The following is a 72089-nucleotide window of genomic DNA, read 5'->3' as shown; positions in this document are numbered from 1 at the left end:
TGATCCGTCTCTTCAATGCGTCTCAACCACAGACCTGATTCCAGATATTCTCCTAAACCCTCTGGAGAAGTTGCTTTGCTTTTTGGAGAAGGAACCGGAAGTGGTAAGATGCTAACTTACGTCCGGGTTTTAGGACGCGGCACTGCGGCACTCTCTATAGTCTCGTCTTCACTCGTGTTCTCTGTCAGCTCGTCCTCGTTGATCCGTTCCTGGTCTTTCGTCTGGATTCTGGATTTCCCTCGTGTGTCCTCCAAGTCTTTCCCGGTTTGTTTCTAGTCTAGTGTCTTCTCCTTTCGTCGATCGTGCCTGCGTGTGCAGTTTTCTAGTGTTTCTTTGGAACAACTTGTTATTTAATAAAGCTTTATACTTTTATACCCCGTCTCTTTATCCTGCGCTCGGGTCCTGGTTACCTCCTGCCCGAGACAATCAGGTCAAATCTGACACACTAGGTTAGTAGACGGTCGCCGCCCCTGTATACGTTTTGTTTCCTTGTTAGTAGACCAGACAGTGAGGGCTTTTTGCTTCAAAGAGAACATGTAGGGATACGCCTTGTTGTGTTAGATGTATTTCTTTTATTCGGCCCATCCTCCTTTGTCTCGCCGTCACTTAAAGAATATGTGTTGGTATTTCTTTGCAAGAATAGATACACTTGGTTGTTGTGTGTTCTGGTCTCCTTTCCCCCTAGACCTCATTGGGAACATAACAATGCATTACTATATGGATCCAACCCTCACAATAAATACCATGTGAATTTAAAATAAAACAAATCATCATAGCGCAATTTCCATTTGAGTCAGAGATACCAATTTTACAAACAAATACGTGCAGCTATATAATTGTGATTTAAATATTGTACGCCTTCAAGTGAAGATGTATGGCGTCAATAGTAGAGACTACGCTGAACACGTGTAGCTTGTAACTGTCGAACATGTGTAACTGTGGGTCCTATCAATGTACCAAATGTCTTTTCTACGTGTCTTCAATACAAATGTGCAGCTCTGATAACAATGCATGTCGTCCTGCACCGCGGAGCCCTGCTTGCCTCTTGTTTGAAACGTTGTCGGTGACGGCTGTGACGGAGGCCAGAGAGATGGTGTCGGGGTCGAGGCCTCCTCCCAGAAACATGCCCTGGCGATCCAGGTCCTCCGTCTCCAGGATAGCGGGCTCATCTGGAGATCAGAAAGAAAGGACATGTACTTCATTACTTTCCACCAGTCAGCATGAGAGGTTAAGAAACTGATGCATTTGTGTTTCCGTCAGAGGTGGGAAGTAGTGAAGTACAAATACTTTGTTACTGTACTTAAGTACATGTTTCTGGTATCAGTACTTTACTCGGCTACTTGTTTTTCTGACGACTTTTTACTTTGACTTCTTACATGTTGAACACAAATACCTGTACTTTCTACTTCTCACATGTTGAACACAAATACCTGTACTTTCTACTTCTCACATTTAGAACTCAAATACCTGTACTTTCTACTTCTTACATGTTGAACACAAATACCTGTACTTTCTACTTCTCACATGTTGAACTCAAATACCTGTACTTTCTACTTCTCACATGTTGAACACAAATACCTGTACTTTTTACTTCTTACATGTTGAACACAAATACCTGTACTTTCTACTTCTTACATGTTGAACACAAATACCTGTACTTTTTACTTCTTACATGTTGAACACAAATACCTGTACTTTCTACTTCTTACATGTTGAACACAAATACCTGTACTTTCTACTTCTGACATGTTGAACACAAATACCTGTACTTTCTACTTCTTACATGTTGAACTCAAATACCTGTACTTTCTACTTCTTCCATGTTGAACACAAATACCTGTACTTTCTACTTCTTACATGTTGAACACAAATACCTGTACTTTCTACTTCTTACATGTTGAACACAAATACCTGTACTTTCTACTTCTTACATGTTGAACCCAAATACCTGTACTTTCTACTTCTTACATGTTGAACTCAAATACCTGTACTTTCTACTTCTTACATGTTGAACTCAAATACCTGTACTTTCTACTTCTCACATGTTGAACACAAATACCTGTACTTTCTACTTCTTACATGTTGAACTCAAATACCTGTACTTTCTACTTCTTACATGTTGAACACAAATACCTGTACTTTCTACTTCTGACATGTTGAACACAAATACCTGTACTTTCTACTTCTTACATGTTGAACACAAATACCTGTACTTTCTACTTCTTACATGTTGAACTCAAATACCTGAACTTTCTACTTCTTACATGTTGAACTCAATACCTGTACTTTCTACTTCTTCCATGTTGAACACAAATACCTGTACTTTCTACTTCTTACATGTTGAACTCAAATACCTGTACTTTCTACTTCTTACATGTTGAACACAAATACCTGTACTTTCTACTTCTTACATGTTGAACTCAAATACCTGAACTTTCTACTTCTTACATGTTGAACTCAAATACCTGTACTTTCTACTTCTTACATGTTGAACTCAAATACCTGTACTTTCTACTTCTCACATGTTGAACTCAAATACATGTACTTTCTACTTCTTACATGTTGAACTCAAATACCTGTACTTTCTACTTCTTACATGTTGAACTCAAATACCTGAACTTTCTACTTCTTACATGTTGAACTCAAATACCTGTACTTTCTACTTCTTCCATGTTGAACACAAATACCTGTACTTTCTACTTCTTACATGTTGAACTCAAATACCTGAACTTTCTACTTCTTACATGTTGAACTCAAATACCTGTACTTTCTACTTCTCACATGTTGAACACAAATACCTGAACTTTCTACTTCTTACATGTTGAACTCAAATACCTGTACTTTCTACTTCTTACATGTTGAACACAAATACCTGTACTTTCTACTTCTTACATGTTGAACTCAAATACCTGTACTTTCTACTTCTCACATGTTGAACTCAAATACATGTACTTTCTACTTCTTACATGTTGAACTCAAATACCTGTACTTTCTACTTCTGACATGTTGAACACAAATACCTGTACTTTCTACTTCTTACATGTTGAACTCAAATACCTGTACTTTCTACTTCTTCCATGTTGAACACAAATACCTGTACTTTCTACTTCTTACATGTTGAACCCAAATACCTGAACTTTCTACTTCTCACATGTTGAACTCAAATACCTGTACTTTCTACTTCTCACACGTTGAACTCAAATACCTGAACTTTCTACTTCTCACATGTTGAACTCAAATACCTGTACTTTCTACTTCTTACATGTTGAACACAAATACCTGTACTTTCTACTTCTCACATGTTGAACTCAAATACATGTACTTTCTACTTCTTACATGTTGAACACAAATACCTGTACTTTCTACTTCTTACATGTTGAACTCAAATACCTGTACTTTCTACTTCTCACATGTTGAACTCAAATACATGTACTTTCTACTTCTTACATGTTGAACACAAATACCTGTACTTTCTACTTCTTACATGTTGAACTCAAATACCTGAACTTTCTACTTCTCACATGTTGAACTCAAATACCTGTACTTTCTACTTCTTACATGTTGAACTCAAATACCTGTACTTTCTACTTCTTACATGTTGAACTCAAATACCTGAACTTTCTACTTCTCACATGTTGAACTCAAATACCTGTACTTTCTACTTCTCACATGTTGAACACAAATACCTGTACTTTCTACTTCTTACATGTTGAACTCAAATACCTGAACTTTCTACTTCTCACATGTTGAACTCAAATACCTGTACTTTCTACTTCTTACATGTTGAACTCAAATACCTGTACTTTCTACTTCTTCCATGTTGAACACAAATACCTGTACTTTCTACTTCTTACATGTTGAACCCAAATACCTGAACTTTCTACTTCTCACATGTTGAACTCAAATACCTGTACTTTCTACTTCTCACATGTTGAACTCAAATACCTGAACTTTCTACTTCTCACATGTTGAACTCAAATACCTGTACTTTCTACTTCTTACATGTTGAACACAAATACCTGTACTTTCTACTTCTTACATGTTGAACTCAAATACCTGTACTTTCTACTTCTCACATGTTGAACTCAAATACATGTACTTTCTACTTCTTACATGTTGAACTCAAATACCTGTACTTTCTACTTCTGACATGTTGAACACAAATACCTGTACTTTCTACTTCTTACATGTTGAACTCAAATACCTGAACTTTCTACTTCTCACATGTTGAACTCAAATACCTGTACTTTCTACTTCTTACATGTTGAACTCAAATACCTGAACTTTCTACTTCTCACATGTTGAACTCAAATACCTGTACTTTCTACTTCTTACATGTTGAACTCAAATACCTGTACTTTCTACTTCTTCCATGTTGAACACAAATACCTGTACTTTCTACTTCTTACATGTTGAACCCAAATACCTGTACTTTCTACTTCTTACATGTTGAACACAAATACCTGTACTTTCTACTTCTTACATGTTGAACTCAAATACCTGTACTTTCTACTTCTTACATGTTGAACTCAAATACCTGTACTTTCTACTTCTTACATGTTGAACTCAAATACCTGTACTTTCTACTTCTCTCATGTTGAACTCAAATACCTGTACTTTCTACTTCTCTCATGTTGAACTCAAATACCTGTACTTTCTACTTCTCTCATTTCCCAAACAGCTGGTTCCTTTAGTCTGAATGTGTGTCTGGTGCGTGATCATTATTCTTTAGAGTCATTGCCTATTGGTTGGAACACGATCCGTGTATCCATCACTTCCTGGTCTTCTCTAAAGAAGAGGGACCAATGGAAACGTTGTCATGTTGCCGTTGGTCGGCATGGAAACATTCATTAGCTAACAATGACATTAATGTTCTATTAATATAAAGGGAGGTCAGGTACTCTTTAAAGCAGCTGCTAGTTATGGGTACTTTCTACTGAAGTACACTTCAAAGCCTCTTTACTTTCACTTGAGTAAAGACGTTTAGTCAATACTTCTACTTTTACCATTTTTAAACACGAGTATCTGTACTTCTACTTCAGTTAAGGATGTGTGTACTTGTGCCTTCTCTGGTGTTTCACGAAAAGATACATGTATTTTGGTTTTATAAAAGGTTGTTTGAAACATCAGCCGAGTTTTCCAGGTTATTTTATTCGACCTAATTCTCTGTCATCCATCTTTGAAACTGATACCTCCGTTTCTGTCCTCCTTGTGTCCGCGGTGCTTACTGCGCTTCATGGCTCAAAGCAGACCTGTACGTGCTCTGTGGAAGACATTGAAAGAGACGATTACTTATTACATTCACATTACATTTGTGCTTTCATATAGAAAAACATTGGTATAGGTTGTTGGTTAAAAATCTTTGAAGTAACTTTTTTTTTTTTTTGTGTCTTCTGTCTGACAGCCACAGCAGACTGAAACTCGACACCGGCGTCTTGCAGACAAAAGGAGGCCGACAACTAATTGCCATCAAAAAACAATGTCCAAGAGCAACTGGAAACGGCCTTAATTATTAAGAGCATTTCAAATATTTAGTCCGCGTTCATTCAAAACCCAAACATATGACTGATGAGATATTTCGCAGTGCAACGATAGAAGGGCAGTATGCCATCATTTTTAGATGGGTGTCGGTTTGATACCACACCCTGGATTAGCCTTCAAAGGGGGCTTTCAATTATTCAAATCATTAATACATGCATTAAAGAGGATACATTTCACTCGCATCGTGAGAAATAATCCACTTAAAATGATTAATCTGCAACAAGCCCTTTCCACAGGTGTTTCCATTTTAAAAGTTTGTATTAGTTGATATCTGAAAGCTCTCAACATGTCATTAAATAATATTTATTCATAACATGTTCTAGTCTCATTGCAGACTTCTAGGGCTTTGACGTTACTTAAAAAAAGATAGGAATGACTTATTTTTCTTTATTACAGATATGAAAAGGTGTATATATAACTTACAAAGCCTCTTAAAGGACTGACAGATATGTCCTACACGTTTTCTTACAATGTTCAGTGTTTTGTGTTCCGGTAAAAAAAACTGAACACTATGGAAATAATGCACCTTGTATTTTTTTTAAACATGTCCCAATGTTTTAAACCTTGTTCAAACTAAGAAGTCCGCAAAAACAATAAAATAAACGTATCTTGCAGGTGTAAGAACAACTAAAAAGGCATGTAAGGAAATACAAGTGCTAGAAGTTTTGAACGTTTCTGCGTTTTTAAAATCAAATACTAGTCTTTAGAAAGTCCCTCCTCTTTCAGGTATCATGCAAAAACACTAAGGCTTAAATACCAAAGCTGTACCAGACACATTAGATGTTTTTTTAAACATGATGTTGCGGATAAAGAAATGAAATGTTATAGATACATACCATACAAGAAAAGGCTGCTCGTCTCCTCCGACTATCTCCAGGTAAACAGCAACGTCTGAGTTTTTCCTCTGAGACAGAAGCACCAACACTACATAAACATTTTGGACTTTTACGCAGCAGCAAGGAATGAGTGTTCAAAGTAAAGTTGCCCAGAAAAGAATTGGGTTGGTCCAGGTCTGAAGTTGGGCAGGAGTGATGTGATACGGCGATGCATAGTGCATGAGAGGTGAACCTGAGACGGGTAACTATAACTAGAGGCCGCTGAGAGACGTCACCGTGACAACAGGCTGCCAAGAGAAGAGAATATATTACATTTTACTTCTTAAAATCCTAAATCCTCTGTTCATATGGTTGTTTTTTGTTATTATTAGACATATAAACTGTAATTGTATAATGATTTTGCACAGAGTACAAAAGCCTCATCCTCGTGATGATCGATCGCAAAGTACACGATGTTGACTTAAAAAAGGCACTTCACTGTCATCAATCAGGGTTTAAGGTGCGGAAACTATTTAGGCCTTTCTGTTTTGTTCTGCGACATTTCATTGTTCGTTTGTAATCAGTTTCCAATTTCAGTTTTTTGGTTGTTTTCAAATTGAAGGTCCCATTTTTGTATCCTCACATGTTAAAATAGGAATGTTCTGGTCATTGTAAGTTACTGGAAAGTATCCCAACATGTTAGTGTTTTCATACATTACATTACACGCTTTTTATCCAAAGCTGTGACCCCTGATCCCGACGCACAACCCACTGCGCCACACACCTCCAACTTGAATAAAATATGTTCTATTGTTTCTATATCTGAATCACAAAAAGGTACATATATCTGAATGTAACCTGTGGTGTAAGAGGAGATCGCAGGGTCAATCTCATTCATGACTTTAAAATAGAAAGGACTAGAAAGGAGAGGTGACTTGTTCTGATCTTTATTACATCATTATTTGTATATTTGTGGAAGATAAGTTTGTCTTTAGGTGCTTTTTAGAAGTATTAAAGTATCAGGCATGCTACAAAATGAAGGGAAACACATTGTTGTGTTTAAAAGAATTTCAAAACATGCATCTATTCGCTCTTGAAATGTAAATTGCAATAGATAGCGTAATGTATATTAAAACAATGCGTGTGCAAGTCTTCAAAATGTCATATCGGCACGCTTGAAATGATAGAAGTAAACACGATGTCAGGCCAGCCGAGTTGCAACAATGCTCTGCTTTAATCTTTAATAAGGTGCCGCTCGAACTGGGTCGACACTCTGTCTTCGGTCATGGAATCACTTCACGGTGTCGAGTCTTACTTTGCGATGCCTTTTGTTTAAAAACGCATTCAGCTTCAGAAGGCTTGGAAAGGGACCCTCATTCTGAAAGCTGTTGGTGCATTTTTGTACAAGGATCAATTAAGGAATCATGGAGTCACCCCATACAAAAGCAGCGACTCGGGGAGTTGAATATATATATATCTTATTGAATGCTGAAGTAAAACTCACATCGCATCAATTACACATACGGCCAGTCAGCCATACGTCAAAGTCTAACGTTGCCGGTGTCCGATGAAACGAGGCTCTGAATTATTCAAGCGCTCCAGTCAGGCTTGCATGTGGCATCCTCGTTAAGTGGACGCATCACAACAAAAAAAAGAAATATAATTAAAAGGAAAACTTGTTAGAATTTTAATTAAATTGGCGAAAAGTCTTTATTGTGTACGCATTTTGCATTCCACGTTCAAGGATGCTTAGGAAAACGTCAATGTTTATCAGACACAATATCATGCCAAGCTTTATGTAGTCCTTGAACTGTAAAGGATGCATCTATATCCTGCACATGTACTGCAGCAGGAAGTGTTGATACTCTAAGTGACACATGACCACCCTGTTGAGGGACTCCGCTCTTAATTACGCGATGCATTTCCAGCCGCCAGAAGTTGAAGAGTTTCTCCAAAATGGCCGCTGAACATGTCAGCAGTCGTGCAGAGTTACTGCTCGCCCCTAGTCTAATGTACTGACCTCCTCTCTGATGGGTGCTGTCGTCAAATGCAACTTTAAGCACTTTGAGGAGACGTCCGCCACCAAACCAAAGCTCTGCGGTGTCGGCTGCACGATTTGGAGAAGACAACTTATTGTTTATATTATTAATAACGCGTGCCTGCCTTTTTATTTATTATATAAGTTTACTCTTTGTACTTGAATCTGCACTGTACCTTTACCTCTGATTAAAATGGCTATTGTGGTATGATAATCGATATTAGAGTAAATCATTTTTTACTCATTATTCACATTATCAGAGATACATTTCATCAAATAATTACGGTGTGATTTTTCTAAGAGGATCTGTACCAAACAAATATGTTTTGTTAAACCTGTAGAATAGAATTTAAAATGCTTCTTCTCGCCTACAAAGCCCTTAATGGGCAGGCGCCATTTTACCTTAAAGAACTCATTATACCCTACTGGCCTACTCGGGCATTGCGTTCCAAGAATGCAGGGTTGTTGGTTGTTCCTAGAGTCTCTAAAAGTACAATGGGAGCCAGAGCCTTTTCTCATCAAGCTCCACATTTGTGGAATCAGCTTCCAGTTTGTGTTCGGGCGGCAGACACCCTATCCGTTTTTAAGAGTGCGCTTAAGACCTTCCTTTTTGATAAAGCTTATAGTTAGGGCTGATTAGATTCAGCCCCTAGTTTTGCTGATAGAGGCTTAGTTTGTCGGGGGACAACTTACTTCTTCCTTCTCTCTGTCTGTACCCGTGTACACTCATGTTCCCATTAACCCAGCTTCCCAAATGTCCTTCTTTTTGGTGTCTATATACGCTGGGATCCGGAGTCATGGATGATCCTGCGGTCCTGTGTCCTGGATCTTGAGTCGTGGCTGTGGTCCTGGATCATCGGTCCTGGATGGATATCCTCGTGGATTCATCTTCCTATTATACACACATGCATTTCCAAACATCTGGACTACCTATGTTGTAAATGTATTATCTTTTCAATTTACACACGGCATCTATTGCACGTCTGTCCGTCCTGGGAGAGGGATCCCTCCTCTGCTGCTCTCCCCGAGGTTTCTCCCATGTTCCCTTTAAACTGGGGGTTTTCTTCGGAAGTGTTTCCTTGTACGATGTGAGGGTCTAAGGACAGAGGGTCTGAGGACAGAGGGTCTGAGGACAGAGGGTGTCGTATTGTCATACTGATATTCTGTACACACTGTGAAGACCACTGAGACAAATGTAACATTTGTGATATTGGGCTATATAAATAAACATTGATTGATTGATTTACACATATTTAGCCTTGAAGGTCTCCTATCATGCAAAATGCACTTTCTGATGTCTTGTATACATCAACATGTGTCCCCGGTGTGTCGGGGAACTCACGCAGCATCAGAAAATAAAACCCTCTCTCTTTTCCTCCGTACCCAAATCTCTAAAAACGGGGAACAACGGAGCTGATCCAGATTTGCGTCCGATATGACGTAATATCTGAAATGTGGACCCACGGGCCAATCAGAAAGCTGCTATCAGAAACAATGCCCGACTGTTTTGGACGTAATATGGTCGGTGTTTACATTAGCATCGCTAACACTCAGAGCTAACCTGTGCTGGAGAGCATGTGTGTGAAGAAGCAGGAAGTAGAAAGGAACTCACCTTGTGGAATAACCGGCAAGAGAGAAAGCCTTTGAGCTCCAGACTGTTTCAGATCCTTGATGATCCATGATATGGAGTTTCATCACGGCAGCATTTAGTTTAGACGGTAGCTGCCGGGTCCCGCATGAGCTCAGACCCCTCCTCTTTAAAGCTTTATCCCCGAATCAGCACTTTAGAAACAGGAAGTGAAATAGAGGGATATGAGGCATGGCTAGAATTATCTGTTTGGTATTTTGAGCAAAACACTTCATAGACATGTTTTTTATATATTTCTATATATCTGAGACCTGTGCTGTTGCCTAAAAATAAATATTGTGCATCCTGCAATTCAAATGTTGCACCATGCCATATTGCAATTTCGATAAAATCTTGAATAATTGTGCAGCAATACACCATGGTTGACTTTTCTGGTCTGGTAAAAAAAACGAATATTTCAGCTTAAACACAACTTTTAATATCTATGCCATAAAACTGAGTCAGCATATTATTTATACTTTGGATGAATATGTAGCTACCACTAATGAGTATGCATTAGCAAGCACCCAAGCCCTTACACTGACACCTTTGACTATGTCGTCCAGGGTGAGCCACAGAACGACTTGATACCAACCCTGCAATCTTATCCCGTGTAGGTCCAGTGTCCAATGCCCTTTTTTGGCTGCAGCTAGTCGACCGGTGATCCCCATCTTCTTTGTGCTCCACGGACTCTGCGGGCACACCACCTGACAGCGGTGTAGTGTTTCCTTATGACACATTTGGCTTTGATGAGGCAGTGTGGCGAGCTTCATCAGTGAAACACAGACAAAGAGCATTGTTATTTCTGGTGTCAGGTGTGTCAAGTGACCCCATGACTTTCTTAAAATGTATTATTAAAAGTCAAAATGACTGGTTTGTTTATTCAATAGCTTTTAAATGACTTCTATATAAAGAAACTCTAATATTTTATGTTCTTTGAGGCACTTGTGTAATCAACTATGTGCAGACACAAGAAAGACACAACACAAGCCTCCCTAAGACAGTGCTTACTTTGTTTCCAAAGTTATTTATTGAATGCATGATTAAAATAGCTAGTCAGCCTCTAGCAGTTATGTTAGTAGATTGACTCAAGTACTGTACTTAAGTAAAATGTTGAGGGACTTGTACTTTACTTAAATATTTAAATGTTATGCAACTTTGTACTTCTACCCCACTACAATTCAGAGGTAGATGGTGTACTTTGACTTCACCACATTTATTTAATACCTTTAGTTACTTTACAGATGTGGATGAATGATGTGAAATATAATCAAGTGTTAAATCAGACTTTAGTTCCACCTGGAGTAAATCCACCAGCTACCCTGCAGTCTACAAAGTCATTCAAACTAGCTGCACCTTTACCACTTTGAGAACACTTTCATGATCAATCATTATAAAACATATCATATATATTATTCTGAAATGGACCAATCTGCACAACGACTACTTTTACTGTCGCTACTTTCACTATATTTTGATGATAATACTGTTCTACTTTCACTTGAGGAACATTTTGAATGCAGAACTTTTACTTTAACAGAGTATTCCTACACTCTGGTACTTCTACTTTTACTCAAGTACAAGACCTGAGTACTTCTACTTTTACTCAAGTACAAGATCAGAGCACTTCTACCACCTCTGGCATCTAGCAAAACATACAGTCTGTCTAAATATGACCTACCTAGATAATACTTACTGTGTATGAGTAGCTGTTGTGGCCACAGTCATGAAAGGAAGCCCCACCTGGTGGTCAAAGAGCTTATGTTGATTTAAATGGCAGCTGAAAGACAGCATGTCACCTGTTGTTCAACTCACAATGGACTCGTCTTTGTGTGTGCAAAGGTAGGCTGTGTTTAAATTCGGAGCTAAGCTAACTAGCACTAATCGGCTACATTGCTAGCTGTTACTGTCACTAATGCTAATGTCACTTTTTCGGTTAACGCTACATGTTTAACATTATAATGCCTAAACTTGTCTGGAAGTTTACTTTTGCCAAAAGTCTTTACAAAAACGACCTATAGACTTTCAAAATTGCTGAGTTATTTCTTACCAAGATAATCTTTACATGTATAGCTTAGCATTTAGCATAATTAGCTAGTCGTTATTAATTTCATCTGACGTATGGTGGGCTGTTTGCGTCAACGGTTACGTAGCAACACCGAAAACCTCAATTTGTTTTGCTTTTTTTCGTTGATTTGTTAACTAGACTAGCTCACTTATTTCCCTTATAGATAAGTTAAGTATTATAACTGTTGGCTTTTAAAAGTGTTTTCTTATTTCCAAACAAACCTTTTAAAAATCCTTATTTATCTGAACAAACAAAAAATATAAAATGGTTAAAAAGACAAAAGTGTTTGATAATGCAACCATTATTATTATTATTATTATTATTATTATTATTATTATTATTATTATTATTATTATTATTATTATTATTATTATTATTATATATCACAAGTACCAGAGTGTAGCCTACAGTAGGAATAAAAATTCCTGCATTCAAAATGTTACTCAAGTGAAAGTAGAAAAGTATTCTCATCAAAATATAGTGAAAGACAGTAAAAGTAGTCGTTGTGCAGATTGGTCCATTTCAGAATAATATATATGATATGTTTTATAAGGATTGATCATGAAAGTGTTCTCAAAGCTGGTGAAGGTGCAGCTAGTCTGAAGGACTTTGTAGACTGCAGGGTAGCTGGTGGATTTAACACTTGATTATATTTCACATCATTCATCTACATCTGTAAAGTAACTAAAGGTATTAAATACATGTAGTGGAGGAGAAGTACACCATTTACCTCTGAACTGTAGTGGAGTAGAAGTACACAGCATACAATCTACCTCAAAATTGTACTTAAGTCCAGTACTTGAGTACATGTACTTGGTTACTTCACACCACTGATATTCATGTTACAAATGTTACAACAAATCATGTGGTGGTTTCAATATGTGACTTTGTGTGTATAGTATTCTTTGCAATAAGGAGAATTGTTTGATTTGAGTTATCAGTCATTTCTTTATTGTTTTTACAGTCTGCATCACATTAAGTAGATAATGACCCGTTTAGAGCTGATGGGTCAAATGTACTTTATGTAATTAGTGTTTTAATAACGACAGGAAGTTACCACATCAATTAATTTTTATAATGTGCACCAGTTTTTTAAATCTCTAATGAATGATATAAAAATAATGAATTATTTAAATACAACAGTATTTGAGAGTTCAAGAAATGTTCCATAGCTAATAATATTCATCCTGTGGCTTAATCAATTGTCACACACTGTTCCCCTGTCATGGGCTTGCACTTGTACTGTGATACAATCTGAATTAATTTAGAATTAATTGCTTTAATTTACTAATTTGGCAGGTTCCTGTTATTTTTGATTCAAGTTAAGACAGGGTATTTTTATTAGAATTGACACGAGCAGCCGCTTCTAACAACCCAGCCGCTAACATTTTGTTTGGATAATTGCTTTTTTGAGTGATGCTTAGCTGAAAACAGCCCGTTTTTAAACATCACCTTGTTTTAGTCCTGTTGACTCTCTCCTGAATTGGTACCATTTGTCTTATTTCTTTTTTTATTGTGGACTTGCAGATTCCAAGCAGCTCCAGGAAGTCTGTCAGCCTCTGGCACATCCACCTCTTCAACCCCATGCCACCCAGAACAGATATTTTGGGATGGAATGACCAATCGGATGGCAATACCAGCTTTATTCAGTGGGAAGCAGCAGACGCCCCCTCAGGAGATGGTGGCAGCGACACAGACCGGCATTATGAACCCTTCAGGTGGGAAAGGAAACTCTTCAACTCAAATTCGTCTTGTTCCACCTTTGTGAAGCCCACGAGACCATGGATTCACCCGCAGGTACGGAAACGTCCTCTCTCAGCACACGTACTCACATCATACCCATATCAGGTTCGATTTCACAGCCATCAAACATAAGCTTATTAGAGTCTGAGATCAGAGGTCAGCGAAGAACCTAGTGTACATTGACAACATGTAGACACACAGAAAGCAACGGGCAGAAAAGAGAAAAAGCGTCCGAAAAGGGGCTACGGTGACATCACTGAAAATTGTGAACAATATACTAAATTATCAAATATCAAAGATTGATTTGTACTTTTGAATCCTGACCTAACTGTCTTGTGTCCCGTTGTATAACCGACCTCAGGTTTGTCCCTTGTGCTAAATATTTCCCTGCCCTCAGGCATTCATTAAAGAGCATTGCATAAATTATCTTAGGTTGTATTATATTTATTTTGATGAAGGCTTTCACGGTAGTTCTCTTAATATGTGTGCTCAGTATAAGAGAAATTCAAATGTTATGGACATTTAATGGACAATAAAGTATCCTGAATCGTAATGTATCACCTTGAAAGATGTTTCAGTTGTAAAGTTACGGAAGAGGATTAAGGCCACATGTGACATTTTGTGTGAGTTCTGAAATAAATTGACTTTAATCTCAGAACTCAAAACGAAAATCACTTTTTGTCAAGTTTAAATTGACCTAACTTTGTTCCGCATAAAGAAAATAATACTTGGCTTTTGGTCACCAACAGTGTTAATTTCGTCAACGACCTTTTCTTCATGACTAAGACGAGACGATGATGAGCTAAAAATAGATTCTTGATAATAAAAACTATGACGAAATGTATTTAGTTTTTGTTGACGAGACGAGACGGAACTAAGGTGTTAATGGTGGACTATTGGACATTCAAAACGCAGGATATTTTCCCCATGATTTCCCCCCGATTTCCCCCCAATTGTTCGACTTGTCTGTCAAAATGCATCTTACGTTTCTAACTTGCAATATCATTATTTCCGCTCTCTTCACTCCAGAAGAGCGATCTCCCTCTCTCTCTCTCGGTGTGCGGGGGGCGGGGCCTAACAGACACGCTGCTCTCCCTCTCTCTCTCTCTGTGTGCGAGGGGCGGGGCCTAACAGACACGCTGCTCTCCCTCTCTCTCTCTCTGTGTGCGGGGGGCGGGGCCTAACAGACACGCTGCAGCGGCGTGCACACAGATTTTTAAGAGTAGTAGGCTCGTAGCCTACAGTTAAAAGTAAAGTGTTAAGAGAGTGAAATGTTGCTTTTACGAATTTCAACAATTGATACTGTCACCTTGATTCCAATTTCAGAAACCTGTATTTGCTTAACAGAATTGGTTTAAAGAGAGAAAACATTTTGACTAAAAGTTGACTAAAATGTAATGATTTTTCATCGACTAAAACTCGACTAAAACGTTTTGAGTTTTCGTCGACTAAAACTAGACTAAAACTATCAAGGCAAGGCAAGGCAAGTTTATTTATATAGCACCTTTCAACACAAGGCAATTCAAAGTGCTTTACAAAAAAACGAAAGACATTAAGAAAATGGCATTTAAAATCAGTCATTAAAAAGAAAAGATAATAAAAGAAACATTAAAAGATAAAAGTTACAGTGCAGTTTAAGATATGAATAGTTCAATTAAAAGCAGCGGCAAAAAGAAAAGTCTTCAGCCTGGATTTAAAAGTAGTCAGAGTTGCAGCGGACCTGCAGGTTTCTGGGAGTCTGTTCCAGATGTTTGGAGCATAATAACTGAACGCTGCTTCTCCATGTTTAGTTCTGACTCTGGGGACAGAAAGCTGACCAGTCCCTGAAGACCTGAGAGATCTGGATGGTTCATAGTTTAGCAGGAGGTCAGAAATGTATTGTGGGCCTAAACCATTCAGTGCTTTATAAACCAGCAGCAGTATTTGGAAATCTATTCTTTGACACACAGGAAGCCAGTGTAAAGACTTCAGAACAGGAGCGATGTGATCCACTTTCTTAGTGTCAGTGAGGACTCCTTATGAAGGATAAAAAGGACTCAAATGTGACTAAAACTAATAACCATTTTCGTCTAAAGACTAAATAAAAAATAGCTGCTAAAATTATGTCATTGCTCCCAAAATAAAAAGACGATACAATTGAAGGAAAAAGAAGTGTGTGAGTGTAGCTGGAGCCATTTGAAGAAATTCAATCAGACAGCAACACCTCCATCTAGTGGTCCCTTCTCCTTTAATCTAACAGCGAGGAATCATGGGTTAAAAAAAAAAAAGCCTTCACATTTCTGCCTCGCCTCGTGAGAACACTGCCTCCATCAGAGCGTAGTTAATGCCCAAGCTATGTATGTCACTGGAATCTCATCCCACCGTTCTCATTGTAATTATTCATGAATACAAGCTCTCAGATTTGCTTGCATTCTTTATTTTTTGTATCCCCAGGAAATGCTGCATCGATCCAGAAAGCAGGCGGTGTGGCCGGGGGAATTAAAGTGACACGGCTGTAATATGCAAAAGTAAAGCAGAGCAGATCTTTAAAGGGGGAGTAGCCTTTTTTATTGACAATATTTCAGACTTGCTTTAGCCTTAAAGAGACAGGATGAATGTATAATTAGACATGGTTATAATTTGGTTTATTTGGGTTATTAGGCACAGCAGCTGATTCAGAGGGCAGCGCTCTACACAGAGAACTGGAGGAGCGAAGACCCGAAGGCATCTTGAAATAGAAAGAGGAGGAGGAGGAGGAGAGAGGTGAGGAAGGAGGGGGTATTTAGAGGGAGAGCAGTGGTATGCCAGGCTCAAAAGCTAGCATGGCTGTGCAGAAGAAACACATCCCTCCATCACAAGGACCGCTTTCTACACGGACCATCGAGAGCCAGAGGAAGAGGAATGCATCTGAAAAAGCAGGAGGTGAGTCCTTTTTATTAATGCTTTCACTCAAGGAGGATTTGCATGCTCGGAACAAGCCTTCCCAGCATGAAGCATAACATCATCTGACCGTATGGATGACGCATGCACAGAAGATATACAGCAGATTTTGTTTCTTCATCTGATAAATTATTCAGTATTCTGCGTTTTAGCATCAATATGAAAACATCTGTTGACATTATACACGTTGCATAATCAGCATCAACCCGAAAGGGGTGCACGTGGTTTTTCCTTTCGCCTTGTGCATGTATGAAAATGAGTCTTGTGTCTTGACCCTTTTTTAGTTTCTCTGCTTGTTTGAGTCATCTCCACGAGGACCGGTCAGGTGCTTTTCGCTTTTTAACACGCAGGCGGTTCATAATGGCTCTTTCATTAGCAGCTGACCCTAAGGCCACCTAGGTTCAGGCTTCATACGTCACGACCTCTTCAAATCATCTGCTGTGCTGAAAGATGCTTTAACAGATAGCAGGATATGTGAAATATCAAAGGCCTATTGAGTAGAACACAGGCCTAACGAGAAAACAGACATTACTGTAAGCAAAAGGACAATGCTCTATTTTGAATATTATTGGTGCAAAAGTCCTTTTTATTTTATAATTTTGATAATTTGAGTCCAGTAGTGACCTCATTGTGTCTTAGAAACGGTTATATCCCACGGTTTGTCAGAGAGGAGGCAGCTTTTCCCATGCATATAAGGTTCAAGAGTCCTCTCCTGCTGATGTTCAGGTGTATATCAGTATGTAGTGTCTCTACTTTAAAGAGTCCTCTCCTGCTGATGTTCAGGTGTATATCAGTATGTAGTGTCTCTACTTTAAAGAGTCCTCTCCTGCTGATGTTCAGGTGTATATCAGTATGTAGTGTCTCTACTTTAAAGAGTCCTCTCCTGCTGATGTCAGGTGTATATCAGTATGTAGTGTATCTACTTTAAAGAGTCCTCTCCTGCTGATGTTCAGGTGTATATCCAGTATGTAGTGTCTCTACTTTAAAGAGTCTCTCCTGCTGATGTTCAGGTGTATATCAGTATGTAGTGTCTCTACTTTAAAGAGTCCTCTCCTGCTGATGTTCAGGTGTATATCAGTATGTAGTGTCTCTACTTTAAAGAGTCCTCTCCTGCTGATGTTCAGGTGTATATCAGTATGTAGTGTCTCTACTTTAAAGAGTCCTCTCCTGCTGATGTTCAGGTGTATATCAGTATGTAGTGTCTCTACTTTAAAGAGTCCTCTCCTGCTGATGTTCAGGTGTATATCAGTTTGTAGTGTCTCTACTTTAAAGAGTTCTCTCCTGCTGATGTTCAGGTGTATATCAGTTTGTAGTGTCTCTACTTTAAAGAGTCCTCTCCTGCTGATGTTCAGGTGTATATCAGCATGTAGTGTCTCTACTTTAAAGAGTCCTCTCCTGCTGATGTTCAGGTGTATATCAGTTTGTAGTGTCTCTACTTTAAAGAGTTCTCTCCTGCTGATGTTCAGGTGTATATCAGTTTGTAGTGTCTCTACTTTAAAGAGTCCTCTCCTGCTGATGTTCAGGTGTATATCAGTATGTAGTGTCTCTACTTTAAAGAGTCCTCTCCTGCTGATGTTCAGGTGGATATCAGTATGTAGTGTCTCTACTTTAAAGAGTCCTCTCCTGCTGATGTTCAGGTGTATATCAGTATGTAGTGTCTCTACTTTAAAGAGTCCTCTCCTGCTGATGTTCAGGTGTATATCAGTATGTAGTGTCTCTACTTTAAAGAGTCCTCTCCTGCTGATGTTCAGGTGTATATCAGTATGTAGTGTCTCTACTTTAAAGAGTCCTCTCCTGCTGATGTTCAGGTGTATATCAGTATGTAGTGTCTCTACTTTAAAGAGTCCTCTCCATGCTGATGTTCAGGTGTATATCAGTATGTAGTGTCTCTACTTTAAAGAGTCCTCTCCTGCTGATGTTCAGGTGTATATCAGTATGTAGTGTCTCTACTTTAAAGAGTCCTCTCCTGCTGATGTTCAGGTGTATATCAGTATGTAGTGTCTCTACTTTAAAGAGTCCTCTCCTGCTGATGTTCAGGTGTATATCAGTATGTAGTGTCTCTACTTTAAGAGTCCTCTCCTGCTGATGTTCAGGTGTATATCAGTATGTAGTGTCTCTACTTTAAAGAGTCCTCTCCTGCTGATGTGCAGGTGTATATCAGTGTGTAGTGTCTCTACTTTAAAGAGTCCTCTCCTGCTGATGTGCAGGTGTATATCAGTGTGTAGTGTCTCTACTTTAAAGAGTCCTCTCCTGCTGATGTGCAGGTGTATATCAGTATGTAGTGTCTCTACTTTAAAGAGTCCTCTCCTGCTGATGTTCAGGTGTATATCAGTATGTAGTGTCTCTACTTTAAAGAGTCCTCTCCTGCTGATGTGCAGGTGTATATCAGAATGTAGTGTCTCTACTTTAAAGAGTCCTCTCCTGCTGATGTTCAGGTGTATATCAGTATGTAGTGTCTCTACTTTAAAGAGTCCTCTCCTGCTGATGTGCAGGTGTATATCAGAATGTAGTGTCTCTAAATGTCTCCATGCTTTAATGTTCAAAAAATTCTTTATTGTTCTCATACTGCCTGTGCTGCAGCACCTCTTTTCACCCTATGTCTGAAACCAGAGCCCAGTCTGCTCTGATTGGTTAGCTGGCCGGCTCTGTTGTGATTGGTCAACCGCTTAGAGATGTCCTGCCCCTTAGCCTATCACGTACAATGTGTTGAAGCGGTAGCCAATAGCTGCGTGAGTGTTCCATAGTGATTAAAAAAACCTATATAACACACTACTACAGTAAAGGGAAAACGACAAAAGCATAATAGCGCCTTCACACCTTTATTTAAATTGAGAAATATTGGATGTTCATGAGAAACAAAGCCTTGACAGAGTTGTTTCTTTTACCTAATAACATTCTGTTTTTCATCTCTCATTTTTAGACAATGGTGGTTATCTCAAGCCAAACTCACAGGCAAAGAAAACAGCCTGCTCCGTCAACAATGCTGCGGAAATCTGCAACACAGCATCTCCACGACCCAACACAGGTTCGATTGTCACGATTCTTATGTCATGTCACGGTTTTAAGTTTTGTGTGTCTGGTAATGGGTTTTGTTTTGCTGTTCTTTTCTCCCTGTCGTTAGTTTCCCTGGTGTGTCTGATTGTCTGATTGTGTTCACCTGTTGCCCTCGTGTTTCTCCTTCCCTGCCCGTCTCGTGATTACCCCTCCCTGTATTTAGTCTTGCCTCTTCCTGTGTTCGGTGTTGGTTCATCGTTTGTCTTTCATGTCTCCCTTCATGTTGGTCAGTCACCTTTTGTTTGGATGCTACCTCGTGCTCCAGTACCTGTTCATGGATTCATGTTGTTCAGCTTTTGTAAATAAAGCTCGCCTTTTGTTTCATTTTGAAAACCGCTTCCTCCTCAATCTGAATTCGGGTCCTATTTTCCCCAACCCTGACATTAACAAAGCTCTTAAATGGACATTTTTATTAGCAGCTTTCAAGTACTTTCAGCATGACTTCCTTTTAGAAATGTTGTTTCTATTGTTTAAAGGTGGGGTAGGTAAGTTTGAGAAACCGGCTCGAGATCGCTAGAATTTGAAAATACACAACCGGAGAAAATCTGCCACTTCCTCACAGAGCCCCTCCTCCAACACACACGAACGCGCACATGACCAATGAGGGCACGAGGTAAGTTTGTGCCCCGATGGAAGGCTGACAGGCAGGTAGGCCATCCAATCCGTTTGTACTATTTACAGTATCACGGCTTCTACAGATGACATTTTGTATGGATTTTTTGTCAAAGCACTTCAGATATTCATTGCTATCGGGATGTTAAGAGCATTCCATGGAATATAACAAAAAGTGTATCTCGAGCCGGTTTCTGAAACTTACCTACCCCACCTTTAAGTACAAATAGTATAATGTTAAATATAAAGCCAAGGTGGAAGAAGGACTCGGATAGTTTAAATTCAAGGCTTTATTGTCATGTGCACAGCAGCCACGGTGTAGATATGGCAATGAAAAACTTAAGTCACAGGCTCCTCCAACAGAGCAACATGAATATAGGACGTAAAACAAATAAAACGGATACAATAGTGCAAGAGAATGTTTGAGATGTGCTTTATAGAAGGGTTGGTGTGGTCGGCTCGCATGTTGCGGACAAAGTAAAAAGCACGCATCGAAATGTAAACAAACACTGAACTGAAAAGGCAGAGTTGTGGAAGGAGCCAAAGACACGGCAGCCATCATCACCGGCGCCATCTTCTCAAGTACTGTCCTTGACTAAATGTAATACCACCGCTGCTATAAAGTCACATTTTTACTTTTTAGTTTCCAATGGACTGAATGTTGACGAGCGTCTGAAAGCGGCACGGGAGAGACGAGAGGAGCACCACAGGTTACTGGGTACGTGTTCATGCGTTGACCTCAATCTCTAGTGCGACTGACACACATAACTCGGTGTAATCTATTTTTACCGGTTCACTCGGTTTCCTGCAGCCTCTCGGGAGAATGGCCGGATGGAGCGTGAGCAGCGAGCCCGACGATATTACGAGCTGCAGATTCAGGAGCGCAGGAAGAAACTGCTGGACCAGAGGCTGAAGGAGGAGAGGAAACGAGCAGCAGTCGAGGAGAAACGCAAGCAGAGGCTGAAGGAGGACAAAGTGAGTCTTTAGGTGCCCACGTTTTTGTTAAAGAGTCCTCTCTACTTTAAAGAGTCCTCTCCTGCTGATGTTCAGGTGTATATCAGTATGTAGTGTCTCTACTTTAAAGAGTCCTCTCCTGCTGATGTTCAGGTGTGTATCAGTATCTAGTGTCTCTACTTTAAAGAGTCCTCTCCTGCTGATGTTCAGGTGTATATCAGTATGTAGTGTCTCTACTTTAAAGAGTCCTCTCCTGCTGATGTCCAGGTGGATATCAGTATGTAGTGTCTCTACTTTAAAGAGTCCTCTCCTGCTGATGTTCAGGTGTATATCAGTATGTAGTGTCTCTACTTTAAAGAGTCCTCTCCTGCTGATGTTCAGGTGTATATCAGTATGCAGTGTCTCTACTTTAAAGAGTCCTCTCCTGCTGATGTTCAGGTGTATATCAGTATGTAGTGTCTCTACTTTAAAGAGTCCTCTCCTGCTGATGTTCAGGTGTATATCAGTATGTAGTGTCTCTACTTTAAAGAGTCCTCTCCTGCTGATGTTCAGGTGTATATCAGTATGTAGTGTCTCTACTTTAAAGAGTCCTCTCCTGCTGATGTTCAGGTGTATATCAGTATGTAGTGTCTCTACTTTAAAGAGTCCTCTCCTGCTGATGTTCAGGTGTATATCAGTATGTAGTGTCTCTACTTTAAAGAGTCCTCTCCTGCTGATGTTCAGGTGTATATCAGTATGTAGTGTCTCTACTTTAAAGAGTCCTCTCCTGCTGATGTTCAGGTGTATATCAGTATGTAGTGTCTCTACTTTAAAGAGTCCTCTCCTGCTGATGTTCAGGTGTATATCAGTATGTAGTAGTATTGAGCTGCACTCCACTCTAAAAACATGTGTCACAGTCTGTTGGTCCCACGGAGCTTTGAATCATTCTCAAGGGAGGTTTGCAGTGGATGTGTTTATGACAAACATCTACTTGTTTTCCATATTTAAGGAGCGATATGAATCTGCAGTGCGGAGGACGGTGGAGAAGAGCCAAAGGGCCCAGCAGAGCCACAACTCCAGAGGAAGAAAGCCCACCAAGAACCGTGAGAACAAAACAAACATGCTTTCTACTTTCTCTCCCCGTCCCCGTAATCTTAACGCCATCTTTAATAGTGTCTGTGCACCATATCTTAACAACTCTTGGATGTGCCTTTTATCTTTTTATTTGTTTTTGCCGCACTTTACGCTGATCAATATATGCTAGTTCCACGTCGCTTGCCTCTGACACCATGGGAGAAGAACCTGGTCATTCGCCTGCTAACGCCCACATGCTCCTATCTGGCCCGGAGCAAGAGTGCTCAGTGTCAGTCAGGAGAAGCAGGTACTCCAACACAAGCTCTCACAACAACCCTGATTTAAAGAGGACATATTATCAGAATCCGAGTCACGTTTATTGCCAGGTACGTTTACACCAGGGGTGTCAAACTCAAGGCCCGGGGGCCAAATCCGGCCCGCTACTTCATTTCATGTGGTCCGCAAGAGCTCTGAAAGAATGTAATATGTTTATTATACGGTTACAGGCCGATTTACAGATGCACGATGTCCATAAACTACATGTCCCACAATGCATCTTACATTAGATTTTTTTTTTTTATTTAACTGTAAAAAAAATTCAGAATTTGGCTTTTCTTTTAAAATAATGTTGTGACATTCTCACTGAAGAGACTTGCACTTATTTGCCCTTGACTTCTTCTTTCAGACGTAGTTATCTATGAAGCTTTTACCCTATCCGATAATAATCCAATGCAGAGGCAATAAAGTAATATAATACATTATTTTAAATATATAAAATATTTATATATAGTCTTAAAGTTACAACCGGCCCTTTGAGTGCAACCATAATGCTGATGTGGCACGTGATGAAATTGAGTTTGACACCCCTGGTTTACACAGACGATGAATAGAGCGGTGCAGGGATGACGTATTGGCCCGGAAGGAAGCTGCCGGTTCCCTCGACAAAAAAGCAACGGGATTTCTCCGTAGGATTTTGGAAAATAGCTCGAAATAAGGTCTGTGGAAACGAACCTGTTTGATGAATGCACGTTTTGTTCAGCTGGATAATCTCCACATGTCTACCCTACTTTTATCATTTTCGATTCATAAATCTAATGGCCAGAAGCAAAATGCTAACGTTATGCTATAAAGGAACTACAGCAGGGTCGCTGCTTCACTTTGCAGGAGGCAGGGACTTGTGGGCTCAGAACAGTCTCATAATACACGTATGCACACAGAAGGATTCACACTTGTGTTTTTCAATGCACACACAAATGTGTTCCGTTTCATATGCATGTAAATAAAATCCAAATACAGAAAAAAGTTTTACATAATGTATTTTTGATCCTCACATATTTGTTTTCCATTTAAAACCTCTGCACCTGCAAACACAGACCGCTTCCTGTGCACGGATCGCTGTGCATTCGTGTGTGGGTTTTTTGAGACTCCCCTGACGGTCAGCCGATTCGTACTTGTAATTGTTTCTATCTATAGCCAATCAGAGGTCGCAAGATGATTTCTTGCGTTCATGACGTAGCGCTTCATATTCGCATTTTCATATATGCATCAGGTGATCATGCAGAGTGTCTCCGTCAGACTCAGCAGCTGATCTGATCTCTCTCGCGTCCGGTTATACTTCACTCGCGTTTATGTCCATATCGATCAGATCCAGCTCTCCTGGTCGGCCTTTATAGAGAGCACCGATCAAACTATTAAGAGCCGATAATGACCGGCGGGGCTCCCCCCGTTGACAGTTCACTGTCTAGCACTGGCTTCGTAGTGCACTGATCGATCAGGCTAAGCTAACCTGTAGCTGCTCCCTCCACACTCACAACAACTTCATACAGACATAAATAAAGCAGCTGTATTCGCCATACAGGAAACACACATTTAAAATGGTTTTGCCTGCCGTTTTTATGTAACAAGCATTCATCAATGGTTCGGGAAGTGGCGCGGTGCCTTAATAATATAAAGGCTGGTATTTGCGTGCATTTCCTGTTCGGAAAGTGGCGCTGTACTGAGAGGCTCCATGGACCTGTCGGCTCCGGACTGCGCAAAATGCGTACATGAAGCTTTACGTCATGAACGCAAGAAATCTACCCTCGTGGGGGCGCGCTCATGTGATTGGCTTAGAATTGAGAAGACATCTGATTGGCTATAGATAGAAATAATTACAAGTACGAATCGGCTGACCGTCAGGGGAGTCTCAAAAGACCCACACACGAATGTACAGCGATCCGTGCACAGAAAGCGGTTTGTGTTTGCAGGTGCAGAGGATTTAAATGGAAAACAAATATGTGAGGATCAAAAATACACATGTAAGACTTTTTTCTGTATTTGGATTTTATTTACATGCATATGAAACGGAACACAGTGTGAATCCTTCTGTGTGCATGTGTGTATTATGAGGCTGTTTTGAGCCCACAGGGACTTGCTTTCAAGCAGAACAGGGCAAACAAACTTAGAGGACTGTTTACGTGTTCGGTGTAATGACGTACAACGACAACTTCTGTAGTCCTATTCAGCCACTCGGTAACAACCATCGTTTTTCAGACACGTCAACTCTTCAGGAAGTAGAACAAAATGTGATCCGTCTCTTCAATGCGTCTCAACCACAGACCTTAGTTCCAGATATTCTCCTAAACCCTACGGAGAGATCCCATTGGCTCTGAGACGAGGGGACAGGAAGTGGAGAAATGCTGACTCACTTCCGGGTTTTGGGACGCGTCACTGCACCGCTCGATTGGTATGGTGGTGCAAACAAACAATTCAAGGCTTTATTGTCATTTGCACATTAGCTAAAGTGTAGATATGGCAATGAAAAATGTAGGCTCCTCCAACAGTGCAACATACTGTATAGAACAAATAAAACAGATAAATAGAAATAGTGCAAGAAGAGTCTATATACAAGTAAACAACATTAGAAAGTAAGTTGTAAGAGAAGGTAATAAATATAACGATTATAAAAAGGAAAACTAAGCGGTAGTGTAGGCTTTCCAGATCCCTGAAAGTATGTGCACATGTAAAGAAATAGCTAATATGTCCTCTTTAATATCATGGCAGTGCTAACTGTATGAAGTGCATTATGTAAGATACTCCTGCAACTAACAGCTGCTCATCTTTCCTCTCTGCTTACGTGCCGATTCACAAATCCATAACTACCATTTGTGCATTGTATTTCTTCCGATTTCTCATAATTATGGCACAAATGACTGGCTCAGTTGTCCATATTTGTCGCCGTGCAGTTTCATTCCACTCCATGAATTCAACCACCACCTCCACCCCTCACAAACCCCAGCAGCTCCACCACAAGCCCTCCGTTTCCCCCAACTACAGCCAGCACAGAAGCAGCAATCTGGCAGAGGTGAGTCCAGATATTCCTTCATTTTTTTATAAAAACCAAGATTGGTTTCGGTGTATGCTTTTACAACTCGATGTGTAGTTTGCAAGAAGAAAACAACTGTTATTTTTCTTGTTTAGATCGAAGCATCGAGCAAGAAAGACACAAAAAAGAAGAACTCAAATACTAAATCACCTGCCGTCAGCACTAGTGTAAAACCTGCCAAAGTTACACTAAGCAGAACGACTTCTCCCTCACCTGAACGGTAGGTGATGGAAAAACACATCTGCTGTACATTCATAATACAGTTACAGTAATATGTAGAATTTCATTTTTTACTGAGTGAGAAGGGGTTCAACATTACGGAAGAGGATTCTGGTCACATGGGAACATTTTCTTTCTTTTTTTCAGAATTCTGAAAAAAGTAAAGAATAATCTTCTTTTTTTTTATTATGAAAGAATAAGAACTCTAAACTTTTTTTTTTTCAAAATAAAATCAGGTTTATTAAAAAGTCAAAATTCTTAAAATAAGTCGACATTTTGAAAAATGTTGGAATTCTGAAAAATTCCCACAAAAGGTTTGGAATTCGGGAAAAAAGTTGGAATTTGAGAAAAAAAAATCTCAGAATTCTGACTTTTCTCAGGACTTTTAGATTTAAGTTCTGATAAAAGTAAAAATTGTGAAAAAAAGTCACATTTCTAATAAAAGTCTAAAGTCTGAAAATAACAAAGGCAAAAAAAAAAAATCAAAATTCTGGGAAAAGTCAGAACTCTTAAAAGAAGTCGGAATTCTGAAAAAAAAAGTCGGAATTCTGAAGAAAGTCAAAATTCCGAAAATTATCAAATTAATTAAAAAAAATTATTTAAAATATAAAATCACTTTTTGTCAGATCCCAACAATCTGGTACAGGTAACTCCAGCTATTCCTCACATATTTCTTTATCATATAGTGATATTGAGGGACTTTGTGGCTTCACTCACACAAAGTGACAGTAATCTGACTAAAGTAAGCGTCTTTGAGCTCTAGGAAAATCGCTATACAAATTCAATGTATTATTATTTATGATTAAAGTGGGACGTGTTTTCACTCCTGCTGGATCTTAAAGGTCCTCCCGAAGGTCCATGAGCCGTCACTCCCCCCCGCTGCAGCTGGAGCTCCCGTCTGTTCCCGAGGAAGACGTTTCTGTTTCTGACAGCGTTTCTGAGTGCGTTTCTGTTCTCTCGCCCGGGAACTCACGGCCTGTCAGGAAAACATCTGAAGGGCAAGAGAGGGGGGGAAATCCTCCAGAGGCTCCACGTCTGAACCTGCCCGACAAAGAGACACCGAGACAAAGAAGTAAGCTGCAGAAATGCTTTTATGTTCAAGTGGCATTCAATGTGTTTTAGAGTTGTAGGAGCTTTAGCCTACAAACTAATAGGACAACAACACACTAATGGCACACAGCGAAAAAACAAAAAATTGTGACGACTTGAACCCAAACATGACACTTTATTAAATGGCTCTTACAAAAGGTGATATTATTCTCTCTTCAGGTCCTCCTCAAAAGCCTCTCCCTGCAGATCCCCAGCCTCCTGAAGTCACGTGTCGACCCTCAGCCGGGACCACAGACGCCGGGCAGGCCTCTCGTCTCCTGGCTGAGAGGAGGAGAGAGGCGAGGCAACAACGAGAGAGAGAGGAGCGACAACAACGAGAGAGAGAGGAGCAGGAGCACCTGCAGAGAGAGGAGGCAGAGAGGTGAGGAATATGTCCACTAAAGAGACAGAAACACTGTAGAGTGGGGCAGGCATGAGGTATTTTAGTAGGCTGACCCAGAAGTAAGCGTCGCAAGGGCTACCTCTACAAAAAGCAATGAGATTTTTCCATTTAATTTAGGAATATTTCTTAAAATAAGCATATTTATGATACTGACATGTTCTGTTCAGCAGGATAATCTCCACATCTTTATGATTTTTGAAGTAAAAAGCTAACGTTAGGCTATAATGGAACCACAGCACGGTCACATGACTTCACGTAATCACTGCTAAGCTAAAGGCGGCTAATGTTGGGCTATAAAGGAACTACAGCATGGTCACATGACTTCACGTAACCACCGCTAAGCTAAAGGTGGCTAATGTTGGGCTATAAAGAAACTACAGCACGGTCACATGACTTCACGTCACCACCGCTAAGCTAAAGGTGACTAATGTTGGGCTATAAAGGAACTACAGCACGGTCACATGACTTCACGTAACTACGCTAAGCTAAAGGTGGCTAATGTTGGACTATAAAGAAACTACAGCAAGGTCACATGACTTCACGTAACCACCGCTAAGCTAAAGGTGGCTAATGTTGGACTATAAAGAAACTACAGCAAGGTCACATGACTTCACGTCACCACCGCTAAGCTAAAGGTGGCTAATGTTGGGCTATAAAGGAACTACAGCACGGTCACATGACTTCACATCACCACCGCTAAGCTAAAGGTGGCTAATGTTAGACTATAAAGGAACTACAGCACGGTCACAGGACTTCACGTCACCACCGCTAAGCTAAAGGTGGCTAATGTTGGGCTATAAAGGAACTACAGCACGGTCACATGACTTCACGTAACCACGCTAAGCTAAAGGTGGCTAATGTTGGGCTATAAAGGAACTACAGCACGGTCACATGACTTCACGTCACCACCGCTAAGCTAAAGGTGGCTAATGTTGGACTATAAAGGAACTACAGCACGGTCACACGACTTCACGTCACAACCGCTAAGCTAAAGGCGGCTAATGTTGGGCTATAAAGGAACTACAGCACGGTCACATGACTTCACAACACCACCGCTAAGCTAAAGGAGGCTAATGTTGGGCTATAAAGGAACTACAGCACGGTCACATGACTTCACGTCACCACCGCTAAGCTAAAGGCGGCTAATGTTGGGCTATAAAGGAACTACAGCACGGTCACATGACTTCACGTCACCACCGCTAAGCTAAAGGTGGCTAATGTTGGGCTATAAAGGAACTACAGCACGGTCACATGACTTCACGTAACCACGCTAAGCTAAAGGTGGCTAATGTTGGGCTATAAAGGAACTACAGCACGGTCACATGACTTCACGTCACCACCGCTAAGCTAAAGGTGGCTAATGTTGGACTATAAAGGAACTACAGCACGGTCACATGACTTCACAACACCACCGCTAAGCTAAAGGAGGCTAATGTTGGGCTATAAAGGAACTACAGCACGGTCACATGACTTCACGTCACCACCGCTAAGCTAAAGGCGGCTAATGTTGGGCTATAAAGGAACTACAGCACGGTCACATGACTTCACGTCACCACCGCTAAGCTAAAGGTGGCTAATGTTGGGCTATAAAGGAACTACAGCACGGTCACATGACTTCACGTAACCACGCTAAGCTAAAGGTGGCTAATGTTGGGCTATAAAGGAACTACAGCACGGTCACATGACTTCACGTCACCACCGCTAAGCTAAAGGTGGCTAATGTTGGACTATAAAGGAACTACAGCACGGTCACATGACTTCATGTCACAACCGCTAAGCTAAAGGCGGCTAATGTTGGGCTATAAAGGAACTACAGCACGGTCACATGACTTCACAACACCACCGCTAAGCTAAAGGAGGCTAATGTTGGGCTATAAAGGAACTACAGCACGGTCACATGACTTCACGTCACCACCGCTAAGCTAAAGGCGGCTAATGTTGGGCTATAAAGGAACTACAGCACGGTCACATGACTTCACGTCACCACCGCTAAGCTAAAGGTGGCTAATGTTGGGCTATAAAGGAATACAGCACGGTCACATGACTTCACGTCACCACCGCTAAGCTAAAGGCGGCTAATGTTGGGCATGATGTCGTTTAGTCGTCTCATTTAGACACTAGTTAGCAACCACCGTTTTTAAATTCACCTGCTGGGTATTTACTGACAATTCTATGTAGTAGAACAAAACGTTGAAATCTCTTCAGCTTGTCTTAACCGAAAACACATAAAAAAAAAAAATTGAATTTGAGACGAGGGGTCCAGGAAGTCATTTCTGGGTTTGAGGACTCATTCCTGCACCACTCTATACAGATTTTGTAATAAGGGTGCTGCTATATACCAGTATAGACAATACACGTGATATTTTACTCGTGAAATGTTGATATAATGTAAATAAAACACATGCAATACACATCTAACCAAAAACATTTGGGAACATGAGAACCAGAAGTGCTAAATGCTGACTCAGGTTTTAGGACTCATTCCCTATGTTCACCATGGCCTTTGACCCCTGACCCATCACAGTCCCCCTGCTTCCACTCCTACTGCTATTTATTAAATGTTGACTTTATTATTTGCCAACTGGTAATGTCAACAATAGCTGAGACTTCCCATTCCTTAAGACAGATAACAGACTCAGGGTTAGAAAAGGTTAGACTCCTAGGAGTAAGACAAAATGAATCCCTAACAATTATTATTCGTGCACCGTTACTAGCTATTAAGATTTTAGTTTGACAATGACTTAATGAATGAACGTGCAGGCGGAGTCGTGAGGATCTGGATCTCAGGAGGGCGGAGCAGCGAGAGCGACAGCAGGCCGAGGATCAGCGTCTCGTGGAGGAGAAGAAGAGGCGAGAGGAAGAGGAGCAGAAACGAGCCGAGGAAGAACGGGCTCAGGCCATGAAGGAGGCCGTGCTGCTGCAGAAACAGGTGGGACACACAAGCATTACATCGATTAACGATCAGTCAAGATCGGCTCTACTGGGACATGTCTCCATGCTTTATTGTTCTCATACTGCCTGTGCTGCAGCACCTCTTTTCACCCTCTGTCTGAAACCAGAGCCCAGTCTGCTCTGATTGGTTAGCTGGCCGGCTCTGTTGTGATTGGTCAACTGCTAAGAGATGTCCCGCCCCTTAGCCCAGTGGTTTTCAAACTTTTTCTGTCAGGCCCCCCCTTTGGAGAAAAAAAATAGGCGGGCCCCCCCAACACTAATAGTCAGGCTCAGTGGCGGCGCCAGATATCTCTTTTGGGGGTGCTGTGGGGTAGCTTGACGTTTCATAGAGGGTGCTCAAACATTTAGGGTTTCCCATTAATGTACCAGGCGCTACAGAGGAATGTTCTACTGCAACATTTGTAAAGCGCTTTGAGCACTGAAAAAAGCGCTATAATAAATGTAAGGAATTATTATTATTATTATTATTATTAACAATCCACACACACACACACACACACACACACACACACACACACACACACACACACACACACACACACACACACACACACACACGCATATACAGTGTACCCACGACTGTTACAATGAAGGCTCGATAATCAGCTCACGGCATATAGGTGTAAGCAGGGGTAAAGTGCTATTTTTATAGGTGGTGTGTGGACCTCACATAGGGGGGTCCGGGGGCATGCTCCCCTATTTTTAAATAGTTAAAAGCATCAATCTGGTGCACTTTGAGAGCAACAGGAGATCTATGGATACATCTCTCACCCATTTGAAACAGAACTGTGAACAGATTTACTTTTCCTTTATGGATATTTTACAAATCACCCTTTTTAACTACTTTTACTGTCATATAGTATTTCATAGCTGTTTTTCATTTATTCTCTTATTTTTTTATAACTATAATGATCATATAAACGTGTGCCTCGGAAATAATTGTTTACATTAATGTCGACCAAAACATTTGAGTCCTTTAGCTCACGGAGTCTCTCAGTCTGACAGGAGAGGACTCTCCTCCACTTTGTTGTTGAAAAAACTCCTTATATCCGTTAGCGTAGCTCGCTAGCACCAGAAGCTAATGACAATGATCTCCAGTACCGGTGCTCTCGCTCTCGCTCTCTCTTTCTCTCTCTCTCTCTCTCTCTCTCTCTCTCTCTCTCTCTCTCTCTCTCTCTCTCTCTCTCTCTCTCTCTCTCGCACACAAAATGGCTCTTTCCGCACATACAGAGTCGAGCTTTAATGAAACAGAGACCCAGACGTAATAGTACTGCATCATATTATTTTAGAATCAATAATTATTCTATACTCTCGCGCCCCCCCTGGCATGCCTCTGCGCCCCCCAGGGAAGGCGCGCCCCCCACTTTGAGAACCACTGCCTTAGCCTATCACGTACAATGTGTTGAAGCGCTAGCCAATAGGAGCACGAGTGTTACATAGTGACGTCATTATGATCAGAAACTTTGCATGCACTAAAACCTATAAAACGTACTACAGGAAAAGGGAAAACGGGGCCTCTTCAAACTAAAATATGCTCAATACATTTGTAAAATATGAATGTTCTCTTGTCTTGCCATTGCATTCGATATTGTTGTACTTAGATAAGGTTACTTATTACATTTTTTCAGGTTATTCGTCATTCTAACAGAAAACGTGTTTTAAAGTAACCCCCCTACCTCGAAAACACCAACGTGAATGAATATCTATATTTAAAAATAGATCAAGGTGGATGTCAACTTCATTTATTTTTATTAAAACTCATGATCTTCCCCGTTGATCCAGAGAGAGGAGGAACAAGCCAAAGAAAGGGCGAAAGCAGAGCAGTTGAAACAAGAGCGGGAAATCATCGCTCAGAAAGAGGAGGCAGCGCGGCAAGTGCGGAAAAAGGTTCGACAACATCTGATTCAAACGACTGTCTGTGCTTTAACGTGAACTATATCCACAACTCAATGCTGCACGAATGTCCTGCCGTGACAGTGTTTGAATAAAAGCCGTTGTATTTTGCAGAGACTTGAGGAGATCATGCGGAGAACCAGAAGGAGTGACTCTCCAGATACAGTGAGTACACCCCCCCCCCCCCCCCCCCCCCCCCCCCCCCCCCTCAGGGCTCTTCGAGACACATCCAGCATTCACTAACAACCAACTCCAGTTTCTAAAAGCTTCTCTTTCACTAAACTGGTTCATCTTTTTTTTACTCTAAATATCACAGTATACAATATCGATTAAGTTCCTCCACTTCAATAATCAGGAATCTTAGCATCTTCACGGCTCGGCAAGAAGCGATGGGATTTTTCCACGACGAGTGAACCGGAAAGTGTTAAAAAGGCTGACTTATTTCCAGCTTACGGACTCATTCCCGCACCAGTAATATACCAGTAGTTATGATTCAAATGAAATATTGAGTTTCAAATACAGTTATACACTCTGTCCTCCTGTCTGCGCTTTCCTTTTTATTCGTTTTAGTCTATTTGCCAAAAAAATGAAGTGAATTAAGGAAAGTGTAAGACATTAAGTGACTTACATATATTTTCAAAAAACTGTGGCAATTAAGAGACATGAAGAAGAGGGGACACATGTTGATGTAGAAGAGACATGGAGAAGAGGGGACACATGTTGATGTAGAAGAGACATGGAGAAGAGGGGACACATGTTGATGTAGAAGAGACATGAAGAAGAGGGGACACATGTTGATGTAGAAGAGACATGGAGAAGAGGGAACACATGTTGATGAAGAAGAGGGGACACATGTTGATGTAGAAGAGACACGAAGAAGAGGGGACACATGTTGATGTAGAAGAGACATGAAGAAGAGGGGACACATGTTGATGTAGAAGAGACATGGAGAAGAGGGGACACATGTTGATGTAGAAGAGACATGAAGAAGAGGGGACACATGTTGATGTAGAAGAGACACGAAGAAGAGGGGACACATGTTGATGTAGAAGAGACACGAAGAAGAGGGGACACATGTTGATGTAGAAGAGACATGAAGAAGAGGGGACACATGTTGAGGTAGAAGAGACACGAAGAAGAGGGGACACATGTTGATGTAGAAGAGACACGAAGAAGAGGGGACACATGTTGATGTAGAAGAGACACGAAGAAGAGGGGACACATGTTGATGTAGAAGAGACACGAAGAAGAGGGGACACATGTTGATGTAGAAGAGACATGAAGAAGAGGGGACACATGTTGATGTAGAAGAGACATGAAGAAGAGGGGAGACATGTTGATGTAGAAGAGACATGGAGAAGAGGGGACACATGTTGATGTAGAAGAGACATGAAGAAGAGGGGACACATGTTGATGTAGAAGAGACATGGAGAAGAGGGGACACATGTTGATGTAGAAGAGACATGAAGAAGAGGGGACACATGTTGATGTAGAAGAGACACGAAGAAGAGGGGACACATGTTGATGTAGAAGAGACATGAAGAAGAGGGGACACATGTTGATGTAGAAGAGACATGGAGAAGAGGGGACACATGTTGATGTAGAAGAGACATGAAGAAGAGGGGACACATGTTGATGTAGAAGAGACACGAAGAAGAGGGGACACATGTTGATGTAGAAGAGACACGAAGAAGAGGGGACACATGTTGATGTAGAAGAGACATGAAGAAGAGGGGACACATGTTGAGGTAGAAGAGACACGAAGAAGAGGGGACACATGTTGATGTAGAAGAGACATGAAGAAGAGGGGACACATGTTGATGTAGAAGAGACACGAAGAAGAGGGGACACATGTTGATGTAGAAGAGACACGAAGAAGAGGGGACACATGTTGATGTAGAAGAGACATGAAGAAGAGGGGACACATGTTGATGTAGAAGAGACATGAAGAAGAGGGGAGACATGTTGATGTAGAAGAGACATGAGGAAGTGGATTTTGCATAGGAGGTGACCTTGTAAGGGTCCTTCTCTCTGATGATGAATCCTTCTGAACACAGAAATCTGTTCCTGCGAGGATTCTTCCAGACGAAGCCCGACCAAAGGAGAACACGGAGCCGGTTCTCCGCGGCTCCATCGAGGCGGCTGTGAAGCTGCCGGTGGGAACCAAGAGCTCCGGCCTGAACAACGAGGAGGACGGTGTTCCCGTGGTCGCCTTCAAAGAACGACGCTCCCTCCGGACCCTCAGCGGCCTCGAGGAGATCCAGACCCACCAACGAGCAGGTGAGACAGAGCTGGATATTAACACTCATTAGAATGTAAAGCATTAGAAACAAACACGCTGGTGATTGTCAGCCAGAAGCAGCGGTGTCAAACTCGAGGCCCGCTTCACTTTCTGTGGCCCGTCAGAGCTCTGAAAGAATATAATACGGTTACATGCCGCTTTACAGAAGCCCATAAACTACATGTCCCACAATGCATCTCATTTTGTGACATGCACACTGCAGAGACTTGCAATGTTTTGCTCGAGACTTCTGCTTTCAGACGTAGTTAATTATGAATTATCATGTCATATATATTATTTGATATATATTTATATCGTCTTAAAGTAACAACCGGCCCATTGAGTGCAACCATAATGCTAGTGTTGCCCACGGTGAAGTAGAGTTTGACACCCCTGGCCAAAAGCATGTCATGTCAGAGTTCATCCAACGAACAAAGAGCCAAGGACACTTGCAGTCTGCCGGGTATTTTGACTCCATGACATTAGTGAAGACCCCCGGGGACATGTCCAACTTGAACAAGGGCTTATTGAGAGTGAATGACAGCGCCGTCACGGCAGATGAATTCCATCCAAATTGCATCTCAACCGGTCCGCTAACGACTTGATTCAAACAGTTGTCCATTTGTTTCAACGCCATTATTAATTAGTGGATTAGGGCAACATGTGATTTTATTTTATAAGACTTTAATCGCAGAACTAATACAAAAGTTCACTATTGGTCAGATCTTACAGAACTATTCACACGTGGCCCTTATGCTCTTCCGTAGTTAAGTAACTGGTAACAACTTTTGTCAAATGAACGAGTACGTTTTAACCTCAGAGACACAAAGTCTAAGGAGAGATGCAAAACGTCTACGAGAAGATGCAAAACTACTAAAATAGGAACAAGACACAAAATATCAGTACGTTTTCTTCCAAAAATGTTACAAGTTATTATTAATGCGAAATGTTATCTTACCAAGTCTTCGTCACACAACACCTGACAGTGTCAACCTGATCTCACCAGAATGCGTGACTCCACCACGACTCCTTAACACCACAATGCGTGGTGGAGTCACGAACTTTATTACATTTGCGTGTCGGCACCACGCAAACAACCCCAATGTAAAGTGAATGAGGCTCCTTTGTCGTGGTGCACACACGCATTTCTACAACGTCCCGCAGTGAGCTTTTATTCTATACAACGTTTTTAAAATCTACTTTATAGCTTGTAGTAACTCACGGGAGGCTTCTTTTATTTTATTTGTATTCATAATTATTTTTATTTTTCGTCAGAATGTAAAAATTACATTAGTTACGAATTTGTGTTCTCAAAAAACACTGCATTGTGGGTAATGCAACTGTGATTTGTATTAAATTAGTTAGTTTTTAAGGAAGGCCAGAGCTTCAGCTGTGTCAAATAGATTGTTCCCTTTAGTTAACGTTATTTAAAAGATAATGATCATGTCCCCTGTATTGTATTACGAGCGTCCATTCCCATTGGATAACGGGGAATTTTACACCCGGAAGTAAGTAGCCTATTCTCCTTACTGTGGATTGATCTCAGTGATATCTGCACTACTCATCGACTAAAAAACACCAAATTGTCCTTGTTAATTACACAACATTGATTGGTTTGAATTGTGTACAATGCTTTTGTATTTTCCCCCTTAGATTCGGAGAAACAAATATTTTTTCGGAGTTTTAGGACGGCAGAAGACACTACACTACCCAGAATCCTCAGCTATCGTTTGGGACTACACCATGTGCTTAGCTTGACAAACCCCGTGATCAGTCCTCAACCTCTGTGATTGGATGCGCGACGTTTACACAGAGCGTCCAAAAGGACTTTGAAATGGAATGAAACCCATCGACGGCACACTATTCAAAACAGGAATCGAACGTGTCCTACCCCCCCTCCCCCCCTTAGGTCACAGGCTCCTCCAACAGTGCTACGCAATAAAACAGATACACAGAAAAAATAGTGAAATAGTGCAATAAGAGTCTATATACAAGTGATTGGAATATGATATATTAGATAAATAATTTCTAAGTAGCAGCCAGATGAATGTTATTTCTAAGTTCAGGTGTTTAATAGTCTTCTGGCCTGTGGGATGAAGCTGTCTCTGTGTCTGGTGGTTTTAGTCCGGATGCTGCGGTACCGCCTGCCAGACTGCAGCAGACAGAACCGTTTTATTTTAGTTACTTTACAGATTTGGATTAATGATGTGAAATATAAACAACCCTTAAATCAGACTTTAGTTACACCTGAATGAAATTCAGTGAAGGTGATTGTCAAGTGCCAACAATCAGGCGAGATATTTGATAGTTGGTGCTTGAGAAGACTACATATTTATCTGCAGATCCGTTTAAAGCATATTCATTACTCGTATTCTCTAATAGTTCATTAAAGACTGTATATAATTGCTATTTTGCACATCCCTTTCAAGATTTCAAGATGTTCTAAGGTTTATTGACATATCATATACACAACAGTGTAGTTATGCAATGAATGAACAACTTGGGTCACAGGTTCATCAACAGTGCATTACAAGACATCTATCAATGTGTGTATACCTCCACCATTACACTGTCGTATTCTGCACATTTCTTTAATTAAAGCCTTATTAGTTAGCACATCCTCCTATCAGGCACTACACTGTTTTACTCTAGATATCATTTGAGTATCTTCTTGATATTTTCTATTCTATATTTATATAATTGACCTTCTACTTTCCCACTATTTTGTATGTACTCTTAATATTTGAATGTTTTCATAAAATATAACACATTCAAAAGTGCGTTACAAAAATGAAAGACATTAAGAAAAAGGCATTTTAAACAGTCATTAAAAAGCAACACAATCTTCCTGCATTGCAATTACTCTAAACGTGCAATAACGTGCTTTAACCAGTAGGTGGTTTGGGTTAAAAGGCTGTCAAGTTTACAGTGTTAACAAAATAAAATATACTGCTGTTTCCGGTTTAGTTTACGACGAATATTATTTTGTTATTGTTTTGATATTTGTAACACAAAAGCGATGGAAAAAACCCATAGCAACCAAAAAAAGATGGTCTTAACATGACCCAGCGGTCTAGAAGTTAATAAAAAACAATAATATCAAAACAAAATATTACTACTAACTTTATTGTGAAATTAAAACAGAACGGTAAAAGAATAGTTTCCGGTGTATTCTGATGCCCGATCTCTGTAGATAAATAAAGAACTAAGACAGATGTGTAATATTTAATGCAGCCAAACCATTTATTACAATGCATTCATATGATGACTTTCAAAGAGTAAAGCAAGCACTGCTGAATAAAGTATGATTTTCTCTTTTACGAAACGTTTTTTTTTCATATGGAATGCAGTTGGAGGTCAACCAATCAAAGAGCTTGAGGGCTGATCACGGGGTTCATGGTGTAGTCCCAAACGATAGCTGAGGATTCTGGGTAGTGTAGTGTCTTCTGCCGTCCAAAAACTCCGAAAGAATATTTGTTTCTCCGAATCGAAGGGGGAAAATACAAAAGCATTTTACACAATTCAAACCAATCAATGTTGTGTAATTAACAAGGATAATCTGGTGTTTTTTAGTCGATGAGTAGTGCAGATATCACTGTAAAATTAATCGACAGTAAGGAGAATAGGCTGCTTACTTCCGGGTGTAAAATTCTCTGTTATCCAATGGGAATGGACGCTCGTAATACAAGACATGATCATTATCTTTTAAATAACGTTAACTAAAGGGAACAATCTATTGGACACAGCTGAAGCTCTGGCCTTCCTTAAAAACTAACTAATTTAATAAAAATCACAGTTGTATTACACACAATGCACTGTTTTTTGAGAACACAAATTCGTAACTAATGTAATTTTTACATTATGACAAAAAATAAAAATTATTATGAATACAAATAAAATAAAAGAAGCCTCCCGTGAGTCACTACAAGCTATAAAGTAGATTTTAAAAACGTTTTATAGAATAAAAGCTCACTGCGGGACGTTGTAGAAATGCGTGTGTGCACCACGACAAAGGAGCCTCATTCACTTTACATTGGGGTTGTTTGCGTGGTGCCGACAAGCAAATGTAACAAAGTTCGTGACTCCACCACGCATTGTGGTGTTAAGGAGTCGTGGTGGAGTCACGCATTCTGGTGAGATCAGGTTGGACAGTGTTCAAAGTAATACAGCTCCATGGACAGCCTCTCCTTTCCCTGTATATCCCCCTAAAGCAGTGCTTCTCAAAGTGTGGTCCGCGGACCACTGGTGGTCCGTGGGTGCCCCCTAGTGGTCCGTGAGTATATTGGTAACATTTCACATTTGAAATACATAAATAAATAAAAGTTTTCCGCACTCTCGCGGGAATATCTCCACAATGGAGCGAGCTTAAGTTTCACTTTCGATTGCATGATATAGCCCAGCGCAACACCTTCATCACACATGTTTCCACTTGTTTGTACCATTTTCAGGCGATTTGTAATCTGTTCTAGAAAAACGATGTATTTTTGGAGTTAGGTGGTCCGCGAGTGTTTTTTTATTGGTTAAGTGGTCCTTGGTATGAAAAGGTTTGAGAAACACTGCCCTAATGGAAAGTCTCAACATGGATCATACCTGTTCTTATCTCTTAAGCTGCTCTGAAAATAATGTTTGTGTGTGTGTCCCTGCAGAGGTCATCTGAGCAGCTGCACGGACGTTCACACACTTTATTGGAGAGCTGTGTTTTCTCCGTGAGTTCCTGCAGCTCAGCCATGTTTCTGCACACTGAAATGTAAGCGTGAGCATGCAAGATTCCAGCCTCGCCTCTCACCGAGACGTCAGCTTCACTTTTTCTCTGTGTGTGTAACCAGTGGCACAAATACTGGGCAAGTTATCTACTGCTTCCTTTCAGTACAGAACATATACAGTAATAACCATGTAGACAGTGGAGATGATGGAGTGTGTGAAGTGATAGGAATAGCTCTCCTTACAATCATGTTAGCCATATGCTTTTTGCTTATTCCTGATGTGTCCAAGTACTTTTCCTTCCTTCGTTTGCCACTTTTAGATTAGTGCTATGAAGTTAGCACACAAGAGTTAAATTGTACCCGTGTAAATTCCTCTCCTACCTGTTGATTTTGTGACGTAGAGCAATCACATATTTCAAAGCTGCTAAGGAACTTAGTTTCCAAAGACTTTGCTTCAGTTTTAGTGAGTGTTGTTTTAGAGAACTCGATGCACAGAGCCTTTATTGCACTAACAGTCTTCTCATCGCGCGCATTCGCTTTACAAAGCAACGTTAGGAGGCGTAGAAGTTAAGAGAGTTTATTATAAGAAAAGCATATATAAAAAACAAATGTATCCAATCCTAAACATCCGATTGCTTGTAATTATCACGTGTTAAGAGTTGATACTATGCCGCTTCTCTGCCTTGTTTTCCACTTAATTTGTTGTTGACTGTAAGCATAAAAACTAATAAACACTTTAAAACATGATGGAGAAAAGCTGCTTCTTCAGTGCTCGTCTCTCAGTGCTTGTGTGGAGGCAGTAAAGGGTGAACAGGAGATGGAGAGAGAGGCTGGATCGTCTGCAGCAGCCGTCTGGTTTCCTCCGTCTGATCATGAACCGTCCGGAGCTGGTCCTCCACCTCGCCGCCAGACAACAGAGAGGAGAAGTCTCCATCTGCAGGGAAACAGAAGACTCAAACCTCCTGGATCTCAAGGCCTGGTAGCGATTCATTTGCTCAGAATATCTACTATGATAAGATGGTGTGAATGGCTGCAGTACTTTGAGCTGCTTTTGGTGGATCTTGTCCCCACTACGGTTTAAAATGGATCAAGAAATGTTCACTAAATAATGAGGACGCTTTTAGAAAGGTTGTTTCGCACAGCAGACAATTTAAAAATATAGAAGAAACACATTTACTTCGTCTAAAAAACAGACGGACAGACAGGAGCTCCAACAAGCCGTGTAGGACAGAGAGTGAATACACAGACTATACAGAGACGCTGTTTGAGAAACCAATGTGAGTTTGGAACATTGAACAATGTAAATCTATTCTAGTAGACTTCAACAAAGGAATTATGATCAGTAGAAATGGCCATGACATGGGACCTTTAACGGTTTACCAAAAAGGCCAAAACAAGACGGAAGTAGGAAAAGGGAATACAATAACAAAAAGAGATGCAAAATGTCTGCCAAAGCGACGTGAAACAACCATAAAGAGACCGGATATAACCACAAAAAGTCTATTAGGAGATACAAAATGACCAAAAAGAAATGCAAAACTACTAAAAAGGGACAACAATTAACAAAATGAAAGAGAAATTGACCACAAAAGGATGCAAAATGTCTACACAGTGCAAAACATCCAAAAAGTACGGAGCCCCCTAGGGGACATGGAGAAGAAAAAAAAATAATTTGAACAAAATAAAAGTTTTGCGAGATCTCGCAATACTTTTCATTTAGTACTTCCTGGTCAGTTCGGCTGCTACGGCAACACAGAAACCACAACAATGGAGTGGTTCATCGATATTACTTTGAGCTTGGCCTTAAATATAAAGATATAACATCAGTGCTTGGCAATAGGCACGGGTTTCACACAGACTATATAAAGGGTTTCACATAAGTGAAGACACCTCAAGAGAACACTCAGAGCGAGGGGACATGCACGTCCCTCTGAGCTGAGTTATTGACAGATTCGAATTTCGCGGATCAATATCTCATGAACATAATGGTGTAAAAATACAAACAACATGACTTTACAATCATAGCAAGGTAGACAACGAGCTACAGAGTCGTTTTTATCAGAACAGTTCGATACGCGCCGTCATCCGAGCTAAACATCAAGAATTGGTCACAATCTGCAGCTGGAGGAAGGAGAGGAGTGCTTAGGGACCGTCTACAAACTGCAACGGGGTTTTGCGAGATCTCGATTTCTTCTGCTCCGTAGAATACAAACCGGTCTGGAGGTTGGATATCGTCACTAAGCCGAGCTGCTGGAACTTTAAATCTTTATTTTTGAGAAACACCGCCAGGTACTCCAACATGGCGACGTAGTGAGGCTTCAGCAGCTGGACCGTCTCTCCTGGATGAAGAGTATGAAGACACAGTTTCATAACCCAATCTGTTTGCTTCTATCAGGTAGTCATACTTTCACAGAACATTACCTGTCACTTCCAGTCTGCTGATGACGGCCGCACTGTTGTACGATAACTGAGGATTTTGTGATCGTCCCGATAACTTCACAAGTCTGGAAACGTGCTCTGATGTTATCATGACCGACAACTCGGACTTCAGTGGATCTGAAACAGAAAGTGAAGGATTATGGCCAATTACAAAACAGATAAAGGATGTCTTTGGGTTTTATCCCACGTAGAAAGAGCAAAACAGAACAGACAAATGCTGAGTCCAGGTCCCTCACGTTGCGTCATGAGGTTTTGCAAGCATGACGTCAGATGTATTAAAGTGTCATCAGTCAGAGACGGAGACAGAAGAGCGCCGAGGAGTCCTGACGAACAGCGAGCCTCCGTCACAGCCTGGCCAACAAAGACGGGATTACACTCAGGCGCGTTGTGTATTTTTACTGCAGGCGTGTGACGTTACATCCTGGGTTTGTTTTACCTGCTGACCCTCGCTGCAGCCGCTCAGGCCAGTGATGATCCTGCAGCTGTGTGTGATGATGACGGAGCTGCATGTGGGACGAAGAAGCAGCTGACCCACTTCCTCCAGCAGACCCTCGCTCACCAGGACTGCCTGCAAACAAACCAGGGAGATATTATCAAACCTGGGATAAGAACAGAGCAGTAAATTATAGTTCTGACTGGACATCGACTGATCACTAGTTCAAGGTCACGACAAAGGAGGGAATGTCCTTGGCCTTTGGAATCGCCTCTGCTTGAAGCTATTGCTCACATTTCTTGTTGGTACGTCACTAGGGACACAACTACACTGAACAAAAATATAAACGCAACACTTTTGTTTTTGCTCCCATTTTTCATGAGATGAACTCAAAGATCTAAAACATTTTCTATAAACACAAAATAACCATTTCTCTCAAATATTGTTCACAAATCTGAAAGAATCTGTGATAGTGAGCACTTCTCCTTTGCCGAGATAATCCATCCCACCTCTCAGGTGTGGCATATCAAGATGCTGATTAGACAGCATGATTACTGCACAGGTGTGCCTTAGGCTGGCCACAATAAAAGGCCACTCTGAAACGTGCAGTTTTGCTTTATTGGGGGGGTCTGGGGGGGGTCCGAAAACCAGGCAGTATCTGGTGTGAGGGGTAGGATTAGGGTTAGGGTAATGTTGTGAATTGAGTGGCCCATGGTGGTGGTGGGGTTATGGTATGGGCAGGCGTATGTTATGGACGACGAACACAGGCCACTTGATTCACAACACTACCCTTACCCTAACCCTACCCCTCACACCAGATACTGACTGGTTTTCGGACCCCCCCAGACCCCCCCAATAAAGCAAAACTGCACGTTTCAGAGTGGCCTTCTATTGTGGCCAGCCTAAGGCACACCTGTGCAATAATCATGCTGTCTATTCAGCATCTTGATATGCCACACCTGTGAGGTGGGATGGATTATCTCTGCAAAGGAGAAGTGCTCACTATCATACATTTTTTCAGATTTGTGAACAATGAGAGAAATGGATATTTTGTGTTTATAGAAAATGTTTTAGATCTTTGAGTTCATCTCATGAGAAATGGGAGCAAAAACAAAAGTGTTGCGTTTATATTTTTGTTCAGTGTAATTAGGAAAACCACAGGTCTAGATGCAAAACCACCAAACAGACACTCAAGATGACTACAGTGACTGAAACGAGGCACAAGACAACACATATGATAGGAAATACAAACACAAATGTCTACAAAAAGATTCAGAATGGCCGAAAAAATATGCAAAAACTAGATCAAAAGAACAAGCGAAAGAGAATATGATTCTAAAAGGACAATGTTCTACAAAGATATGCAACATTTAAAAAGTCCAAGAGAAACAAAGCGACTGCAAAGAGATGCAGAACCACCGAAATGAGACACAAAACAACAACGAAAAGTCAAAGAGGTGAAAAATGTCTCCTAAGACGACCAAAAAAGACTCAAACTCTAAAAAGAGGCTTAGAATATGACGCAGAATGACCAGAGACTAAGACAACAGAAAAGACTGTGACAAAGTGTGCTCTTTGACCTGGCTGCGACATCTCCTTTGGACGCAGTAACCACTGTAAGTAATAATCTTGTTTAATTAGACTTCTCTATTTCAGTTATTCTACTCTGTATAATTGTTCTGTAGTTATTGTAGCTAAAACGGCACTTTTGAGAGAATTTAAATCTCAGATCTGACCACGTGAAACTCTCACTGCCTTCAGTTTCTGTCTGGGCTGCATTTAAATAGGCACGCCCTCTCAGCTGTCACCCATCAGCTGTAGAGAGTTAACTAACTAGAGGGGCGTGGCACCATAGCTGTGAGAACTCAGCAATCAGGTGTCCATTTAGGCAGCTCTTTCTTTGAGCGTCAGCTTCAGCGTCAGACATTAGAGTCCTGCGGGAGTAAGACTGACAAAGACATTAGAGTCCTGCGGGAGTCACGAGGGTGGCAAAGAGGAGGCAAATCCTACTCTGATTGAGCTAAGTATCGCTGGTGTTTTATTTTTAATTTGTTTAGCTTTCTAGCCCCTCATCCTATAATCATGTGTATTTTCTCCATTCCTGTTCATGTGTCTTCTCGCAATTATCACTGGCCTCGTGTATCTCCTAATCGCTATAACCGGCCCGCTCTCGTCTATCCCACGTGCTCCACTGAGATCCAGCATCTAGTTTCAGGCGGCCTGTGGAACTGCCAGTCAGCTGTTCCTAAGGCTGACTTCATCTCTCGCTACGCCTCCCTGCAGTCCCTGAATTTCCTTGCTCTCACTGAGACCTGGATTACTCCATTCAACACATCCACCCCAGCAGCTCTCTCCACAGCATACTCCTTCTCCCATACACCCAGACCCACTGGCAGAGGAGGTGGCACTGGTCTCCTGCTCTCTCCCACATGGAGCTTTTCCCTCTTCGAGCTACCTAACTTCACTCCTTCCACCTTTGAATTCCATGCCGTCACAGTGACCCATCCTATACAATTAACCCTTGTTGTTCTCTACCGTCCACCAGACGCCTTGGGGGACTTCTTGGAGGAGTTAGATCATCTCCTCTCACACATCCCTGAAACTGGCCCTCCCGCTGTACTTCTCGGAGACTTCAACCTCCAGACGGGGAAGATAGACAAACTAACATCTCTGTTAACCGCCTTTGCTTTCTCACTGTCTCCGTCCCCACCGACTCATAAAGCTGGCAATGTCCTTGATCTCATATTCTCAAGGAACTGCGCTACTTCTAACCTCTCTGTAAACCCGCTCCACACCTCCGATCACTTCTTCATTTCATTCTCTGTACCCCTTTCCAAACATAACAAACTAATCTCTTCGCATCCTGCACCTGTCCGCCGTAACCTCCGTTCCCTCTCCCCCTCTACCTTTGCCTCCTCGGTGCTCTCAGCCCTCCCTTCCTCTGACTCGTTCCAACTCCTGCCTCCAAACTCTGCTGCAGAAACTCTCCTCTCTACTCTCTCATCCTCTCTGGACTCTCTCTGTCCTCTCACATCTCGGCAGGCTCGTCAGTCCCCTCCTGCTCCCTGGCTAAATGACGCACTGCGTGCTAATAGAACCGTCCTTCGGCAGCTGAGCGGAAACGGTGGAAATCCAAACATTGCGACGACCTCCTAACCGATCAGGCCCTCCTCTCCTCTTTCTCTGCTTAGATCTCTCAGGCAAAAAGCACTTTCTTTCAAGACAAGATCCAATCTTCCTATTCTAATCCTAAAAAACTATTTTCCATCTTCTCCACCCTCTTGGACCCCCCCAAAGCCCCTCCTCCCTTCTGTCAAGCGACTTTGTTAACTACTTTGAAAAAAAGGTTGACGATATTCGCTCGTCTTTTTCTGACTCACCTTTACTCACCGCCGGATCACCTGACCGACGGTCAACCGGCACACTAACTACTTTTTCCCCTCTCTCTCCAAGTGAGGTTCTTACCCTCATTACCTCTGCCCGCCCTACCACCTGTCCTCTGGACCCTATCCCCTCAAACCTCCTTCAGACTATCGCTTCTGATATTCTACCGTTTCTCACCCATTTCATCAACACTTCTCTAACTTCTGGTCACTTTCCAAACAGTCTCAAGGAGGCAAGAGTAAACCCTCTCCTAAAGAAACCCACTCTCAACCCGTCTGACGTTATAAACTACAGGCCTGTCTCTCTCCTCCCGTTCCTGTCTAAAACACTTGAACGCGCTGTCTTTAAACAACTCTCCTGCTATCTCCATCAGAACAACCTTCTGGATCCGCACCAGTCTGGTTTCAAGGCAGGTCACTCCACAGAAACTGCCCTCCTTGCTGTCTCTGAGGAACTGCACACTGCTAAAGCAGCCTCCCTCTCCTCTGTCCTCATCCTGTTGGACCTGTCTGCTGCTTTCGACACGGTGAATCATCAGATCCTCCTTCGCACTCTCCAAGAACTTGGAGTTTCAGGCTCTGCACTTTCCCTCCTCACCTCATACCTCAAAGACCGCACCTACAGGGTAACTTGGAGAGGGTCCGAGTCCGACCCTTGTCAATTAACTACTGGGGTCCCTCAGGGCTCTGTTCTTGGTCCCCTGCTCTTCTCCCTGTACACAAACTCGCTCGGATCTGTCATTAGCCCGCATGGTTTTTCATACCACTGCTACGCTGACGACACCCAACTAATTCTGTCCTTTCCCCGCTCAGAGACCCAGGTCGTCGCACGCATCTCTGCTCGTCTAGCTGACATCTCTCAGTGGATGTCCGCTCATCATCTCAAGCTCAACCTTGACAAAACTGAAGTGCTTTTCCTTCCGGGAAAAGATTGTCCCTCTCTTGACCTGACAATCAACATCGGCACCTCTGTTGTTTCCCCGACTCAGACTGCAAGGAATCTGGGTGTGACCCTAGATAACAACCTGTCCTTCACTGCAAACATCGCTGCTACAACCCGCTGCTGCAGATACACGCTTTACAACATCAGGAGGATACGCCCCCAGCTGACCCAGAAAGCAACGCAGGTTCTGGTCCAGGCTCTCGTCACCTCACGCCTAGACTACTGCAACTCCCTCCTGGCTGGTCTCCCTGCATGTGCCATCCGACCTCTGCAGCTCATCCAGAATGCAGCGGCTCGTCTGGTCTTCAACCTTCCTAAAGTCTCCCACACCACTCCGCTCCTCCGCTCCCTCCACTGGCTTCCGGTAACTGCTAGAATCCACTTCAAGACACTGGTGCTTGCGTACCATGCTGCGAATGGATCTGGCCCTTCCTACATCCAGGACATGGTTAAACCGTACACCCCAGCACGCGCACTCCGCTCTGCATCAGCCAAACGACTCGCTGCACCCTCGCTGCGAGGGGGACCCAAGTTCCCATCAGCAGAAACACGTGGGTTTGCTATCCTGGCTCCAAGATGGTGGAATGAGCTCCCCATTGACATCAGGACGGCAGAAAGCTTACACACCTTCCGGCGCAGACTGAAAACTCATCTCTTTCGACTCCACTTCGAGCGATAGAATTACTAACAAAGAACTGCTATCAGAGCACTTATATACTAATAAAGGACTGGCTTATCTAAAGCCAGTTGAGTAGCACTTGAACTGATTGGCTCTATGAAACCTGATGTACTTTATGATTCTGTTTTCTTCAAGGTTGTGTCTTCCTGGTCGAATTTACTTATTGTAAGTCGCTTTGGATAAAAGCGTCAGCTAAATGCGATGTAATGTAATGTAACAAACAAGAGACACTAAACCACCACAAGGAGTCGCCAAACATCTACAGAGACACAAAATAAACGTCTTGAATCTGTGGCTCTTGTTCGGTAGGAGGCGTTCATGTCTGAAGCCCGTCGTGTCGTTACTAATCCATGTGTAGAGGCTCAGCCAGCGCTTTAAGCCTCTGAGGATCCACTATGTGGCGCAATTGACACACACAAAGTTTGCTGCTGAATAAAAGTCCAGAACAAAGTTTCCAGTTCGATTCAGTCCATGCATTTCCTTCTCACTGGTTTCCATTTAACTTGCTTCTGTCTCTCATTCACCAGACACGATATTACGGTTCACACAATACCTTTTCCCATGTTTGTAATTGTGTGTGTGTGTGTGTGTGTGTGTGTGTGTGTGTGTGTGTGTGTGTGTGTGTGTGTGTGTGTGTGTGTGTGTGTGTGTGTGTGTGTGTGTGTGTGTGTGGTCAAAAACTGTATGGCCTTCCGGCGGAACCTCTAGCCACAAACATAGGTTCCTACCTTTATAGTGACCGTGTTAATTGGCTCCTACACCATGATCTAACCACTAATGTTTAACAATGAATATTATAATGATCCCGCTGTGGAGGAAACCTCACTTTGTTCGGTGTGTGTGAAGTCAGCGCAGACAGCAGTGTGACGGCCGACTCTCTCCACTCAGCAGAGGATGTCTTCAGCAGCGACTGCAGAGGCAACACACAGTCCAGCTCCATCAGCTGCTCCTGGATCAGATCTACACACAACAACACACAGTCCAGCTCCATCAGCTGCTCCTGGATCAGATCTACGCACAACAACACACAGTCCAGCTCCATCAGCTGCTCCTGGATCAGATCTACACACAACAACACACAGTCCAGCTCCATCAGCTGCTCCTGGATCAGATCTACGCACAACAACACACAGTCCGGATCCATCAGCTGCTCCTGGATCAGATCTACACACAACACCACACAGTCCAGCTCCATCAGCTGCTCCTGGATCAGATCTACACACAACAACACACAGTCCAGCTCCATCAGCTGCTCCTGGATCAGATCTACACACAACAACACACAGTCCGGATCCATCAGCTGCTCCTGGATCAGATCTACACACAACAACACACAGTCCGGATCCATCAGCTGCTCCTGGATCAGATCTACACACAACAACACACAGTCCAGCTCCATCAGCTGCTCCTGGATCAGATCTACACACAACAACACACAGTCCAGCTCCATCAGCTGCTCCTGGATCAGATCTACACACAACAACACACAGTCCAGCTCCATCCGCTACATAAAAGATTGATTCAAGAACACATCTCTGTTAGATCAGTAGTTTTCTTATATTACAATTATTGCTAAATTTGAAAGGTCTTTACCAGCTTTGGAATTATATATATATATCGTTGAGATTAATGTTGTCAGGTTTTTTTTAGTTTTCCATCTCGCGCTTGCGCAATGCAAATCGGGCAAAGATGCAAATCAGGTAGTCACAAGCACTACACCCCTGGTTCTAAGGGACATGTAGATGTCGAGATGGGTTGACAGCATGTCGAGGATAACATCGTATGTATATCCTTCGTTCCATCTCTTCTTCCATTCTTTCCAACTCAGTTTACAATTCGTGAAGAAACAGCTGAACAGTACCAAACAGGAAATACGTGGTGCTGTCGGCCGGGTGCTGACCAATCACGAAGCATAATTTCTTGACTGGCAGCAAACACAACCAATCACAGCAGTGCTTCTCTGGCTGGCTCTGTCCAATCACAAACAAGAAGTGTTCTCCCTAAAGGAATACCCTTTTTTGACTTGCACTTCAGGGCCACCATACCCCGCTTCAACTTTTGGGTTTTCTCCTGGAGCTCAGGTTCGCCCGCAACTCATTTTCCTGATACAATTAGGATTAGAAAGATTTGAATTAAAAATAAAAATTCAAATCTATCTTTTTACGTGTGTGCCTCACTGTGTAAACATATACAGTATAGATTATTTACTGTATCACATTTTTGTTACTAAAGTACTTCTATTTATTCATTGTATGTTTAATCAACACTTTCATAAATAAAACAACCCATGGTATGAAATATAAAATTGTGTTTTTATTAGTGCTTTCAAAATTATCGCGTTAACGGTGGTAATTAATTTTTTGAATTAATTGCGTTAAAATATTTAACGCATTTAATGCATGTGCAGAATGGCCCGCCCCATACGTGCCACCAGTGGCAGCGCCAGGGTATGGCTGGGGTAGGCTACACCCATACCAAGAAATGGCTTAGCCCCACCATGAAACATGCTGTTAAAGTAAGCAAAATAAAGTCTGCCAACTCGCGCGGAGTAAATTGCACAGACAGCAGTTAGTAAGATTGATTTCAGTAGCCACGGTTTTGAAAACTTTTGTCACGTAGTGATCGTCTTCTCAATAGAACATCTTTGATAACGGCGTGGTGTTGTTGCAGGAAGTCCCGACGCAGAATACTCTTGCTGTAGTACAGGGCAGAGCCATATCATAGTAATAATATGGCTCTGGTACAGGGGTGCACATAACTGGTACGCAGGTTATGTGCGTAATCTGAAATGCGTACCGTCACTTGTGTCACAAAGCGCATTTGCGGACGACAGAGTCGGTCTCCGTGTGCACAGACAGGCTGCTGTTAACGTCGGTCTGTACAACGGAACTGTGCCAAAACTACGCCAACCGGCTGCGGAGGGAGACTGCCCCCTTCACTGGAGAACTGCTAAAACAGCTGATCACAACGTTCACACTCTGTGGTCACGAAGTACTCCACTAGCCCCCCCCCCCCCTCTGTCGACTTTCCTGAAGTACTCCTCGTTGATAGAAATCAACACGTAATGAATTAAGACCCCACGGTTTGATGATTGATAGGTGTGTGGGTTGTCTTTCATTTTGACATGCAGAAAAATGTTATAATAAACATAGATACTGTGTTAAATGGATATATCCGCCTTCTTTCATTTATCTTTCCATTCCCAACAATATACATAAATAAATGGCATATTTTGGACATAGTTCGAATGGTGATTAATCATGATTAATTAATTTTTAAGCTGTGATTAATCTGATTAAAATTTGTAATCGTTTGACAGCCCTAATTTTTATATTTGTCTCACTGTACACATTCAATTCCATTATATATGTTTATATTTTTTAAATGTGTTCATCCAAGCTGGTCAAATATTCTGGGACTGTAATACTCAAAATGTGTAGGTGAAGAGCGGAAAATGGTGTCACTCACCTCAATAGAGTAAAATAAAAACTGAAAATGTATATATGCCTTATGTGATGTGCTTTTAATTCAACAACACAAACATTTAAAACCTCACTTAAATAGAAATGTGTAATTATTATTATTATCTGCAAAACGTTGGTAAAACATCATCGCTGTCAGGGTTTCACTAACACAGTTTATTTATCTTGAGGAGTAGGAAGATTTCTAAACCCACTAACAGACACAAGTTAATGAAAACTCACATTTAAAATCACCTAATTATGGTATGGATAGGGTTAGTACACATTGTACAGTATATCTAAAAGAAGTCACGAAAGCTGTAAGAAAAACGTAACTGAGTAAAAAGTAAAATATTTACCTGTGATATGAAGTGATTTAGAAAAGTATAAAGATGAATAAGATGGAAAAACTTAAGTACTTTTATTTTATACTTAAGTACATCACTTAGGGACCACTGGAAAATATGATATTATAATATTATGATTAATAGCCAAGGCTCTAGATTACAAAGCGTTTATAATACAGTACGTTATTGTATGCTGTCACGGCTGTGGGATTACATACGGTGGGTTTAAAGGGGACATCAAGTCTCTGAGTGCCTCTATTATGGCTACAGTTTATCATAGACAATTATGACTGTTTCTGTTTCCATAACGCTTTGGGGGACATGCCATTCATGCTACATCGCTTGGACTTTATCATCATTGACACCAAACGTAAAGACTTCGACACAATTCTGTTGTCACGTAGATGTGTTGAGGCATGGACCGGTGATTACATGTGGCATTTGGTGGCGATCGGACCGTGTCCATTGGTGTCGCAGCCATATCGTGTTTCGGCACATGATGAGACCTCAGATTTTGAGATGAGCTGTTCAGGGCCGAAGCACGAACCATCATGTGACGTTGGGGCCGCTTGGAGCCTGTCAGCTGGCGTGAGGAGATAATCACCTTCCATGGAAAGGGATCACACAGCCATCAGGCGAGCGTCAGAATGGGCGCCACTAACTTTTCATCTGCCAGGTCTTGAGATGTCAAGATTTGAAGACGACTGGATAACATCCCGAGGAGGAGTTTGTGTTAAAGTACGGTGTCCCCAGAGTCAGAACTAAACATATGGAGTTCAGTTATCATGCTCCAAACATCTGGAACAGACTCCCAGAAACCTGCAGGTCCGCTGAAACACGGAGTACTTTTAAATCCAGGCTGAACACTTTTCTTTTTGACGCTGCTTATAATTGAACTATTCATATCGTACACTGCACTGTAACTTGTATTCATGTATTTCATATCCGTGTTATTCTATATTAGCTTGTTTAGTTTTTCTGGAGCGCACTTTGAATTGCCTTGTGTTGAAAGGTGCTTTATAAATAAACTTGCCTTGCTCGGAAAACACTCCGCACAACAACACACAGTCCACGCAAAATACAAATACTATGGGGAATTAAAAAAGTTACTTTAGTGAAAAATACACAAGTACTATCTTCAGTGGTAAAAATGTATTTATATTCATTTTCTCACATCTAGTATAGACACCTTTTGAGTTTGCATCGTCATGGTTACATGCACTTATCGTTATTTAAATAGTAAAAGCATCAGCAAAGTGTAATGGGAAAATATGTACCATTCTGTGAGAGAGTCTGAAGGCATCTGCACGCCTGCATCGAGTTCTAAACAACAACAAAAACACAATTTATAAAAATGTTGCAGTAGCAGGAATATAGGCGTATAATATACTGTATATACATATGGTAGGATATCATCTACAGATATACATAAGACTTTGTAATCAGGAAGGAGAAACTCAACGTTACCTTTTGCACGGAGGAGGAGGCGAGCGTCAGCAGGGACTTCAGCAGGAAGTGACTCCCGATGCTCAGCAGCTTCGGGTGGAGCTCCCGAGCAGAAGAGATGTTGCAGAGGGCGGAGCAGCTGTAGAACTGGACCTCTGAGTCTGAGCCCTGCAGCAGCAGAACCAGAACCGGGAAGCCCCCCGCCTCACCCAGCAGCCCCCTGGACCAATCTGGAGGACGAGAGAGAGAGAGAGAGAGAGAGAGAGAGAGAGGAGCAACGCCAGAAAATATCTGCTGTTGTTAAATATGTGAGGATTAAAAGGTATTATGCAAAATCCTCTTCTCCATGTCTCTTCTACATCAACATGTGTCCCCTCTTCTTCATGTCTCTTCTACATCAACACGTGTCCCCTCTTCTTCATGTCTCTTCTACATCAACATGTGTCCCCTCTTCTTCATGTCTCTTCTACATCAACATGTGTCCCCTCTTCTTCATGTCTCTTCTACATCAACATGTGTCCCCTCTTCTTCATGTCTCTTCTACATCAACATGTGTCCCCTCTTCTTCATGTCTCTTCTACATCAACATGTGTCCCCTCTTCTTCATGTCTCTTCTACATCAACATGTGTCCCCTCTTCTTCACGTCTCTTCTACATCAACATGTGTCCCCTCTTCTTCACGTCTCTTCTACATCAACATGTGTCCCCTCTTCTTCACGTCTCTTCTACATCAACATGTGTCCCCTCTTCTTCATGTCTCTTCTACATCAACATGTGTCCCCTCTTCTTCATGTCTCTTCTACATCAACATGTGTCCCCTCTTCTTCATGTCTCTTCTACATCAACATGTGTCCCCTCTTCTTCACGTCTCTTCTACATCAACATGTGTCCCCTCTTCTTCATGTCTCTTCTACATCAACATGTGTCCCCTCTTCTTCATGTCTCTTCTACATCAACATGTGTCCCCTCTTCTTCATGTCTCTTCTACATCAACATGTGTCCCCTCTTCTTCATGTCTCTTCTACATCAACATGTGTCCCCTCTTCTCCATGTCTCTTCTACATCAACATGTGTCCCCTCTTCTTCACGTCTCTTCTACATCAACATGTGTCCCCTCTTCTTCACGTCTCTTCTACATCAACATGTGTCCCCTCTTCTTCACGTCTCTTCTACATCAACATGTGTCCCCTCTTCTTCATGTCTCTTCTACATCAACATGTGTCCCCTCTTCTTCATGTCTCTTCTGCATCAACATGTGTCCCCTCTTCTTCATGTCTCTTCTACATCAACATGTGTCCCCTCTTCTTCATGTCTCTTCTGCATCAACATGTGTCCCCTCTTCCTCATGTCTCTTCTATATCAACATGTGTCCCCTCTTCTTCATGTCTCTTCTACATCAACATGTGTCCCCTCTTCTCCATGTCTCTTCTACATCAACATGTGTCCCCTCTTCTCCATGTCTCTTCTTCATCAACATGTGTCCCCTCTTCTTCATGTCTCTTCTACATCAACATGTGTCCCCTCTTCTCCATGTCTCTTCTACATCAACATGTGTCCCCTCTTCTTCATGTCTCTTCTACATCAACATGTGTCCCCTCTTCTTCATGTCTCTTTTTCCCCTCATTGAGTTCTTTGTAACCAAACGTCTCTCAGAGGGGAGGGGCTCCTTGTTTTCATCTAAAGTAACAGACAGACAATCAGCACTTTTGAAACAGGGCTGAAACAGAGGGGATTATGGGTAATGCTGCAATGATCTGTTTGCTGTTTCAGCCAATCAGAGACAGGCTCTGCATATATTTGAGACCTGTGATATATTGATGAAGAACAGTAGAATAGGGGACCTTTGAAGGAAGTGACCCACCTGAGTGTGTGAGGTGCAGCAGAGCCCAGGAGGCCACCTGCTGCTCTCGAGGGTCGTAGGATTTGGCTAAAGCCAGCAGAGGCTTCACTCCCTCCAACATGACGGCCTCTCTGCTCGACTCTGCACCAAAACACATGTTAGACTTTCAAAAGTCAAAGTGAACTTTATTGTCAACAGTTTGTGTGTACAGACGGAGAGATCGAAGTACTGCTTCCCACAACACAGATATCTGTACAAATATGTAACAGCCAGACACCGAGAGAATAATAATTATTAAACCATTTAAAGAACTTAAATCCTTCTGCACCCACCTGAGGAGGCGAGGAGGCAGACGCAGGCGCAGGAGTGGCTCTGAGCGCTGGAGTCTCCGGACCGGATCAGATCCAGGAGCGGAACCAGCATCCCCATCTCAACCACAGAGGCTCTGCACACTGACACCAGAGTTCATGCACGGCTATTACGACTGGCAGGAGAGGACTCTTTAAAGTAGAGACACTACATACTGATATACACCTGAACATCAGCAGGAGAGGACTCTTTAAAGTAGAGACACTACATACTGATATACACCTGAACATCAGCAGGAGAGGACTCTTTAAAGTAGAGACACTACATACTGATATACACCTGGACATCAGCAGGAGAGGACTCTTTAAAGCAGAGACACTACATACTGATATACACCTGAACATCAGCAGGAGAGGACTCTTTAAAGTAGAGACACTACATACTGATATACACCTGAACATCAGCAGGAGAGGACTCTTTAAAGTAGAGACACTACATACTGATATACACCTGAACATCAGCAGGAGAGGACTCTTTAAAGTAGAGACACTACATACTGATATACACCTGAACATCAGCAGGAGAGGACTCTTTAAAGTAGAGACACTACATACTGATATACACCTGAACATCAGCAGGAGAGGACTCTTTAAAGTAGAGACACTACATACTGATATACACCTGAACATCAGCAGGAGAGGACTCTTTAAAGTAGAGACACTACATACTGATATACACCTGAACATCAGCAGGAGAGGACTCTTTAAAGTAGAGACACTACATACTGATATACACCTAAACATCAGCAGGAGAGGACTCTTTAAAGTAGAGACACTACACACTGATATACACCTGAACATCAGCAGGAGAGGACTCTTTAAAGTAGAGACACTACATACTGATATACACCTGAACATCAGCAGGAGAGGACTCTTTAAAGTAGAGACACGACACACTGATATACACCTGAACATCAGCAGGAGAGGACTCTTTAAAGTAGAGACACTACATACTGATATACACCTGAACATCAGCAGGAGAGGACTCTTTAAAGTAGAGACACTACATACTGATATACACCTGAACATCAGCAGGAGAGGACTCTTTAAAGTAGAGACACTACATACTGATATACACCTGAACATCAGCAGGAGAGGACTCTTTAAAGTAGAGACACTACATACTGATATACACCTGAACATCAGCAGGAGAGGACTCTTTAAAGCAGAGACACTACATACTGATATACACCTGAACATCAGCAGGAGAGGACTCTTTAAAGCAGAGACACTACATACTGATATACACCTGAACATCAGCAGGAGAGGACTCTTTAAAGTAGAGACACTACATGCTGATATACACCTGAACATCAGCAGGAGAGGACTCTTTAAAGTAGAGACACTACATACTGATATACACCTGAACATCAGCAGGAGAGGACTCTTTAAAGTAGAGACACTACATACTGATATACACCTGAACATCAGCAGGAGAGGACTCTTTAAAGTAGAGACACTACATACTGATATACACCTGAACATCAGCAGGAGAGGACTCTTTAAAGTAGAGACACTACATACTGATATACACCTGAACATCAGCAGGAGAGGACTCTTTAAAGTAGAGACACTACATACTGATATACACCTGAACATCAGCAGGAGAGGACTCTTTAAAGTAGAGAGGACTTTTTAAAACACCTTGTGATTGTGTATCCCTCACCGTTGTTCTTCACCAACAGATTGACTAAAGCCAGAGAGATGGTCTTCTGAACGTCCAGGTCAGAGGACAGCAGTAAGTTCATGACCGGCTCCAACAAAGCGTCTGGCAGAGGAGAGTTCACTGAAACACGCAGAGCAGGAAACACTGGTTATAGTGGGTGAAGAAGCAGCGTGTTGGGATAGCAGTACTGGGAATAACGGCACTGCAGCCCACACATGCAGGGAATTATCTGCCAACCCTAGAAAGAACATTCCAGTTGATACTTTGCATAATAACCGTGCTGTCCGTTAGAGCTCATCTCTACGGAGGAGAGCAAACACGCGTCTCATTCCCTGCTCCACTTATCTGTAAACATTGCTATACAGAAGAAGAGAGTGAAGCAACGTAAACATCTGTTTGGGTTCTTTACTCACAGTGATGACTGAGCTGTAGATAAAACATGGCCGCTGTCTTCTGCAGCTCAATGTCCTCTGAAGCTGAGAGCCGGCTCAGAGTCTGAAGACGTTCCTCTTCATGGAGCTGAAGTTCCTCATCTGTAGGAAGAGAGGAGGGACAAGTACTCAGATATACTTGAGTATGAGTAGAAGTACTCAGTTCTTGTACTTGAGTAAAAGTAGAAGTACTCAGATCTAGTACTTGAGTAAAGGTAGAAGTACTCAGTTCTTGTACTTGAGTAAAAGTAGAAGTACTCGGATATACTTGAGTAAAAGTAGAAGTACTCAGTTCTTGTACTTGAGTAAAAGTAGAAGTACTCAGATCTAGTACTTGAGTAAAGGTAGAAGTACTCAGATCTGGTACTTGAGTAAAAGTAGAAGTACTCAGATCTTGTACTTGAGTAAAAGTAGAAGTACTCAGATCTTGTACTTGAGTAAAAGTAGAAGTACTCGGATATACTTGAGTAAAAGTAGAAGTACTCAGTTCTTGTACTTGAGTAAAAGTAGAAGTACTCAGATCTTGTACTTGAGTAAAAGTAGAAGAACTCAGATCTTGTACTTGAGTAAAAGTAGAAGTACCAGAGAGTACTGTAGGGAATACTCTGTTACAGTAAAAGTCCTGCATTCGAAATGTTCCTCAACCAGAAAAGTATTATCATCAAAATATAGTGAAAGTAGTCATTGTGCAGATTGGTCCATTTCAGAATATTATATATATTATTTGTGTTATATGATTGATTATTAAAGTGTTATCAAAGCTGGATTTTAGTATGTTAGATAGTGTTTTCTGACTTTTGTATATTTTTACATTGTGCATTTCTACATAAATACCCCATAGATATAGATATCTTTCTATCGTGTGTGTATTTAGTGTGCAATGCCTGTTTACATGCTAGAACAAAGAAAACGTTCCGAATATTTGGATTTTAAAAAGTACATCTGATCTAATATCAAGTATCTACAGTAAATGCTCTCGGGGACATTGCAGCACGAAAGGCGTGTTTGTCGTCCAGAACAAAGACAATCCACAAGTGTTCTTACCGTTCAGAGAGAGACTCCTCTTCCTCCTCAGGTAACTGCTCTCAGGCGAGACACTGAAGCACGTGCACTCACACAGCTCCCTGAAGATGGGCTTTATTTTCCGCTCAAACTCTCTGCAGACTTTCCTCAGATGGAAGTTGAATTCTTCCAGAAGTCTGGAACAATCCTCACAGAATCCCGAAGCCATGACCGTTTCTCCTGCAGAGAAGAAAGAAGGCACCTGTGCCGCGTGACGCAGAGCTGCAGGGAGACACGCCCACTGTGACGGCAGGTCTCAAAATACATATATGAACAAATGAAAAACAGATATTAAAATATAAAATAAAAAGATGTTCGAAGTGATGGGAATTACGGCTCTTTGAAGGGAGCCGGATCTTGGGTTTTTTAAGGGGGCGGGGTTACCAGGTTTATCTGCGAAATAATCACCAGGATAATGATTGACTGTTTTGCCAGAAATCTACTTTTACTCACAGAACATGTATAACTTGCTACATCTCTCATCCAGCCAAACTACTACTCAAGCAGCATGCGTTATGCCATCATCTACGGCATTCAGGAAAGCATGTTCCTTTAAAGCAGTGGCGGTTCTAGACCAATTTGACTGGGGGGGCCAGGCTGGGGCCAGTTATTTTCTGAGGGGGGCCCAATAAATTCAGGACGAAAAAGACAGTATGAAATAATTGCGCATAAGAAAACAAAGCAATATTGGTATTTGTTTCATTACACATATTTATTTCAGATACTTATAGTTACAGTTGTTACGCTCTAATGCAGGGGTCTCCAACCTTTTTTAGGATGAGAGCTACTTTCAAAATATAAAACAAGTCGTGAGCTACTTTTACTCCTCTTTCGTTGTTTTTTGCAGTGTATATATTTAGCACATTTTAACATTATTATATGCTTACCTTTAAACGTTGTGTTCTGTTTGGGTCTGTGGGACCCGTTTTCAGTGTCAAGAAAATGTATTTTAACCTGCTTTATTTGGGGGGGGACCTCACCTCCTCTAGGGGGGTCCGGGGGCATGCACCCCCAGGAAGATTTGCTTTTAAATGTTGAAGTTAAATGCATCAATCTGGTGCACTTTGAGCACAAAATGAGTGTATGGATACAGCTCTCAACACTCAGATGAAAGGGAGCTGCATACTTTTCAATAATCCAAACATCTTTGGAATATGATTACAACCAATACAAAATCATTTAAACTTGTTTATTCTTATCTTATGTTACCTAGTTAGCATTCTTTCTTTTTATTTATATATATTTTACCAATCACTCCCCTTTTAAACTGTTTTTAATTTTTTTTAACTTTCTGTCTGATAGTACACATTGGAATGATTTCTTACTTTATTTTTCTACAACTATATGAAATAGATAAAGGTGTGCTCTCTCTCTAATGGGTCCGACTAGAATTACAAATATCGTTAGTTCCACCTATTCCGTCAGCCAAGAAATCGTTTAATCATAAACTTTTTTTTTTCTTCAGGGGGGCCACAGGGGGGTCCAAAGGCAGTGTTAGGGGGGCACTGTTGCCCATCACCATCGTATATGTTCCTTTACCAGACCATGCACTGACTAATGACATGAGTTAAGGTGACATTTTGATTTTACATTGATATTACCAGTGGTGTAAAGTAACTAGTACATTTACTCAAGTACTGTACTAAGCTACAATTCACAAACTACACTAAAGTAAATAAAAATGACTTCATGCGAGGATAAACATATTTTTGCATCAAAAATGATATTCGAAATATGTTATATTACTCCCGAGATAGGCCAATCTGCATCATAAGTACTTTTGCTTTTGCTACTTTAAGTATATTTTGATGATGATACTTTTCTACTTTCACTTGAGGAACATTTGTAATGCAGGACTTTTACTGTAACAGAGTATTCCTACACTCTGGTACTTCTACTTTTTCTACAACCGGATCATTTGGGTTTGAAGTAAATGAAGACACAGTATCAAAGTGAATAAATAATGCATCACTCTTTTTAGTTTTGAAGCTACTTTGTATTTGTTATAATGCTGCAGTGGAGTTGTATAATGTGAATGTGACTCCTGACAGTTTCTAAGAGAGCATGAAAACAACTCCATCAAATCAAACACGTTGCGCAGCTCCAGTATGCCATGCTTTACCCCTCACATGTTTTCTGCTGAGTGTCCTTCATCAGGGTGGGAGCTTCTTTGTTTACAGCAGGTTCATCCGTCACATGACTTCACACAAGGAAGCAGATTTCATGAGTTTGGCATCTATGAATGTAAAGGTTAAAACAGATGTTTGAAGGGATGCAATGCAACAAATAAGAAGAGATTAGATCATTAAGATATTCAGATTATTTATTTTTTATTGTAAAGGTTTGTTGAACAATTGTCTTTCATCATTTATAGTCTCTGTAATTTGTCACATGGCTATTTGACAGATGTACCAAAGAAACAGAAATCAACCTCAGAGACACATTTCTGAATTAAACAGCTGGTTATTTCATCACACGATATCTGAAGCAGCATCAAAAATACTACACTTAATTATACAGCTGTTATTCCCTCTAGGTTGATTAGAAATTGATATTTTCAATTACCATGAATGTTATTGTCCATCTATAGAGGACTGAAAATGTCACATAGGCTAACGAAAGAACATTGTAAGAATGAAATAATTAATTCAAATAAATGTATTAAATGACTTGCTCCCTGCAGTAAAACAACATATCTCAAAATAATTCATCAAAAGACCCAAAAATATAAAAACGTTAAACTGATAACGTATACTGCTATAACGTGATGTTTGACTAGAAACTAGATGTTGATAAAAGGAGAACTGACAGCTTTGATTTGTTGGTTTGGTTGATGTCATGAAGTTTCAGCACGATATACAGACTTCTTACCTTTCTTCAAGAATTCACACAAAACTTAATCAAACATTCTCATTTCATCCATTACAAAGAAAAACAGAAAATAAATTCATCCATTTAAAGATTCTTGGATTAAAAATGTGAACATTCATCGATCATTAAATGAGTCAAATGAAAACTGTAAACACACTGTAATAAAGTTTGATGCAAAATAAACTATAGCAACAAACAATCAAGTTGTTTTGTTGGTTTTTGTCTCTTTGATTATAATGTGTAAAAATGTCATGCAAAGATTAATATCTCATCTGTTGATTCTTTTCTTGAATGTTCCAAAGAGATGTAGACGGAGAGTGAAGTCAGAATAAAGTCTGAACACTCCTGAGCATCACAGAGGAAACTCACTTTGACAGACTTTTGATATCAGCAGTTTTAGCATCACCAGCTTCTCCAATACCGAACCATGGGAAGAGTTTCTCAGTGAAAGTGTCTCTGTGAGTGCAGATGGGAGTCATGTCTTCAGGGTCGTAGAAGGACACCTCCCCCCTGTCATAGTCCAGCTGGACTCTGATCCTCTGGGGATTCTTCTTCCACTCTGACAGTCTTACCAGCACCATTAGTGTATTTTCCATCGCTATGTGCTAAACACCAGATTCCATATTCTGGAGAGGCACTTGGTGTCTCTCCCTTCCTGTCAGCTGACTCTTTAGTCAAACCTATAAACCAGACAGGATGATCTCCCACCTCCACCTCCCAGCTGTGTCTCCCTGAGCTGAAGCCCTCAGAGCCCAGAACAGAAGCATACTCAGTGAATCTCTCTGGATTATCAGGAAGCTGCTGATCTGTGTCTCCTTGTCTCACACTGGTCAGATCATCAGACAGATAGAGACGGCTGCTTGCAGTGTTTGGGTCCAGAAGGACAGGACTGAAGTGGACCTGGTCCTTCATCTTCTCCCAGACTCTGAAGGACAGGTTGCCCAGGTGTTTGGCCACATCTGTCAGCGCTCCTGGGAGCAGCTGTGGGTCTGCCAGCGAGCTCTGGACTCTGGCTCTGCTCTGAGTGGCTTTATAACTGCTGAGGAAGGGCCCGTTGTGTTTCTGCAGCTCTTCTTCAACAGCAGAGATACTGTGTGACAGAGAGGAGATGTGCTCCTGAATGCTCTTCATCTCTCTGCTGATCGTCTTCCCTTTCTGCTCCTCTTCCTCCCTCAGAGCTGCCAGTCTGGACTCCTCTTCCTCTTTCAGGAACTGGTGGAGCTTGATGAACTCTGCTCTGATCTGCCTCTCTGTGGACAGCAGCTGCTTCTCAGACACTTGAATCACTTCATTGTATGTTGTCTCCACTCCTTTGTATTTGTCCCTCTTGTCCTGCAGAGACTCTAAGTCAGATTTCAGCAGGTCCTTCAGCTCACTGACTGCTTGTTCTACAGGAACCACCTCGTGACCCTGGTGGAGAGAAAACTCACAGACAGGACACACAGCTCTCTCTTCATCCATACAGAACAATCTAGGCTCTTCTGGATGTTTACTACACACCACCTCCACCTTCTTCTTCTCTCCTTTCTCTGTCTCAGATGATCCAGCTTTCTGTCTCTCAGCAAAGGAGTCAGACAGCTCCTTCAGTGCAAAGTTCCCCACAGGATCTTTGGAGGACTTTCGTTTACAAATGGGACAGTTTGTGTTCTTACTTAGTTCCCAGAATGTCTGCAGGCAGCTCGAACAGAAGCTGTGGTTACAGCCCAGAGACACGGGATCTCTGAAAGTCTCTGAACACACATGGCAGCTCAGGAAACTTTCAACAAGAGCGATTTTCTCAGCCATTTGGTATTAAAGTTACTTCTAGAGCAGGACTCACCAACTGACAGTCTCTCCACTTCTCCCCAAATATACTCCAAACGTGTGTCTCCGAGCAGAAATCTCACACCCTGTAATGGCGTCTCAGCTGTTCAACAATGTCAAAATCCACTTTCGTTTTCTCTGACCTCCGTCACAGGGTGAATGATCAACATCAGGAAATGCTGCTATGTCATGTATTCACCAGCAGATGGAGTCAGGATGTCTTTCAGAGGGAAATGTCCTTTGGTATTCAGTTCAGGACAGTGACTTTGTCCAGGTATCTGTTGAAGAAAAACACATACAATTTAACACGTTTAAAAAAAAAAACTTAGGATGAAAAGGAAAATGCTCATATATAAAAGTTTGAAGTGGACAGTTTGTGTTCTTACTTTGTTCCCAGAATGTCTGCAGGCAGCTCGAACAGAAGCTGTGGTTGCAGCTCAGAGACACAAACAAAAACTCACTTCGTTGTATCTTCATTCCAATGGAAGGAGAATCGATGGCAGTGAGAGAAAAATATAGCACTTATTGAACAGTAGAGCATTTAAACATGTCACAGTAAAAGCACAAAATCCAAATATGAACGTGAAATGAGAATAATATGTCCTTTTTAAAAAGTACAATAAAGAGTCGAGCTTTTTCAACAATTGAAACTGAAATAATTCTAATAATATGATTAGTAAATTAAAATGGGCCTTGTGCTTTCTCCTTCCTTCACGGTCTAAAGTTGTGTGGATTTAGAGGACAGTTATCATAATGAAGTCACATGATCTATCCGCTTATCCATCAACTTTCTCACTGAAGCGTAGACACACACACACACACACACACACACACACACACACACACACACACACACACACAACACACACACACACACACACACACACACACACACACACACACACACACACACACACACACACACACACACACACACACGTTCTCACTCCCATCCCGTCACATATTGACGGACGGTCAGGGCCCCTCCCCGTCGCTATATTACGTACAGGGTACCCCTTGCCCGTCAGGCTTCTACGGGCAGGGCGTCCCATAGACCTTCATAATGCCTATTTTAAGGTTCATTTGGCCATTAAAATGCGTTTTGATGTCATTTTATGCGAGTAATGAGTTTTTATTTCTGATTATTTGTGCAGTACATGTACATGATGTTTAGTTTGCTAGTTATGACGAAGATTACTTCATGAATGCTAACGTGTTTTTGGTGGAAATGTGTTTTTTCACAGCAAAGTCACCCTCTGTACTTATTGGGAGAATCTAAAGGCAAGAACATCCCAAATATTAATTTAGGTCTTTATTGTAGACCTTTAGTGTTGCCGTCTGTGAGAAAAATACATGGGGCTCAGAGCCTCGTATTTTTAAAATCTTTTTTTCCTTCTAATTTGTTATTCTTTTCAAAATAACACACTGTTATTTAATCACCAATAACACACAATTATCCTTGCTTTTATTTATTGGTTTAATTCCATAATCTCGGTCTTTTTTGGTGTTCGTCAGGAACTGAATTTCAAAATAAAAATAACCGGAAACAGACGTAGGCCTATAAGGGCCATTTCGAGCATCATTGCGATTGTCAACATTTTTGAGTTTAGGATGACCGAAGACACTACACTACCCATAATCCCCAGCTATCGTTTAGTCCCCGTGATTACTCTTCAAGGTCTGGGATTGGATGTTGGAGTGGCAGTGCGCCAAGGTTACAGCGTCAAACAGCTGTTTGAAATGGAACGAAACCACCCAGACTATCCAAAACTGGAATCGAACGCCCCCCAGAACTACACACTACACTATTGTGTTTCGCAAAATGTTCTATGGGACGTCTCTACTGAACGTTTTCGTTTTTCCCACAATTAGAAGTTGCCAGTATTAAACACATTGGTGTTATCAAATGTAAAACATATAATTAATAAATGGGTGAAAATCGCTTGTGTCCATAATACGCAGCATTAATATATAGCATTAATATACCCACATGAAAGCTCATTGCTACTTTGTAATTCTACTCCACTAAAATTCAGAGGTTAACCTGGTATTTTTACTCCACTACACTTATTTGAGTTACTTTGCAGATTCTGATTAATGATGTGAAATATAAACAACCCTTAAATCAGACTTTAGTTACACCTGAGTAAAATGAGATATTTGATAGTTGGTGCTTGAGAAGACTAAACATGTCTCTGCAATTGACATTAATGGAAACGAGTAATAAAGTATATTAATTACTCGTTATTCTCTACTAATAGTTAATTAAAGACTATATATTATGGCTATTTTGCACATCCCTTTCAAGATTTCAAGATTTTAAAGGTTTATTGACATATCATTTACACAACTACGGTGTAGTTATGCAATGAATGAAAAACTTGGGTCACAGGTCCCTCAACAGTGCATTACAAGACATCTATCAATATGTGTGTACCTTCACCATTAAACTGTCATATTCTGCACATTTCTTATTCTATCTACATACATAAGAGTATAATCCATATGTATAATATCAGTTAAAATAAGTGCTTCAACATAGTTAACATTGCAGGAAAGCAAGACCTTAATCTGTTATTTAATGTTTAAATAAAGGTTAATTCGTTTTTCTGTTTTGCACCTCCTCCTATTAATATCGTTGTACATCCTGCACTAAACTGTTTTATTGAAGAGATCACTTATAGTATCTTCTTGATTTTTTATATTCTATATTTCTATCACATACCTTCTACTTTCCCCCTATGAAAGTATATGTACTCTTAATATTTTTTTAATCAAATATAACACATAAAAACAATAATTCAATAACGTGCTTTAACCACTAGGCGGTGCACACAAGGTACACACAGACACTTGTATGTACAACATCTGAAGATGTGTAGTTTTATGCATGCTTTCACATAATTTTACAGCATATTGCTATACTATTTCAGACTCAGTATTTACATTCTTACATTCAAAATTCAATCCAATTCAAATCAGTAATATCTTTAAAAACTACAAGTCCTTTTCTATCAGCTGTGCACCGTTATGGTGTAAATATAACCTATCTATGAATTACATCAAATGTAAAAGTCAGCCAAATTAGTGTTGATACTGCAAGGAGACGTATTGTGTGAAGAGAAATTGAAGATGTTTTTTAATTGTTGATATATTTATGATCCACGTCAAGTATTCAGTTTCGGCGCCATTTCTTCAGTTTTTCCAAAGGTCTTCTCATCAGGGCTCTCTAAATAAAGAACTACGGCAGATCTGTAATATGTAATGAAGCCGAACCGTGTATTACAATGCCGTTATGTGATGACTTTCAAAGAGAAAAGCAAGAGCACTCGGAATTAAGTATTCTTTTATTCTTTTAAAATGTTTTCCGGATTTCATATAATATAAACACCAAATCCCAGCATGCATTGCGGCTAAAAACATCCAATCAGCGTAGCTGAGAATCTTGGGTAATCGCTCGAAATGCTATGTCTGTTTCCGGTTATTTTTATTTTGAAATTCAGTTTCTGACGAACGCCAAAAAAGACCGAGATTATGGAATTAAACCAATAAATAAAAGCAAGGATAATTGTGTGTTATTGGTGAGTAAATAACAGTGTGTTATTTTGAAAAGAATAACAAATTTAAACAATACGAGGCTCTGAGCCCCATGTATTTTCCTCACAGACGGCAACACTAAAGGTCTACAATAAAGACCTAAATTAATATTTGGGATGTTCTTGCCTTTAGATTCTCCCAATAAGTCCAAGTACAGAGGGTGACTTTGCTGTGAAAAAACACATTTCCACCAAAAAAACGTTAGCATTCATGAAGTAATCTTCGTCATAACTAGCAAACTAAACATCATGTACATGTACTGCACAAATAATCAGAAATAAAAACTCATTACTCGCATAAAATGACGTCAAAACGCATTTTAATGGCCAAATGAACCTTAAAATAGGCATTATGAAGGTCTATGGGACGCCCTGCCCGTAGAAGCCTGACGGGCAAGGGGTCCGCTGTCCACAATGAAGGTCTATGGGACGCCCTCCATAGAAGCCTGACGGGCAAGGGGTACCCTGCAGAGGCGGATTTAGGATTGTAGGAGATCCGGGGCTTAGCCCAGGAGTTGTTGGGGGGGGGGGGGGGGGGTGCGGGGGTAAAGTGCTATTTTTTTTACAAGTGGGGGGTGGACCAAACATCCTTTAGCGGGGTCGTCGCCTCCTCTAGGGGGGTCCGGGGGCATGCTCTCCCGGGAAGAATGTTTGACCGTCAATATATGACGGGATGGGAGTGAGAACGTGTTGCACACACACACACACACACACACACACACACACACACACACACACACACACACACACACACACACACACACACACACACACACACACACACACACACACACACACACACACACACACACACACACACACACACACACGCACACACACACATAGACAGATGAACGCTGAAGTGTAAACATTACCATGTAAGGAGGGTCTGTGTGTTCTTGCCTGATACAATAAAATGCAATATGTAAATAAACAACTCTCGAAATACCTCTCGTCTTTATTCTTCAACAACTGAGAGACTCCAGCTTTAAACGCTTTATCAACACAAAATGTTATTGTATATGCGCCTAGTCTCAAATAGAGAAAATAAAGAATAATCAAAATATTATAAATAAGAATTAAAACAGATAATAATGATAGAAAATAATAAATGAAGAATAAGATACATCTAATAAATAAAACCAACAAAAAAAGCCCAATAAAATCAATTGTTGGTGCTCCTGCTGTATTTCACTTATTGTAGGTAATAAGTCTTTCAATCCAGCAACACATGAATTAATCTCATTGGATTCCCTCGCAGCAGTGTGTGATGTGTGAAGTGTGTGTGTAGCTTAAATGTAAACAGGAAGCAGCAGCATGAGAGGGATCAGTGTGTGGAAGAGAGTCAGGATGTGGAGTCAATAAACACACACACACACACGCGCGCACACACACGCGCGCACACACACACACACACACACACACACACACGCGCACACACACACACACACACACACACACACACACACACACACACACACACACACACACACACACACACACACACACACACACACACACACACATATCCTTTACTGAAACAACAGGCAGTGATGTGTGTCAGTGTTTACTTTACCTATATACACTCTCTCACACTCTCTCTCTCTCTCTCTCACACACACACACACACACACACACACACACACACACACACACACACACACACACACACACACACACACACACACACACACACACACACACACACACACACACACACACACACACACACACACACACACACACACACACACAACACACAACACACACACACTCATATTTTAAATACTGTGTATTGAGCAGGACAGGAAGTCACAGATGAAGACGTTCACAATCAAATCTGATTCTTCTTCCCCGGCTCTAAGCCCCGCCCCCTCATTAACATACACATGAGGCCTCTACCTCATTAACGCTTAATACATGACGGACCCATTAAAGAGGCTCAAATGACCCAAAAAAACACACACAGACACATTAATGCGTGTTTGTACAGCTGCTGGTGTCCATGCAGAGAACAATAAAGATTAGTCAAAGTCACGTGACGTAGATTTACCATAAACAACACTTTATTATGAGATTAATTGTAAACATTGTATTATATTAGCCTACATTGTCATTATATGCGGCTACCATTTGGTGGTTTTTTAAATAATTTTAACACTGCATGATATTAGCATACTTATTGTTATATAAAGGTTATTGTTGACTTTATATTATTATTGGATATGTTTGAAACTATATTTTTTGTAACATGTTCAGTGTACATTTTTGCTTTTATTTTACATTTTATATTTTAATTTGTATTACTATATTAGATATAGCCTAATGTAAAAAAAAAAAAAAAAGGATATGTTACAGCTGAAAGTGACTTAACATTCTTATATTATTTTGTATTTACTCTAAAAACATGTATTATAAATACATGTTTTTATATACTTATGTTCATAATATGCATTAAAGGGGACCTATCATGCAAAATGCACTTTTTGATATACATAAAGATGTGTCCCCGGTGTGTCGGGGAACTCACGCAGCGTCAAAAAATAAAACCCTTTCTCTTTTCCTCCGTACCCAAATCTTTAAAAACGGGGGAACAACCAAGCCCCCAGGAAGTTCGCCGGACTCTGAGGAAAATACTTGTTGTGTCCAAACGGAGGTACTGCACTTCCATATCAGTCGCTGGTCCCGGAGAGACTTTTTCCCATTGACTAACATTGGGAAAGAGTGGTCTGTAAATCGTTGGATAATTGTTTTAAACTAAATAAACTACCCAGTATGAACACTTGTATAGCCCTTATTAAAAACATTAGGTCCTCAAGTTGTAAAATGTGCTAATAACGTTATTCTGAGAGTTATTTTCCTCGGCATTATGAACGCGCATCTGAGAGTGGGAGCTCGGGGGCGGGGCTTAAGGGGCAACTCAACTGCCTCTATGAGCGCACATACGGGTTCTTCTGCTCTGACAGCCAGGCATGACGGGTAATCTGTGAAGTTTCGCTCTCTCAAAAGTTTGGCCATTTTGTCCTCATGAGCCAATGAGCAGCTCTCGGAAAGAACCAGACCCCGCCTCCCACGCTGGATCCAGTTCTTATACATCCATGGCTACATCGAGCGGATACATATTTGCTGTCGATACGATGTCAAATCGGCGGCGGACCCACAGAAAGTTGCTATCAGAAACAACGCCTGACGTGTTTTGGATGTCTCGTCTTTGTTTACATTAGCAAGCCTCGCTAACAGTCAGAGCTAACCTGTACTGGAGAGCACATGTGTTTAGAAAGCAAGACATTAAAAAAGGAACTCACCTTGTGATAAACCTGCAAGAGAAAAAGCATTTGAGCTCCATACTGTTTCAGAAATAATCCTTGCTGTGGGTTAGAACAGGATGGCATTTTATCACAGTAGAATTTAACTTTATCTCCGGTAGAATTCTGATCAGGCATTAGCTCCGCCTCCTCTTTTTTACCCAAAAACGCGTTTTTTGCATGATGGGTCCACTTTAAAATAAAAAGTATGAAAACCTGTAACTTAAACTTAGATTACACATTAAAACATACATTTAAAATATATTCCTCTCAGATATATTCAAACCTCGTGTTTCATAATATTTAGAATTGTTTTATTTTAATATTGTGAAAGATTAACTGAGCTGGACTTTTGATAAATGTGAGTAAAAATATGTATTAATCTCATGTAGTAATATTTGTACACACATTTCACGGTGTATGTTATATAAAGACGTGTTCGCACTGTTTAAATGTGATTTGTGTTGAACAGAAGTTTAGTGTTAGAGGTTTTAAGGATCAGCATCAAGGCAACTAAACTCGACACGCTAAGACAGGAAGTACTGGCAATGTGCCCTTCAAAATAAAAGTGTTTTGTTCTTACGCAAACTCTACTGACATATTTTTTCAGTGGTGTAAAGTAACTTAGTACATTTACTCAAGTACTTTACTTAAATACAAATTTGAGGTACTTACTACCCCACTACAGTTCAGAGATAAATGGTGTACTTTTCCTCCACTACATGTATTTAATACCTTTAGTTACTTTACAGATCTGGATGAATGATGTGAAATATAATCAAGTGTTGAATCAGACTTTAGTTCCACCTGGAGTGAATCCACCAGCTGCCCTGCAGTCTACAAAGTACTTCAGACTAGCTGCACCTTCACCAGCTTTGAGAACACTTTCATGATCAATCATTATAAAACATATCAGATATATTATTCTGAAATGGACCAATCTGCACACACACACACACACACACACACACACACACACACACACACACACACACACACACACACACACACACACACACACACACACACACACACACACACACACACACACACACACACACACACACACACACACACACACACACACACACACACACACACACACAGGCTCGCTGTTCTCAGTTGAACTGAACCTCAGTGTGTGTCAGTTATGAGTCTGTCACGATTCTCATGTTATGTCACGTTTGTAGTTTTGTATGTTTTGCTGTCATGTTTTCCTCCGGGTTATTGTCTGGTCCTTCTCCCCGTGTTCTTCCTCCCGTCGTTAGTTTCCCTGGTGGGTCCAGTTGTCTGATTGTGTTCACCTGTTGCCCTTGTGTTTCTCCTCCTGTGTTGGTTCGTCTTTTGTTGGGGACTGAGTTCACCGCGAGTGTTCTGTTTTGTCTGTTAGTTTCATTATCCTTGAAATAAAGGTTTATCAGAGTTATCTGCATTCGGGTCCTGCTTCCTTCACACACACCGTGACAGTACGAACCAACCAGAAATGGACCCAGCAGATGATCCCTTTGAGGTGGAACTACAACATGTTTCCTTTTATTTGGCTGGCTGCTATGATTGGTGGAAGGGAGCGTCCAGTGTTCTGCAGAAGGAGGCCGCTCTGGAAGAGGCGTACCGGTTGGCTATGGAGAAACCAGACTTGGTGAAATTCTTACCTGGCTGGATTTTGAACTTCCTCTGGGTGTGTGCTTTCCAGCCTGCTGACTACAAACGTCTCGGTGTGTTCCGTCTGGGGTCAACCAGTGCTTCTGCCCCAGTTCCTGCTCCTGTCCAGGAGTCGTATTCTGGAACTCGTCTGGCTTATGGAGGTCCACGGAGTATTCAGGCGGCTGCTAAGAGAAGGAGTCGCAAGGCCAAGCTAGCAGCCCGAGCCCCAAGAGCCATGGTTCCAGCCTCAGTCCTGACCCCAGCAACCATGGTTCCAGCCCTGGTTCCAGCCCCAGCAGCAATGGTTCGGACTCCAGTACAGGCCTCAGAAGCCATGGTTCCGGCAACAGAACCGGCCGACACAGCCATGGTTCCGGCCTCAGTTCCGGCCCCAGAAGCCATGGGCCCGACTCCAGTTTCGGCTACAGGGCTGGCTCCCCAGCCGACGCCAGCTCCCTGAGTCTTGTCGGCGTACCGGCCGACTCCAGCACCTCGTCTCCTGCTGGCTCCCCAGCCGACGCCAGCTCCCCGTGTCCTGTCGGCGTACCGACTGACACAAGTCCCCTCTCAAGTTCCCTCTCGAGTCTCCTCTCAAGTCACCTCCCGAGTTCCCGCTCAAGTCCCCTCTCCAGTCCCCTCTCGAGTCCCCTCTCGAGTCCCCTCTCGAGTCCCCTCTCGAGTCATCTCTCAAGTCCCCTCTCAAGTCCTCTCTCTCGAGTCCCCTCTCGAGTCTCCTCTCAAGTCACCTCCCGAGTTCCCGCTCGAGTCCCCTCTCCAGTCCCCTCTCGAGTCCCCTCTCGAGTCCCCTCTCGAGTCATCTCTCAAGTCCCCTCTCAAGTCCTCTCTCTCGAGTCCCCTCTCGAGTCTCCTCTCGAGTCCCCTCTCGAGTCTCCTCTCGAGTCCCCTCTCGAGTCCCCTCTCGAGTCCCCTCTCGAATCACCTCTCGAGTCCCCTCTCGAGTCTCCTCTCGAGTTCCCTATCGAGTACCCTCTCAAGTCTCCGTTCAAGTTCCCGCTCAAGATCCCTCTCAAGTCATCTCTCAAG

At 41.4% G+C, this 72089-nt stretch overlaps 2 protein-coding genes and 1 pseudogene across 6 annotated transcripts; 1 reads left to right on the top strand and 2 right to left on the bottom strand.

The window, feature by feature from the left end:
• Nucleotides 1–16144: 16144 nt before the first annotated feature.
• Nucleotides 16145–39795, top strand: LOC117444248 (ensconsin-like). Of its 4 annotated transcripts, XM_034079905.2 has the most exons (17): nt 16145–16168; nt 16266–16339; nt 16473–16733; nt 19672–19776; nt 21061–21135; nt 21229–21392; nt 22360–22453; nt 22615–22731; nt 25625–25767; nt 25884–26008; nt 26850–27079; nt 27277–27478; nt 30260–30428; nt 32234–32338; nt 32459–32509; nt 34402–34624; nt 39272–39795. In XM_034079905.2, the coding sequence occupies exons 3-17, from the start codon at nt 16613–16615 to the stop codon at nt 39280–39282; spliced, it is 1935 nt and encodes a 644-aa protein (XP_033935796.1). In that variant the 5' UTR covers nt 16145–16168; nt 16266–16339; nt 16473–16612; the 3' UTR covers nt 39283–39795. The 4 variants fall into 4 exon arrangements, with proteins under 4 accessions (XP_033935796.1, XP_033935798.1, XP_033935799.1 ...); XM_034079907.2 differs by lacking the exon at nt 16145–16168 and having other exon boundaries at nt 16177–16339; nt 25649–25767; XM_034079908.2 differs by lacking the exons at nt 16145–16168; nt 22615–22731 and having other exon boundaries at nt 16177–16339; nt 25649–25767.
• Nucleotides 39796–39889: 94 nt separating this feature from the next.
• Nucleotides 39890–62642, bottom strand: LOC117444250 (uncharacterized). Of its 2 annotated transcripts, XM_034079912.2 has the most exons (15): nt 62517–62642; nt 59956–60062; nt 57809–58048; nt 56747–56866; nt 56334–56453; nt 54632–54751; nt 54321–54440; nt 52481–52689; nt 52291–52336; nt 48032–48165; nt 42204–42335; nt 42004–42118; nt 41750–41884; nt 41542–41667; nt 39890–40262 (listed from the first exon to the last, which is right to left on the bottom strand). In XM_034079912.2, exons 2-15 carry the CDS (start codon nt 59978–59980, stop codon nt 40108–40110), a joined length of 1797 nt encoding a protein of 598 aa, XP_033935803.1. In that variant the 5' UTR covers nt 59981–60062; nt 62517–62642; the 3' UTR covers nt 39890–40107. The 2 variants fall into 2 exon arrangements, with proteins under 2 accessions (XP_033935803.1, XP_071058817.1); XM_071202716.1 differs by lacking the exon at nt 57809–58048.
• On the bottom strand, nt 60132–62518 carry LOC117444251 (zinc-binding protein A33-like; annotated as a pseudogene).
• Nucleotides 62643–72089: the final 9447 nt, after the last annotated feature.

This window comes from Pseudochaenichthys georgianus, unplaced genomic scaffold (assembly GCF_902827115.2).
Source record: "Pseudochaenichthys georgianus unplaced genomic scaffold, fPseGeo1.2 scaffold_765_arrow_ctg1, whole genome shotgun sequence".
In the NCBI taxonomy this organism is placed as follows: domain Eukaryota; kingdom Metazoa; phylum Chordata; class Actinopteri; order Perciformes; family Channichthyidae; genus Pseudochaenichthys; species Pseudochaenichthys georgianus.
Note: the sequence above shows the minus strand (reverse complement) of the source record. Positions and strands in the feature narration are given on the sequence as shown.

Coding starts and splice junctions, on each gene's coding strand:
- LOC117444248 (XM_034079905.2), top strand. CDS start 16,613: ATGCCAGGCTCAAAAGCTAGCATGGCTGTGCAGAAGAAACACATCCCT. Junction 16,734..19,671: donor TGCATCTGAAAAAGCAGGAG/GTGAGTCCTTTT, acceptor TCTCATTTTTAG/ACAATGGTGGTTATCTCAAG. Junction 25,768..25,883: donor GAAGCAGCAATCTGGCAGAG/GTGAGTCCAGAT, acceptor TTTCTTGTTTAG/ATCGAAGCATCGAGCAAGAA.
- LOC117444250 (XM_034079912.2), bottom strand. CDS start 59,980: ATGAAGGACACTCAGCAGAAAACAT. Junction 54,752..56,333: donor TCTGTTGGTGAAGAACAACG/GTGAGGGATACA, acceptor CTCTGGTGTCAG/TGTGCAGAGCCTCTGTGGTT. Junction 40,263..41,541: donor GATATCCAACCTCCAGACCG/GTTTGTATTCTA, acceptor GTTTCCCTGCAG/ATGGAGACTTCTCCTCTCTG.